General features: G+C 40.6%; 3 protein-coding genes across 3 annotated transcripts; 1 reads left to right on the forward strand and 2 right to left on the reverse strand.

Annotated features, from left to right (window-relative positions):
- Nucleotides 1-7,459: 7,459 nt before the first annotated feature.
- LOC115800923 (uncharacterized) lies at nucleotides 7,460-21,987 on the forward strand. The gene is made up of 15 exons (XM_030758545.1): nucleotides 7,460-7,699; nucleotides 7,773-7,832; nucleotides 8,548-8,598; nucleotides 8,684-8,878; nucleotides 9,310-9,548; nucleotides 16,820-16,932; nucleotides 17,551-17,693; nucleotides 17,835-17,903; nucleotides 18,807-19,004; nucleotides 19,209-19,301; nucleotides 19,399-19,646; nucleotides 19,854-19,982; nucleotides 20,641-20,781; nucleotides 21,107-21,218; nucleotides 21,330-21,987. The coding sequence occupies exons 1-15, from the start codon at nucleotides 7,561-7,563 to the stop codon at nucleotides 21,545-21,547; spliced, it is 2,148 nt and encodes a 715-aa protein (XP_030614405.1). The 5' UTR covers nucleotides 7,460-7,560; the 3' UTR covers nucleotides 21,548-21,987.
- On the reverse strand, nucleotides 11,144-13,066 carry LOC115800924 (zinc finger BED domain-containing protein 4-like). Its single transcript, XM_030758546.1, has 2 exons — nucleotides 12,228-13,066; nucleotides 11,144-11,657 (listed from the first exon to the last, which is right to left on the reverse strand). Exons 1-2 carry the CDS (start codon nucleotides 13,063-13,065, stop codon nucleotides 11,230-11,232), a joined length of 1,266 nt encoding a protein of 421 aa, XP_030614406.1. The 5' UTR covers nucleotide 13,066; the 3' UTR covers nucleotides 11,144-11,229.
- Nucleotides 21,988-22,023: 36 nt separating the features above from the next.
- Nucleotides 22,024-26,299, reverse strand: LOC115800925 (uncharacterized). Its single transcript, XM_030758548.1, has 6 exons — nucleotides 26,097-26,299; nucleotides 25,424-25,557; nucleotides 24,917-25,064; nucleotides 23,561-23,809; nucleotides 22,495-22,759; nucleotides 22,024-22,379 (listed from the first exon to the last, which is right to left on the reverse strand). The coding sequence occupies exons 1-6, from the start codon at nucleotides 26,114-26,116 to the stop codon at nucleotides 22,176-22,178; spliced, it is 1,020 nt and encodes a 339-aa protein (XP_030614408.1). The 5' UTR covers nucleotides 26,117-26,299; the 3' UTR covers nucleotides 22,024-22,175.
- Between the last annotated feature and the right edge of the window lie 33,623 nt (nucleotides 26,300-59,922).

Raw genomic sequence — 59,922 nt, forward strand, 5'->3', positions numbered from 1 at the left:
GATCGACGGCTGGCGACCCATGGGTTGAGCCGAGTTTCGCGCGTACGTGGGACTGCTGATCCTCGCCGGTGTGTACAGGTCGAGGGGCGAGGCGTGCGAGAGCCTGTGGCACGCGGAGACCGGGCGCTCGATATTTCGCGCGACCATGCCCCTCAAGAGGTTCCGCGCATACTCCGCGGCCCTGCGATTTGACAATCGCGACACCAGAGAGGCCAGGCGCCTGGCCGCCGGGCACGACAAGCTGCCGCCCATCAGGGAAGTGTGGGACGCGTGGTGCGAGAGGCTGCCTCTCCTGTACGAGCCCGGACCCGAGGTCACGGTGGACGAGAGGCTGGTTCCCTTCAAAGGTGCGTGTGTGTGTGTGTGTGTGCATGTGTGTGTGTGTGTGCGTGTGTGCGTGTGCGGTGTGCGGTGTGCGTGTGTACGACGGAGGCGGTGTTTGACACGGTGTGCAAGGTTTTACGCGTAATGAAGCGCTACCCCACAAAAAAAAAAGGGGAAAAAAAAGAAGAAAAACTCCTATTCTACACCCCACCCCCACCCCTCACCCCAGGTCGATGTCCCTTCAGGCAATACATGCACAGCAAGCCGGCCAGGTATGGGATCAAGCTGTGGGTGGCGTGCGACGCCAAGTCCAGCTACGCGTGGAAGATGCTGGTGTACACCGGGAAACGCGACAAGCGAGGTCCTCCCGAGAAAAACCTGGCGTCCAGAGTGGTGCTCGAGCTGACCGAGGGACTGGGACCGGGCCGCAACGTCACCTTCGACAACTTCTTCACGTCGTACGAGCTGGTCAGGAGGCTGTTCGTCCAAAGGGGCCTCACCTCGCTGGGGACCGTGCGCGCGAACAGGGCCGAGATCCCCAGGCGACTGCTCGAAGTCGAGGGCAGACCGGTGCCGTCGTCGCGATTCGCGTTCTCGTTGACCGCCGAGCCTCCCGACGCGGCCGTGGTCTCCTACCTGGCCAAGCGCAACAAGAACGTGCTGATCCTCACCATGCACGAGCAGCACGTGCGCGCCCCGGGGCTGAGCGGGCGGCCGGACGGGAAGCCCCTGGCGGTGCTCCACTACAATCGCCCCAAGGGAGGCGTGGACAACCTGGACAAGGTGTTGGGCACGTACAGTTGCAGGAGAAGGACGACTCGCTGGCCCCTGGCCCTCTTTCACAACATGGTGGACGTGTCCGCGTACAACGCCTTCGTGCTGTGGAGGGAGCTGAATCCCGCCTGGATGCCGGGCAAGCGCAACAAACGCAGGCTGTTCCTGGAACGGCTGGGCAAAGAGCTGGCGGCCGACGCAGCCGCCACCAGAGAGGGCACGAAGGAGAGGGCGAGGGGTAACGGCGGCAACGGCAACGGCAAAAGCAACAACGCGACAGGGTCGTCGCGCGACGGCAGGCGCGGCGGCGAGTCCGAGGCGTCGTCCGAGGCGAGGAGGAAGAAGTGTCGCGTGTGCCCCAGGAGCAGGGACGCCAAGACCAAGACTCTGTGTCGCGGCTGTCGCGTGTTAGTGATAAACACGCACACACACACACACACACACACGTGGCCACTCTGTCCGCTAGCGTAGATGTGTCCTCATGACGCAAAATGTCACACTGAGGCTGGGTGTGTGGACTGTGACCACTAGTGCGGATGTGTGCCTCGGCCCCGTGTTAGTGATAAACACGCACACACACACACACACACACACACACACACACACACACACACACGTGGCCGGTGCGCCACTGCCCAATACGCCTCGGCCCCGTGTTAGTGATAAACACGCACACACACACAAACACACGTGGCCAGTGCGTCACTGCCCTAGTGCGGATGTGCCCTGATGTCGCGAAAATGTCAACCAAACGCTTGGTGTTTCAAGGATTCTTGCAAGAGCGCAAACGATTTCCAGTGACACACGGAAGCTTGGTGTAGCTCACTAAACAGCGCCACCAAGTGGCGCTGTCACTTGGTGTTGGCTCTCACTGCGGTATTGTATCACTTCCTGTTCCTGTTTCGGAGCACAGTGTTTTGCTGTCTGTTAGCTGTTATATCTGTATAACTCGATTTATCTGAATAATAACATATTTTAGTATAATCTTCACCTACTTTAAATAGCATACTCTTTGCTGAATCACCTGTATTCACATTACTCACTTTATTTGTTTTTAGAAATTCGCTAGCTTAGCTCAGCTAGTAGCTTAGCCCTTAGCCGACTCACTACCAGCATGGCTTCTTCTCCTGTCTCTCCTGCACTTTCCTGCTCTGGGTGTCACATGTTTAGTTACTCCTCGGCCTCCTTTAGCAGTAACGGTACTTGTAATAAATGTAGTCTGTTTGTAGCTCTGGAGGCCAGGCTTTCTGAACTGGAGACTCGGCTCTGCACCCTGGAAAATCCTACATCTAGCCAGGCCCCTGTAGCGGGTGCGGACCATGGTAGCTTAGCCGCCGTTAGCTCCCCCCCAGCAGATCCCGAGCAGCAGGGAAAACAGGCCAGCTGGGTGATGGTGAGGAGGAAGCGTAGTCCTAAGCAGAAGCCCCGGGTACACCACCAACCTGTTCACGTCTCTAACCGTTTTTCTCCACTCGGCGACACACCCGCCGAGGAACAAACTCTGGTTATTGGTGACTCTGTTTTGAGAAACGTGAAGCTAGAGACACCGGCGACCATAGTCAAATGTCTTCCAGGGGCCAGAGCAGGCGACATTCATGGAAATTTGAAACTGCTGGCTAAGGCTAATCGTAGATTTGGTAAGATCGTTATTCACGTCGGCAGTAATGACACCCGGTTATGCCAATCGGAGGTCACTAAAATTAATATTGACTCGGTGTGTAACTTTGCTAAAACGATGTCGGACTCTGTAGTTTTCTCTGGGCCCCTCCCCAATCAGACCAGGAGCGACATGTTTAGCCGCATGTTCTCCTTGAATCGCTGGCTGTCTGAGTGGTGTCCAAAAAATGACGTGGGCTTCATAGATAATTGGCAAAGTTTCTGGGGAAAACCTGGTCTTGTTAGGAGAGACGGCATCCATCCCACTTTGGATGGAGCAGCTCTCATTTCTAGAAATCTGGCCAAATTTATTAACCCTCCTAAAACCTGACTACCCAGGGTTGAGACCAGGAAGCAGAGTTGCAGTCTTACACGCCTCTCTGCAGCTTCTCTCCTCCTGCCATCCCCCCAAAACCCCATCCCCATAGAGTCGGTGCCTGCTCCCAGACCACCAAACACCAAAGCTAAAATCAGCAAAAAGCTATTTAAGCATAAAAATTCAAAAACAATAAATAATACAGCTTCATCAACTGCACCAAAAAATAAAACAATTAAATGTGGATTATTAAACATTAGGTCTCTCTCTTCCAAGTCCCTATTAGTAAATGATTTAATAATTGATCAACGTATTGATTTATTCTGCCTTACAGAAACCTGGTTACAGCAGGATGAATATGTTAGTTTAAATGAATCAACACCTCCGAGTCACAGTAACTGTCAGAATGCTCGAAGCACAGGTCGAGGAGGAGGATTAGCTGCAATCTTCAATTCCAGTTTATTAATTAATCAAAGACCCAGACAAAGTTTTCATTCTTTTGAAAGCCTGACTCTTAGTCTTGTCCATCCTAATTGGGAAAATCAAACACCTGTTTTATTTGTTATTATCTATCGTCCACCTGGTCCCTACTCAGAGTTTCTGTCTGATTTCTCAGACTTTTTATCTGATTTAGTGCTCAGTTCAGATAAAATAATTATAGTGGGTGATTTTAACATCCATGTAGATGCTGAGAATGACAGCCTCAACACTGCATTTAATCTATTGTTAGATTCAATTGGCTTCTCTCAAAATGTAAAGGAGCCCACCCACCACTTTAATCATACTCTGGATCTTGTCTTAACATATGGCATAGAAACTGAAGACTTAACAGTATTCCCTGAAAGCCCCCTCCTGTCTGATCATTTCTTAGTAACATTTACATTTACTTTAATGGATTACACAGCAGCGGGGAATAAGTTTTATTACAGTAGAAGTCTTTCTGAAAGTGCTGTAACTAAGTTTAAGGATCTAATTCCTTCATTGTTATGCTCTTCAGTGCCATGTGCCAACACAGTGCAGAGCAGCTACCTAAACTCTGCTCCCAGTGAGGTTGATTATCTCGTCAATAGTTTTACATCCTCACTGCATATAACTTTGGATACTGTGGCTCCTCTGAAAAGGAAAGCTTCAAATCAGAAGTGCCTGACTCCGTGGTATAATTCACAAACGCACAGCTTAAAGCAGATAACCCGAAAGCTTGAGAGGGAATGGCGTCTCACTAAAGTAGAAGATGCTCATTTAGCCTGGAAAAAGAGTTTGTTGCTCTATAAAAAAGCCCTCCGTAAAGCTAGGACATCTTACTATTCATCATTAATTGAAGAAAATAAGAACAACCCCAGGTTTCTTTTCAGCACTGTAGCCAGGCTGACAAAGAGTCAGAGCTCTGTAGAGCCGAGTATTCCTTTCACTTTAACTAATAGTGACTTCAGGGATTTCTTTACAAATAAAATTTTAGACATTAGAGAAAAAATTATTCATAACCATCTCAAAGATTATTCTTCATGTTCGGCTGCTTTCAGCACTGCTGGTATTTGTTTAGACTCTTTTGCTCCAGTTGATCTTTCAGAGTTAACTTCAATAGTTACTTCCTCCAAACCAGCAACATGTTTGTTAGATCCCATTCCTACTAGACTGTTCAAAGAAGTCTTTCCAATTATTGATGCTTCAATCTTAAAAATGATCAATCAGTCTTTATTAGTTGGCTATGTACCACAGACCTTCAAGGTGGCTGTAATTAAACCTCTGCTTAAAAAGCCATCACTTGACCCAGTTGTCTTAGCTAATTATAGGCCAATCTCCAACCTTCCTTTTCTCTCAAAGATTCTTGAAAGAGTAGTTGTAAAACAGCTAACTGATCATCTGCAGAGGAACGGTTTATTTGAAGAGTTTCAGTCAGGTTTCAGAATTCATCACAGTACAGAAACAGCGTTAGTGAAGGTTACAAATGATCTTCTTAGAGCCTCTGACAGTGGACTCATCTCTGTTCTTGTCCTGTTGGACCTCAGTGCAGCTTTTGATGCTGTTGACCATAACATTCTATTACAGAGATTAGAGCATACTATAGGTATTAAAGGTACTGCACTGCAGTGGTTTGAATCATATTTATCTCATAGACTCCAATTTGTTCATGTAAATGGGGAGTCTTCTTCACACACTAAGGTTAATTATGGAGTTCCACAGGGTTCTGTGCTAGGACCAATTTTATTTACATTATACATGCTTCCCTTAGGCAGTATTATTAGAAAGCACTGCATCAATTTTCATTGTTATGCAGATGATACTCAGCTTTACCTATCAATGAAGCCAGATGACACACATCAATTAGTTAAACTGCAGGAATGTCTTAAAGATATTAAGGCCTGGATGACCTCTAATTTCCTGCTTCTAAATTCAGATAAAACTGAAATTCTTGTTCTCGGCCCCACAAATCTTAGAAACATGGTGTCTAACCAGATACTTACTCTGGATGGCATTACTTTGGCCTCCAGTAACACTGTGAGAAATCTTGGAGTCATTTTTGACCAGGATATGTCCTTCAATGCACATATTAAACAAATATGTAGGACCGCTTTTTTGCATTTGCGCAATATTTCTAAAATTAGAAACATCCTTTCTCAGAGTGATGCTGAAAAGCTCATTCGTGCATTTATTACTTCTAGGCTGGATTATTGTAATTCATTATTATCAGGCTGTCCTAAAAGCTCCCTGAAAAGCCTTCAGCTGATCCAAAATGCTGCAGCTAGAGTACTGACAGGGACTAGAAAGAGAGAGCATATTTCTCCCATATTGGCTTCTCTTCATTGGCTCCCTGTTAAATCTAGAATAGAATTTAAAATTCTTCTCCTCACATACAAGGTCTTGAATAATCAGGCACCATCTTATCTCAAAGACCTCATAGTACCATATCACCCCAACAGAGCACTTCGCTCTCAGACTGCTGGCTTACTTGTGGTTCCTAGGATACTTAAGAGTAGAATGGGAGGCAGAGCCTTCAGCTTTCAGGCGCCTCTTCTGTGGAACCAGCTTCCAGCTTGGATTCGGGAGACAGACACCCTCTTTATTTTTAAGATTAGGCTTAAAACTTTCCTTTATGATAAAGCTTATAGTTAGGGCTGGATCAGGTGACCCTGAACCATCCCTTAGTTATGCTGCTATAGGCCTAGTCTGCTGGGGGGGTTCACATAATGCACTGTTTCTCATTCACCTTATTTACTTTGTTTATACTCCACTCTGCATTTAATCATTAATTGATATTAATCTCTGGCTCTCTTCCACAGCATGTCTTTCTCTCCCCTCAGCCCAACCGGTCGCGGCAGATGACTGCCCCTCCCTGAGCCTGGTTCTGCTGGAGGTTTCTTCCTGTTAAAAGGGAGTTTTTCCTTTCCACTGTCGCCAAGTGCTTGCTCATAGGGGGTCGTTTTGACTGTTGGGTTTTTTCTGTATTATTGTAGGGTCTTTACCCACAATACAAAGCGCCTTGAGGCGACAGTTTGTTGTGATTTGGCGCTATATAAATAAAATTGAATTGAATTGAATTAAACAGGGAGCATTAGTCCCCTTGACGCCAAATGTCACACAAATGCTGGGTTTGTGCACTCTGTCCGCTAGCGTAGATGCCTCCTCATGACGCAAAATGTCACACTGAGGCTGGGTGTGTGGACTGTGACCACTAGTGCGGATGTGTGCCTCGGCCCCGTGTTAGTGATAAACACGCACACACACACACACACACACACACACGTGGCCGGTGCGCCACTGCCCAATACACCTCGGCCCCGTGTTAGTGATAAACACACACACACACACACGTGGCCAGTGCGCCTCTGCATAATACGCCTTGGCCCCGTGTTAGTGATAAACACGCACACACACACACACACACACGTGGCCAGTGCGTCACTGCCCTAGTGCGGATGTGTCCTGATGTCGCGAAAATGTCAACCAAACGCTTGGTGTTTCAAGGATTCTTGCAAGAGCGCAAACGATTTCCAGTGACACACGGAAGCTTGGTGTAGCTCACTAAACAGGGAGTATTAGTATGGAGGACCGAAACTGACATAATTAGAAATAAAAGCAGAAATATATATATAGTGTCTATATTTTGTTTTTCCTTTTCCTTATACACGAGTTTTCATCAAGAAATGTATAAATTTTCTTTTTCCTTTTCCTTACGCATGCGTTTTCATCAAGAAATGTAAATATATAGTGTTTTTCCATTTCCTTGTACATGCGTTTTCATCAAGAAATGTATAAATTTTCTTTTTCCTTTTCCTTACGCATGCGTTTTCATCAAGAAATGTATATATTTTCTTTTTCCTTTTCCTTACACATGCGTTTTCATCAAGAAATATAAATATTTTGTTTTGCCTTTTCCTCCTGCTCTTTTTCCTTTACCGTATGCATTTCTGCCTCATTATGCAAATGAGGAGGGCTGCCTTCTTGCTCCAGCTCCTCTGCTATTGGTCAACAAACAAGAAGGAGCAGGATCCATGTGCAGATCGATTGTGCATGCCTGGGTCTTTGACTTCTGTTTTAACAACCAACGTATTGTAATGGAGGGAGCGGAAAGACGGTCTGTGTCGGACTTGTTAAGGGAAGCTGCAAATAGATTGGATGAGTTGGAACGCGGTAAGTTTTCAGCTAGGTAGAGTTTTGTAATTTTGTCGAAGAATAGAGTTTATTCATATTGTCATCTTATTAGCATCTGCCGGTTCAACTCCACAAGCACAAGGCCCCACCATAACGCCAAGGATCAACACAAGTAAGTGTTTTTTTTTTCCTCCTTGTCTTTGTTTTACATGCAGAATAGTTGTTATTGTTTTAATGTTTGTAAGTCAACAGCCAACGTGTGTGTTTTATAGTGTTTTTATAAGTTTTAATGCTTAAGTTGGGGATTTTACTTAGCTTACGCTCACCAATTGGCATACAATGATGAAACGTCCCCGATTTCATCGTTTGGGTTGCTTTGCTGAAGATGAGGACTCAAATAAAATATAAATGAAACTTTTCTTTAAAAAAGGCAAGATGAGTCGAGAGTACAACGGCTCCTGGTTGTATTTCAGAAATCTGGTTACCTTAATGAAACAGTTACAGCCACTGCTATAATGCAGTCCTGTGTGATGGACTTGAAATGTTCAGTCTGAACTGATAATGGTCTCATTTAAATTGTACTATGACCGACCAAACAAGCAAACAAGAAAAAAAAAGGATTTCAGGCAACAACTTTAAATGAGCTTTAACACTTGCAAGGTGAATGTAGCCTTGTATATAAGTATAATTTGTGCATTTGTAGCTTTGACAAGATAAATCATTCACTGATGGTGAACAGAGATCTTATAATTCAGAATCTGATGCATTTTAACCCATGTCCATGTAATCTTTTATTGTAGGGTTGGGTAGCTTAAAGATACACATTCAAATACTTGTAAGAGTTTACACATTTCTACTCTTGTACATATATGTCAATATATTCACAGTGTCAACAACACCTGGAATGTCAAATGTTGCAGGACGACATCCTGTTGATGGTAAGCTAATATATATGCTGAAAATTATTTCTTGAGAAGACATGCAACTGTGGTGCGAGGTACATTTCACTATTTCCATCCCCAGTTGAGGTGTCAAGACTGTTTACAAGCAGATCAAGTAGAAGGCATCAAAGACGCAGCAATGCAACTGTCAGCCTCGCCACATATACACACATTTTTTGTTGCCTTGGGCGAAAAGATTCAACAGTTGTTCCGAGGCGACCAGAGAAGGAATGTCTCCAAAGGGCAGGACTAGGTGAGCGGCGCATATGTTTCCGAGGTATGTTATCTACGTTATTGTTGCTTGAACTATTTTGCTGCTCTAAGACAGTAGAAAAAATATTGTATTTCCATAATGTAATGTTTATAGTGTAACAACGTCCTGGTTCTGTCTCTACAAAAAGCAAGACTGTATGGTAACACATAGAATAATTTTTAGGAAAATTTTGGTGAAAACCTTCTGAAGCTCTTTCTGAATTATTTTGAAAATTTACTGCTTGTTGTCTGTTTTTTTTAGAGCAGCACAGTGTAGCTGTGCACTTCCACTGAAATGTGTTTTCTCTTTCTTAAGCCACATATTTTAAAATTAAAACAGAGATAACATTTGTTCTTCTTGTTTTCAGTGGAATTCAAAGACTCCAGTGATAACAGAGTTTGGTGGTAAAGTGGTATTTCTTAATATTGTGTGTCTATTGTGTGTTTATTTTTCAGGTGACTTTCACAGCTGTGAGGAATTAACAGATTGTCTTTATCAAAACTTTCCAAAGTTGAGGACTGCAGGGGGCTATGAGTTGCTCAAAAGCTCTGGTAACACAAGGAGCCGCCAGCTCTCTGTTATACAGTGCCCAAATGAAGGGTACAGTGTGCAATATCTGAAGGAACCAAGCACTATGATTCACCACTCTATAATTTACATCCGCCCTCTACAGTGCCATCTCAGCTTGGAGCCGGTAAATATATCTGCTTTTAGCTAATCATTTGCTGTTATTTTCAACTGTGTTATATGTATGTAGTAGTGTTGTAGTCAAGACCACCTAACCCGAGACCGAGACAAGACCAAGACTTTTAAGGTCCGAGACCGAGACAAGACCAAGACTTTTAGGGTCCGAGACGTGACAAGACCAAGACTTTTAGGGTCCGAGACCGAGACAAGACCAAGACCAGTGCCCCATGCTACATGACACAAGAAAATGTGAAAGATGATCAGAATCATTTCTCAAATTGAGCTTAAAGATCCACATTTCCATAAAGAGTGTTAGCAGCACGTACACAAGCATGACTGACAGTGCTAAGACCCTCCTCCTGGCTCTGATTGGTTGTTTCTGACCTAGCTGTGTATTTCTGCAGTTCCTACTGGGAGAAGGCAGAGGAGCTCAATCTTTTCAGATTATCTGTCTCATACTATACTGTCATGACAGTGAGTTTTACATATTAAAACTCACTGTCATGACAGTGAGTTTTAATATGTAATATATTTTTTTTTATAAAACATTTTTTATAAAAGTTACATACTCCAGCATTAAGTTTGCTTTTGAATTAATGTGTAAGCTTTTATAAGTTTTCAAACTACATAAGAATATAAAGAAATCAGAATTTCAATAACCTAACCACGTGTGTTTCAACCATAAAATTACACAACTGTTAAATTAGGAGCAGTTTCATCATATCCCAAGCCTTAAAAAACTCCAGTGGCAAAATAATCTTTGTAAGTCCAAACTCAAGACCAAGCATGTGTCATGGCTGCTGCTGCAGCAAGGCTGAAAAGACCTCAATGCAGGACACAAAGACAAGACCTGTACTTTTACTTAACTTTATTGTACACATGTAACAAGACTAGGTTGGTTAGGGGCCAGCTATATGAAAAAACTTGAAACTAGAAACCAAAACAGTGTTTTGAAAACACACAGCAGGCAAGCCAACATGGATGGCTACACTGACAAGGACCTGACAAAGACAAAATCAGACAATAAATACACCAGGGCTAATGAGGAGTGTAACAATGGGTGAGGGGCACAGCTGAACATAATTACACAGGGGAGCCAAAACTGAACACAAAGCACAAGGAACACGAGACTGTGAAAATAAAACAGCAAGTGACTAACCATGACAGACATGCAGGCTTAACGCACGGAAACCTGACACAGACAGAATCTAAACATATGACTAAAGAGACACCTACTTGAACACAGGCTGACAACACGGGGAAGACAGAGACAAGACAAGGATGGGACACTAAGGGAAAACATAGGGAGAACTAAACTCTAAAGCTATGGGAGAGGGAACCTAAACACCACACACACAAGAAAACAATGGGAAGGGAACTAAACACAGAGAAGAGCCAAGACACGGGGACAAAACAGATACAAACATGGAAAGACCAGAACAAAGGGGAACCAGAATAATATACAAATAACTAATAACAGAATACCCAAACAATAACAAACTGAGGATCTAAACTGAAAGGAAATCTAAGACAAACATAACTACAAAATACAACAAAACAGAATTTCACAAAAGGAACAAAACACTGGGCCACAGGCCCAGGACATGACAGGATAACCATATAGTTGCACAGTGGTTGCAATAAAGTAGTAGTTGCACACCTTTAAAGTTAAATCAGTAGAAATCACTTTAAAGTAAAGTTTGGTTGCATTTTAAAAACATGAGAGATTGCAACATTCTGTGACCTAAACGTGCACGATGGGGTCTCATTATAATGCCTCCTCTACTGAAAACCCTCTCCACTGGTGCAGAGGAGGCAGGGACTGATAGCACCTTCAATGCCAAATTGTGGAGTTGTGGAAATCTGGCATGGTTTTTGGCCCAGAAGACAAGTGCATTGTCAGGATCAGAGTCACGGACGGCATCAAAGTATTTGCTTATCTGTGTTACAATACTTGAATCCTGCACTGAGCTGCGTTTCTTGTGGGCCTTGTAGCGGGACAGAAGGCGAGGACATTTAGCTGGTGGTGAATCACTGGCTGGATCCACATTCCTGGCTTCTGAGCCCGTTTCATCTTTACTGTCCATCATGTTCTCCACCTCAAAGATCAATGTGTCTGAAAAACATAAACACAATGACTGAGTTAGATTTAAAGGGATATGCACGTATCAGAGTTAAATTAAACACTTTTAGAACCTTATATAGGGCCTTTTTTAAAAAAATTATCCATTAAGTTATATTATTGCTGTTCAAAAAAACACAATAGGTTATTTTATCCAGTGCAGAGGTCAGTAATGAAATGATTCTATGAATAGTTATTTCTTTAGGTTACAAGATGCTGCTGTACTATATCTAACTGCTGGCCTACTTATTTAACAGTATTTGAAACACTTGGTACTTTGAGTACAGGTGCAGGTAAGTATGACGGGCTAGTATAAAGTGAGAGTTTGGATTATGAAAATAGGCATGTTACCAGCCTAATATTTAGGCTGGTAACTTTAAAGAGTATAAGGTTCAATAGAGTATACAACATAATTTTTACGACAAGTAAACAGATGAAATGAAGACTGTGAATTCCACTGTAAGCCTAGTTAAAGCTTTTATGGGCTACCAATTTAAAACATTTTAGGATTTATGATTTTGCAAATAAGGCATTTATTTTCAGCAGAGAAAAATGTATACTAACCTGTCAGAGTCTTCTTAAGTTCTTCTCTGAACTTCTTCACTGATGCTGCATTTCCCCCATTGGTAACATCTAAGTCCACCCAGCTTAAGCCAAACTGCGGATCCAGCATGGTAGCAAAAAAGTACACATTGTGGTTAAAAGGTTGCTCTCTTCCGCTCTCTTTGGCCATGTTTATTTTTATAAAGATTCCAGAAAATCTTTTCATCAGAGACTGCTTGAGGGCTGCAACTAATGGCCGGCACTGCATTCGGGTCTCCTCCATCTTGAGGAGGTGTGTATTCAAGTCCAGGACAGTTGGAACCACCATACTAATGGTAACTGATTTCTCTCCTTCTGTCAGGTCTGTTGCCTCAGAAAATGGAGCAAGAACTGCACTCAGTTCCTTCAGTTGGTTCCACTCACGGGTGCTAAACACCACATCCTCATAATCCTTAGTGCACATTTCGTTCAGGGCTTTGTGGTCCAGAGCTATGAGGGCCTGTACTTGTTTAAATGTACTGTTCCAACGAGTCATGCTTGCAGCTGGAACAGTCCTATTAGTGCCAAACATAGCCTCAAACTTGTCTTTGAATTGTGAGCTGCTATGTAATAGAGTTGTGAACCGTGATGTTTTGGCTATGGAGCGGGAAATGGTCCTAACCTCCTTCATGCCATCATTCACAACTAACTGCAGAGAGTGTGCAAAGCAGGAAAGACGTTCACCTGATGACCAGGGTAATTCTGTGTCTTCTGCTAAATTAATGTCCTCCCACAAGTGCTCGTTATCTAGATTATCCTCCTCACTCTCACTGTCATCAGATTGCTGTTGGGGCATGTGTACTTTAAAAGCACATTTCATATTGCTGGCATTGTCTGTTATGATATAGCTTATTTTGTGACAAATCCCATATTCCTCTGTGATCTCCTCAAAGGCAGATGAAATATGCTCTCCAGTATGCCTGCCTGTAAAACGCCTACAGTCCAGCAGGTAGGATTCAAGTGCATAGGAATCCTTTGATTTGTAGCACACATGGGCAGTCACTCCAAGGAAGGAGCGTAGCCTGCGATCAGACCAGAGGTCAGTTGTTAATGACACAGACGACTGGGTCTTCAGTTTCTCCAAACAGTTTCCTTGACCTTCTTTACCAACTCTGGTATTCGCCTCTCAGAAACTGTTCTTCTAGAGATTGGTCTGTATTTACTATCCATGACCTCAAGAAAGTGTTTAAAATGTCCATTTTCCACAAGTGAGATAGGCAGACAACACCCAATGATCAAATCTTGAACAATGGCTTCACTGATGGCTTGTTGCCTTGGCGATTGTGGGCTGTAGAGCTGCACTTTCTGGGTAAATGATATCGTTGGCTGTGTGACATCAGTCTGTTGCCTTGACTTGTACTCCAAGAACCTAAAAAATAGGAAAGAGGAATCAGTATATCTGGTCATGTGTACATCAATTACATCAAAAGAACAATCTTAAAAATATGTAGCAACTTCATAAATGTATGTCAAACATGTGTAATACTGTTACTGCATAGAATGACACGTGTGGGTAAACAACACAATGTAAATCAATGGTATTTTGGCCATCATATTTTTCAAATCGATAAACAAGGAAGTTACATGACTGATACGGTATGAGCCTTAGAAAGCGCACTAGTAAGAAGTTATTTGATCTGCAACTGTAAATTGGAACTTAAAAACACTGCATTTGCTTACTTCTGTTAATATGTTAATTAATTAGTGTTTGCAAAAACTTTTGAGCTACAGCAGATGTGGGAGTGTATCAGGCGGGACATTTTTTAAATATGTAGGACAATGTACTCGCGTGCTGCAGATTTGTATCTATTTAATAGTGGGTATTGTAGTGGCCTCTAACAGTTGCACATTTTACACTGTACTTGAACATTAACATTCTACTCTACATAGATCCGTTCATTTTAAATATGATGACACAGTAAATTAAAATTCATATAAGGGTTAAACAAAGGGGGTCTGATACACAGTAATAAATATCATTATCATTTCAAACCCTTCTTTGTTCTGCTTTGCTTCCACCTCTGCGCCACAATCTGGTCAGTTTGGACGCAGCGCAATCACACTATACCATGATGTGAAGTCATGCAGCCGATAGAAATACAGAGGCCTGTTGAGGAAAGCTGTTACCATGGAAATGGATTTAAATACCAAATTAAAGCCGCAAGCGGCGATAATAGGCCCTCGCCGGCCGCCGCCCAGGTGCTGGTGCCGATTTGAACCCAGCTTTTCCAGCCGTGCCTATTGTAGCGGGGTTTTTTTTGCTGCCACATATGAAAAACTGCAATGGATGTATTGACTTTATCAAAGAAAAAGATGCCATATTCTGGGCATCGCCATGGCAACGCCTTACACATTACAGTATTTTCACCTGCAGGTTTTATGTTCAGGGAGATGTGGACAATGCGTGTACCAAATTTCAGGCATTTGTATGCATTTTTGAGAAAGCAAGGGTCATTTTTCCATCGCAGAAATTTCACATTTTTTCCCATAGGGATAAAATGGGGCAGTTTTGGCATCGTCATGGGAACAGCGTCCAAAATATGACATAGGTGTGATTGACTTTTTTTATCAGGCTGACATCAGCAATCTGTGGACCAAATTTCATGTATTTCGGGCAAAGTAAGCAAAAACTTTAGTATGGGGGATTTTTCGCTTTTTCCCATTAGAATAAAATGGGGCATTTCGGGCTCCGCCATGGCAACGTGTTAGAAAATAGAGCATGGGTGTGATTGGCTTTTTTGATGAGGATGACGTCAAGAATGTTGACACAAATTTTCATGCATTTCAGTGAAACTAAAATTGTGGACCTCCATACAAACTTTTGTTTGCTTCTGTAGGGGGCGCTATTGCACCTAGAAACTTGATTCCCTAATTGTGGGTTCAGGCCGGGTCAGTAAACAAGTTATTAAATTTTGAGGCTGATCGGCCAAAGATTGTGCGAACGAATGCACAAACAAAATTGCGGCGAGAGACAAAAACGATCCCTTCGGGAGGCTCGGGCCTAATTATTCAGCTCGAATCAGTTACCTGTAGTCCCTGCTTCAAGATCAAAACAACTACTGCAGCAGTGATGGCTCTTTTTGAAGGGAACCGAATCTTTGGGATCCGTTCACCGTGACTGTTCTCACCCTTTCTCCTGCTGCATGAAGCCTGCATCAGTGTAGCAGCCAGGTACCACGCAGAGCTACATATGACTGCCACCATGACAGGTGACGAAAACAGAGCAATGAGCATGCGCTGTGTGCTCTTACGTTCTTACATTTTATTTATTCGCCGATTAAACAAATGTAATTTTTAATTCAAAAGGACCTTCAAAGCGCCCTGAGGCGACGGTTTGTTGTGATTTGGCACTATATAAATAAAATAGAATTGAATTGAATTAAATAGAATAATAATAGCTACTGTAGTGTGCAGAGCATTACAAAAACAAAGGACGGTTTTCACTGAAACTCGAGTCCTATCGCTCATAGTCAAGAGCCGTCACATCACTGTATTTGCAGGCTTGTCGAACAACACGTCTGCACAATAATTCAGCGTAGAAACAATTTTTTTCATCGCAAATGCAACATATTTGTCACTGTACAGCCCTGTAATTTCAAGATTTATTTAATGGCAATATATTGGCAAGGTTAGAGGAGAAGCACGTCGGTCAACATGTCAGACGATTTTAAATCAGTAATGTCTGACGCAAATACAATTAGGTGACGTTAGCTTGTGCGCCAAGCTAGGTGGCAAATAGCTGACAAGAAACGGAAAATTGCACCCTAAATATACATGCTCTACAGTGTGAGCTAACTTAATATGCATAGCTAATATTGACAAAATGTCTTTGTGTGATGGCCAGGTAAAGAATTTCAGTAGAGGCAGATTACTAACGTTAGTTAGCTAGCTTTGCTAACATCACTTACACATAGCTTACCTTGCTTTGTGCTTCCTTTCTAGGTGACGATAAAAGTTGGACGTTGTCCCCACCGTCTCTGATAGCGAAGCACGGCAGAATTTACATGTCGCAGTATGCTTTTTTCTCGATGTTGTTTTACAAACATATTCTTTATGATTTATATAGCCGAATTTTATAATTGACGATTTGGCAGACATCTCCTCCCGCTCCCAGACAACCACATCTTACTTGGAGTGCAAGTGAAAAGGGGGCGGGAGTGACAGCGGTAGGATCAGTCACATTATTGCTCGGATTTGAATCAGTACGTTTTGCACTCAATAAAAGCAAGGATGTTAACAAATAAATTTGAGAATATTCTGGCAAATTAGTGATATTTCGACAGCTGCGGTCTCGACTGGTCTTGAAATAAAATGCCGAGTCCGCAATGTCCGAGTCCATGACAAGACCGAGACCAAATGCGGTCGAGTCCATGACAAGACCGAGACCATCAAAAAGCGGTCTCGAGACCGGTCTCGAGACCAAGACCGATCTCGAGTACTACAACACTAGTATGTAGAGAGAGAGAGAGATGTAGAGAGATGTAAGTGTGTATATGTAGATTTGTTTTACTTCTTAAAACTGCTGTTTGTGTGCGGCTTCAGTCTTTATATATTTTTTGTACTTTTACATGTAGGAAGAAACTGAGGGACCTTCTAACACATATTTTGGACCACTGACGCCATGTCTTCTTTGTGGAGAGGAATTTCCGTTTTCACAGATAAGGCAACACAATCAGTCTTGTTCAAGGTACTGATCCAAATCTAAAGTTCTCATCTGTACACCTGGTTTTCTTTATAAATGCAAATGGACAAAATCTATGTAGTGCTTTTCCAGACATACTACCCACTTAAAGAACTTAACACTTCAGTCACATAAACTCATTCACAATCACATTCATATACCAATATGCAGATCGGTAGGCTTTAGTCCTTCCAGTGAAGTGATAAATAATTAACAGCTGAATCAGAACTGATGTTATTTGGGAAGGTGATAAGTCAAACTTGTATTTACGTATGGATGGTTAGTTAACTTGTATAATGCAAAGTTACATTCCATGGATAGTGTATAACTTCCCTATCCACAATAAGTTGTGTCCACAACAATTCCATAGCTAATAATGTTTTTATAGATAGGTGGTGCACATAGTCTGAAGCCATCACATAAAACACATTGTTGAGAAAGACATAAAGACACAGATGGCGAGGTTTACCCCCAAAAGTATTAATAATAACTTCATTTGTATGTGCCAACATCTTGTTCCTGATTAATTTTTTTTTTTTTTTTTTTTGTCATATTGAAATGTTTGTATTTCTTGTTAAAAAGTACTTCAGTAATCTGAAATTGATTGTTAAATTGATTCTTAAGACGATCACAGGATGACAGGGAAAGACAGACTGAAAGTGAGAATGGAGAGGAATCTGTCCCTTCCACCAGTGGGGCAAGTCGCAGCTCTTCACGGCAACAAGTTGCAGATATAGTGGTGACACTGGAGACAGGTTCAGATCAGGGTTTGTAGAGTGATATCTGCAACCACCAGCAACAACATCTTATGTAGATTTGTCTGTCTGTCCATTGCCATTTCAAACAAACCCATTTCTGTTAAAAATATGTTTTGTAACTCATTTGTTATGCATGTGTTTTGTCTTTAGCTGGTCCTTCAACTGCTCTAAGCACACAGCAGCCTAATCCTCCAGATATTCAGAGGGACCTCGGACATGGTAAGTAGCATATACAGGTTAGACTTAGGACTCGAGTCTATTACTCAATAAACACGTTAGTACTCAGTTTAAATCCATGGCCACTAGGGTGCCATATAATGTTGGGCAGCTGCAGTAAATGGCTGGTTTCCAGTTATCTCAATTATGAGATCTGCATCTCGCTATTATAGGTTTCTCATTAGTTGACATCAAGATCTTGTAATTATGACACTTTTTCTCGTAATTACAAGGTTTTTGTTGTTTTGTTTTTTTTAACCTTGAATACAATGCGCTTCTGTAGTTAGTAGTAAAGGTGAGACTTTTAAATAATTAGTTCTTGTTCACAGTTTTTTTTTTTTTTTTTTTTTTACATGGTGTGGGGGTTTGTCTTTAAGCGACTGTACGTTTACAAAAGCCTTATTTTACTTAAAATTATCTTTGAAAATACTGTCCCAATGAAAGATATTTAGGAAAAGGGCCCTAGGTGTATGAATAGTTCTTTTCAGGTTCCAAGATGGCGGCGCGCACAGACGCAGCGGCTCACGGGTCTTCCTTTCGGTGCTCTTTTTTGTACTTTTTGTATTTCATATTTGTTAGTTTTGGTGCTCCAATCTCATTGTACATCCTGTATAATGACAATAAAGGCATTCTATTCTATTCTATTTTTTCTGTGTGTCTGTGTTGTCAGAAAATGAATGGCAACCTGGCATGGTTGTATGTAGCATATGTTTTGCTCGTTGAACAGCAGATAGGCACCAGGTTTCAAGCTACCCTATATGGAAGAAGCAGATTTAGAAAATGATTGGTTGGAATGGATGGTTGTGTATAATTTTGATTTTTGGCTATTTTTTTTATGTATATAGAATCTGAAATTTAAATTCACTAATCAGTTTGTATGCCTTTTCTGGTCATGTTTCTTTCAAGCTTGGATTACAGAAGTAGTTCCAGCCAAAGCGTCTGAGCTGTACATTGAGTCAGTACATGAAGCAAACAAGGATAAAGAGAGTCTTTCATTTACCCTGAGTTTAAGAGATACCCTGAAGGAAAGGAACCGTGCCATTCTGAGATTCTACAAAAGGCCACGGGTGCAGTGGACTAACCCACTGCGATGTCATCTCATAGGTAAAATATTCATTTATTTTTAAAAATCCTGTCAACTCCTCCAACTGCCCTTGTAAACTCGACTGCTTTGTGTCCAAAAAGAAATTAGTCCAGTCTTGACTCTACAGCTGGATGGAGACATAATGTCTTGCAAGAGTTTGCTTTCATTTTTGGACCCACAATTGTCTTCTGTCTTCAAATTGTCTTGTCTTTTTTTTTTTTTAGGTGATGCTGCCATTGGAGAGGGTGTTAATAGACATGTACTTTCAATAGTCATGTCAAACCTTCAGAATGGATTCTTGCTTGATGACGAAACTGGTATGGTTGTTAATTTTTTCATTTTCTTGAATTGGCGGGTATGGAGATTGTTCAGAAAAACCTGTTTATGTTAATATTATCAATTGTTGTTTGACAGAACTGAAGACATTGCTGTTTGAGGGTGAGCAGGACCATCTCACTCCCTCTACATCGAGGCTGCTCCTAGAAAGCGACTTTTTCGTGGTGGCGGGTCGAATTATCGGCCACAGCTTTCTGAATGGTGGTCCTTGTCTGGTTGGTCTCAGCCAAGGAATCATCCATGTGCTGTTTGGAGGGGAACCAGAAACAGCCACTGTAACTGAGTCAGATTGTGCTGACCAAGATGTCCGTGAGGTCATAAGAATGGTTTGTAAAATTTCAGTTTACTTTGAAAATACAAGACCTACAACAAAAGTTTTTTTTTCATGACAATTTTTGTAAATAGCATGAGATACAAACTCTTTATTTGCACATTTTTAAAATTCTTCAGATGTACTTTGGGCTATATGTTTAGGTTTGCATATGTATCATGTGATGCCATACTGCTTTATTTCTCCTACAATAAATACTTAGTTACAGGGAACAAAGGATTTGTCAGAGGAGGAGAAATCCGTGGTTCTCTCTTTGACGTTGCCATGGGATCTTCCTGGAGTTACAGTCAATAACAGACATTGGCTCCAAGAAAAAATACTCCTCCATGCTGTAAGTTATGGTACCTGCAGAAACAATATCTGATGAAAGGCCACAATCTGTTAAAGTGAACGTAGACTAGTATTGTTCTTAAGTCACTGCAATCATGACAGCCCTACCTGATATACCTACATCATAATGGTTTTAAGTGTGGAATGATAAGAAATTGTTTGACAGAAGGTTATTTTTTTGCAAGAGATTGTCCTTTTAAAAAAAAAAAAAAATAGCAAAATTGATGGAAAATCTTTATGGTGTCTATAGAAATAGTCAACTCTATATTTTTCGAATCACACATTCAAAAAATGAACTCCACAATTATAAAAATCCACTCATTAAGCTTTATAATTTTTATAACACTGAAAACAAAGATTTTAAACAACAGTATTTTATGAGTTCAATTAAAAAAAAAAAAAAAGGTTATTTTATTTCAAGCATTCAGGATCTCATATGAAACACGCACCCCAGAGCTTGAGAACATGCTGAACTTATCTCTTGAACATTATGACCACAGGACCATACTGAGCTTTGTAAATGTAAAAAGTGCTGCAACTGGAATTACAAAATGAAAAAACTACTCTCGATTTCCAAAAGTCATTGTCTTTGTCACAACAAATTTATAAGATTTGTTTGCTTTATTTTTTCAAAGAAATTGTTTTTTTTTCATGTGTAGGTTTTGGAAAGAACAGCACAACAGGTGAAACAAATCCGAAGAGGGCTGAAAGACACAGGTGTGTGGGAATTTTTCAGTTCCAGGCCTGATGCTGTGCCAGTACTTTTTCCAAGGGCCAGTGAGGCAGAGATAACCCCACAGGTAAGTTTACTTTGCAAAGATTAGAATCCAACACTGCATACAAATAACCATCTGTCCCATATGCCCGCATATCCATTAAGGTTAGTGGGTGGAGATGGTGCCTACATCCAGCGGTTGGGGGCAAGAGGTGGTGTACACTTGAGATGGCTTGTCAGCACATCCCAGTGCATGCCAACACTTACTCTTGTATTTCCTATGTGTGTTTTTCACTTTTGGACTGAAAGACAAACATCTGTACACATCAAAAGTTCTGCCTTAACACAGTTTTTCATTTTCTTCAGTTACCTACATTCCAAGTAATTTACAGTGAAATTTTTTTTTGTAGATGGTAATCGATAACATAAACTGGCCTAAAGATGAAGATATAGATGAAGACATACTCTCGTTGGATGATCACTGTCTGATCATGAGCTTCCTCCGAAGATTCATAGAAAATGGTAAGCAAAGATTATACATTTTTCAATACACTTTATATATGCTTTTGGAAAGTGAATTATGAACATGTAAATAATCTTGCTAACATAATACATTCATTTGTGTCATAAAAGGAACATCAGACATCCTCAAGAGTTTACTAACATTCTGGACTGGCTGGGGTGTGGTATGCTCCAATCTCGAGGTCGAAGTTATTGACTGCAGTCTCCCACAGTCGTCCACTTGCTTCCTGACTTTGAAGCTATCCAAAAACCACAAAAACTATGAAGACTTCCACCAAGACCTTATGGCAAGCATTTCTTCGGCCTATTCTGGTTTTGGTCAGATTTAAGCTGGGCCATTTAAACAACGAATGTTGTTGGTTATTGGTATTATTACTTTTAAATTGTTCTTATGGTTCAGTCTCTTGATAGATATGGATATTCTGGAATAATCCACTTGTTAATTATGTATTAGAATTTGACAGTACTCAGCGTTGTTGTTGTTCTGATCAACTATAAAAACAGTTCCATATTATTGTAGGACGTTTTCTGAAAACATTTGCTTAAAAAAAGAGATTAGACCAACAAAGTCATGAATAGACATAGCTTAATTACAAACGGTTAAATCTGATATTATCAACGAATTCTTAATGAAAGCTGAAATGGTTTCATAACAGTGATTTTATTACATATATACATATCTGTGCAAAACAGGTCAATGTTCACGTTTGGATACAAGATGCCTGACCTGATATATTGTATCTTCACAGCAAATATTGAATAAAAAAAAAACAATTTGAACAGAAAAACTGTCATTTCTATTACAAAGATCTAAATGTCACAGTTGTTATGCCAAAAGAGGCACAGACACATGTTGATGAGAAGCAACTACCCTCACCAAAAAGGAATGTGTATACATTTCAAAAAAACAAACTTGCAACTACTCTCTATCAAGCAAATGTCTTTGGTAGCTGTAACCTAAATATTTCCAAATATTACAGTCAGTACATCAATTGTCTGTTGATAAACATTAATCACATTTGAAAACAAGCCAGTTGGATCTGGTAGTGTTTCAAATTCCACCTGAGTCAAAGGCCGTGGAAGCTCAACCTCTGGCACTGTCACCCCATCATGATGGCGACCATATGGACTCTCCCAGTCAATACCATATTGGAGGTCAACCTACACAATATTTTTGAAAGCATGATGTAAATTACATCCAAATTACACGCACTTTTGTGTGTTTGGACAAAAAAAAAATAATTTCACTTTCTAGAGTGGCATTAATAAAACCAACCTGTGCGGGGTCGTGACCTTCACGTTGGTTTTGAGACCACAACAGTAGCGGTGATTGGTTCCCTTCTGTGCGTAGTTTGTGGTTGTTCCAGCCGTCCTTGAAAAACTGCAGATGTCTGTTGAGCTGAGGTAGAAAGGCCCAGTGTAATGCATACAAGTGCACCTCATTGTCTGTGTGAAGTAGGCCCTCAGTCTCCAGGTAGCAGAAAGTAGTGTAAAACAGATCCAACACTCCCCCAAATACATCTCTCCACAACCTTTCAATCCTGGATAGAAAAGAAAAGGTATTAGAGTGGAAAAGGTGCAGAACTAGGTTGTCATCATGCACTTATATATAGACCTACAACTCATAAAATAATAATGATTAGAATTTGTTAAACAATGAGTGGAAATATAAGTAAAAAATGTTTTGATTTGATCAGTATAAATAGTAGGACATTAAGTGAAGTTGAGTTGTATACAACATTTCAGCAACAAGGAAGCTGAAGTGCTTTACACCAATAAAACATAATCCAGTAACCAAGTATGAAATAGGAATAAACCTTAAAATTTTTTAAATGTACTCTTAGAAAATAACCTACATCAAATTTGTTGATAAATGTTCCAGTTACTGTTAATCAAAGGCAACTCTAGACAGGTGGATTTATAGCCTTTATTGAAAAAATGTGTCAGCTGTTTTGTATTTTTCCTGAAGTTTGTTCCAGGTTAGAGGAGCATAAAAAACTGAATGCTGCTTCTCCATGTTTTGTTCTGGTTCTGGGGATGCAGACTAGACTACAACCAGAAGACCTGAGTGGTCTGGAAGGTTGACACAATGACAACATGTCTTTAATGTATTTTTGTTGCTAAGGTTTTGTGTGATTTATAATCTAACAGAAGTATTTTAAAGTCTATTCTGTGAGCTGCAGGGAGCCAGTGGAAGGACTTTAGAACTGGGGTGATATGCTCCTGCGATATCTTCCTGGTAGAGTAAAGTAAATCGAACTGTATTTACAATGTACCAACTTTTATGGAAATAGTCTGGATAAAAAAACATGGAGAGCACACAAAGACTTTAAGGTAAATACCTCTGGTTATGTGTGCTTCTTCCAGTTAGGTGAGAGTTTCTGTTTGGGCCTCTGGTTGAGACCATGAAGTGTGCCACTTGTACATTCTCTCCTCCTTTGTCAGAACGAACACGTGATGGCACTCCATATGTATTCACAGCTTCAAGAAAGCTGTTAAGCACTGTTGTGGCACGATTGTTGGTGGCAGCAGTCAGGTAAACAATGAGGCGACTAAAGCCATCAATGCCCCCGTGAACAACAATTCGCCATCTGTACAGACAACAAAAAAAGTTTTGATTAGCACTGGTACAGTAACATAGTTTAACAGTCTTACTGTGGAGAGGTAGGACTGTATGTTGCTATGGGAGCATTTGCTGGAGCACCTAATCCACACAGACACTCTGATCAGAGGACGAACACAGGAGGACAGCTACTGTGACTTTAATGCTGAAGCACACTACACATTCTTTACAGTTTGTCCAATACGGCACAATCTGTTTCAAACACAGACAGGTATCAATGTAACTGAAAAATAACTGCCACCAATGGCTCAATATATATATTCCTAAACACCCCTTAGCTGCCAAACAAGATGCCTGATATAAAACACTAAGTTCAGCATTAAACAAAAACAAACACTAATACTAGATAATTTGTAACACTCGTGTTTGCTGAATTTAGGCCTGGCATCCAAAGCAAATACAAATCATAACTTCAGTGCTCTTATTCTGCAGTGTCCATCACTTATTAAGAGGGTAAATATGGACATGCCAAACCACAGGGTTGTTTCCTAAAGAGTCCATTTTTCTCTAGAGAAAACAATGTTATCTGACTTTAATCTCATTGAGTTTGTTGGTGTCCTTGTTAAGTCTGTTTCTTAAGGCAACTAATTTGTCTAGTATTAATCATTAGAGTTCCTGATTTTCTGTTCTATAAAAATGGAAACGCTATAACTAATACTTTAGAAGACTGCATGTAATTGTAATGTCAATTTGCTTCCTCTTTTGTTTAAAGCATTACATTAATCTCTGACCATGACCGCTCAAAGCATTTTTATGAAACCATTTTTATGAACATACATGAATACAATGTATTATTATAAATTATTTTAAATGCTTCATACAAACAATACGTTTGACACTTCAGAAGCAGAGTGACTTCGTTTTCTTGACCAAAACAGTTTTATGTGAGATGGTTGCTATAGCACAGGGAAATTTTTTACACTTGATTTATGATGATTTAACTTGTTACCCCTCTGACACTAATCCATCACTCCAGAATTTCTCTAGTCTATTTATTTTAATACAGAAGTTATTTCTCTTTGTCCAGGAAGTATCTTAAGTATTGTTCTTGTTTGATCAAACAAGTAAGTCTGACCTTATAAGTTTATGGTTTCCATCTATGTGCCACAAACTGTTTGGAGCTGGAACAGAGTATCTTCTACGCTGAACAGTTTGAAGCTGGAATGTGCGCATCAAAATTCCCTGCTGGTCCACACGGCGCATTGCTTCTTGCACTCGTCTTCCTTGAAAAATGAATGAGACCATAATTAAAACATGTTTGATTTGGAGGTGATGAACAGAATCAAAAAGAAAATTTAACCCATCAACTGTTATCTGAAAACATGTACATGCAAGTCAATGGGTCCATGAGGACACTGGTGTCTTCAGGACAGTTAAGAGGGCATTAGATTATTACCATGTGATTGCTATAAATTTGAAAAAAATTTTTTCCTTTCAATCATGTTTTTTTGTGTGTGTGTGTGTCCTTGTTACTTTGCATAGAAGTGATAAACAATGAGCTATCTGTCATACAGCACATTATGTCTACAACTGCAATAGGTGCTTATCAGCGCCATCATAAGCACATCTGTTATAGACTTACTTTGGATGTGAATACCTCGAGCATTCAAGTAGCCCAACATCATCTTGTATCCTGTATTGGGATGATAACTTAGAATGTCTCGCACAACTCCATCCAACTCATCATCTCCGATGTTGCTGAATAAATCCGATACTCTACGAGAAAAAAATAATACACAATGTCTAGTCAGTAGAAAACAATTGACTATGTGTTTCTTTAGCAAACACATAGGTTTTGACCATTCATATTATGTCATTAAATATACAGCTAATGCTAAATACTTTTGACAGCTCCAAAATAGTCACACTATTTGCTGAAAGTGAGGTTCACCACAGTGATTGAAAATTGACCAGACCGGATTTCTGACACTAATGTATTACACATTTTAAGAGAATTAGTACCATAAGAGCTATGTGGAAGTGCCATGTAATGGTGGATATTAACACACATTCGTAATTATTCTGCTGATGCGGTCTACACCCTCACACAAAATTAATATATTTTAATATGAAGAACACAGCTCATAATTCAAAACTGAACTATACTAGTACAGGTTAAAGGCTTACCATACATATTAAGTCACTATGTGTACAGTTGAATACATAACAGATGTTCCGCTACAATTTGGAACTATAATGAAAATAGAAAATACTACTGAGTTCAAAGTAGCAACAGAAACACAACACGTACTTACCTAACACCATAGTCTGCCATCCGCCGGTGAACTGTTCTTTCACTGACCCCAAAAAGTTCCGCAATATCCTTTACTGACAGACCCACAAGCAAAAACGATTCCAAGGCTTCAGCGGGCAGCAAATATCCAGGTCTTCCAACAGTTCTTGTGTGGTACACAGACTTGTGCAAGCGACACGCCACCTCCTCCAGAATCTGGAGAACTAATGGGTCAGCTTCACTATCCATGTCTGCAGCTAAATGCAGTAGCCTCTCATTCAAAATATCCACGCGAAACAATAAATAGTCATCAGTGACAGTATTGCTTTCAGCTAAGCTAGCAAGGTGCCTTAATTCTTCTGCAATTGCCTGAGACATCTCTGCTAAGGGTTCACTTCCTCTAAATTTCTGCAACAAGTCAAAGACCCAGGCATGCACAATCGATCTGCACATGGATCCTGCTCCTTCTTGTTTGTTGACCAATAGCAGAGGAGCTGGAGCAAGAAGGCAGCCCTCCTCATTTGCATAATGAGGCAGAAATGCATACGGTAAAGGAAAAAGAGCAGGAGGAAAAGGCAAAACAAACATTTATATTTCTTGATGAAAACGCATGCGTAAGGAAAAGGAAAAAGAAAATTTATACATTTCTTGATGAAAACGCATGTACAAGGAAATGGAAAAACACTATATTTTTACATTTCTTGATGAAAACGCATGCGTAAGGAAAAGGAAAAAGAAAATATATACATTTCTTGATGAAAACGCATGTGTAAGGAAAAGGAAAAAGAAAATTTATACATTTCTTGATGAAAACTCGTGTATAAGGAAAAGGAAAAACAAAATATAGACACTATATATATATTTCTGCTTTTATTTCTAATTATGTCAGTTTCGGTCCTCCATACATTAGTCCCCTTGACGCCAAATGTCACACAAATGCTGGGTTTGTGCACTCTGTCCGCTAGCGTAGATGCCTCCTCATGACGCAAAATGTCACACTGAGGCTGGGTGTGTGGACTGTGACCACTAGTGCGGATGTGTGCCTCGGCCCCGTGTTAGTGATAAACACGCACACACACACACACACACACACACACGTGGCCGGTGCGCCACTGCCCAATACACCTCGGCCCCGTGTTAGTGATAAACACACACACACACACACGTGGCCAGTGCGCCACTGCCCAATACGCCTCGGCCCCGTGTTAGTGATAAACACGCACACGCACACACACACACACACACACGTGGCCGGTGCGCCACTGCCCAATACGCCTCGGCCCCATGTTAGTGATAAACACGCACACACACACACGTGGCCACTCTGTCAGGGGGTCGGTTCGACCCCACCTGAGACCCACGTATGTATCACGCGTTTGCGAGTCCCCATTGCAGAGGGGGTCCTTCGTGCCCCGGACACATTCTCGTGAATTCAACTTGTCCATGGAGTCATTATTTTCATATTTTAGGTACCAGGCACCACTTTTATGGCCTGTGCAAAGTAAGCGAAAGCCCCCCCCCTCCCCTTTATGTTTATGTGCTTTATGTTCTCTGGGTCACTGAGGTGATGCTTCAGCAGTGTTTTATGACAGGTACATTCCTAAAATGGAGTTCTGTAGGCCCCCACCCTTGTGTTCTTGTGGCCAAAAGAAGGGGGAGAATAAAACTTCGCTGTGTGGGATGATACTAGGGGTGCTATCTCAGCATATGCTTAAGGGAAAGAGGATTCATCATTTGTGACATCTGTCTGAACTGTCATAAACCAAAAGGTACCCCTGTGATGTGTACGCCTTAAATATGTGACTTTAGAATAGGTGTAATATAGCCAAATGACGATTGGTTGGGGTTCAAGTTTCATGGGCTGAGACTTTATGTAAATTAGAAGGGGTTAAAGGCAAGTGGGCGGTTATCATGTTTAAAATATAAAATGTTTGCCACTCTTTGTCTCGTTTTACCTCTCTCTCCTTACGTCTTACTTCCATCCTTTCTCTTTCCTGTCCTCTTTTTCTTCCTGTTTCTGCATCTTTCTCTGTCTCTCTGTTTCCCTCTTCTCTTCTTCTCTCTGGGTGTGTGCATCTTAGTCTCAACTATGTTATTGTCTGTATCTTGGTTTTTGTCTGTGTTCTGTGTAACTAATATGTCTAATAAACAGCCTGCACCGGAACCTGCTCGTCCCAGTGAATTTTTGGATATTTTGGGTTTAATTGGGTTTGAATCTTTGGCCAAAAGGAACATGGATACCCTAAGAAAATGTCACCGACACTACCACCCATTTTCCCAAAACCTTAAACACAAATCCAAAAACTCCCAGAGTTTCCTGTCAAAATCAAACCATCACTGCAAAACTCAGTTCCCTGTGTGCAAAACCAAACACTGTGGTCAGATCACACACAGCAAGTAAAAAAATATATTCAGAAAGACCATCTGTTACACACGACATCAAATAATTTAAGACACAGCATCCAGGGCATGTAATCAACAGAAAATGTTTATTGCAAGTGTACACACCGAAACATTGCTATAGTCAGAGTGACATGATAGTACTGAACATAGATAAACAAACAATATGTAAATAAAAAATGAAATAAAATAACATAAAACAGAAAGCACATCACTATACGACAGATTCAGTCTGCACCATCATGTCTGTGTGCGTGGTCTGGCCAGAGGACCTCATCCACATCACAGGCAATGGGGTCTCTTGCCAGGCAATGGGGAGAAAACCTCCTTGTGTGCTGAATCCAGCCTTGACAGGACTCTACAGTAACATTTTCACATGCTTGCTCCATTGCCTCCAAAATATTCTCCCTGGTGTAGGGCTGGCGGTCAAACTCTTTCCACCTCTACACAGAGAAAAACCCTCTATTGGACTGTGGAAGGGGCTGTAAGGTGGATGGAACACGTTCATATAGCGCTGGTTGTTTGCGAACAACTCACGCATCTGGACGGCACGGTGAAAGTTTACATTGTCCAAAACTATGACATATACAGTAGGCACTGCTTGCTGATCCAGTTGTTCACACACAGCCCTGTGATCCTGTAGACCACCCAGGAATGTGAGGAGATGTCCAGTGTAGTATGGCCCCAGGTTAGCATGATGGTGGAGGACCCCTCCAGTTACCAATGGCTGCACAGAGGTGACAATGCCACCTGCTGGTCAGAGACTTCCATGTTACGTGAAAAGAGCACTCCTGCCACCCGCATGTGGTCATTCAATTTTAGGAAAGGGGGAGTGCACTTGTGAAAGTATATTGCCAGTGGGAATTGCATTGTAATGAACATCACAGTACCTGCAGTGTGGCATACTGTGTCAAATGTTGTGCATCATGGAACAGTGAATGTCCTGATGATTCTGGCTACAGAGAATCTGCTCTGGGTTGGACCCTTTGTCCTGCTTCACTCATGGTCATCCCGTGGATGAAGACATGGTATACAATGGCTGCCTGTATCTCATTGGTGACTCCATTGGGTTGTTGTCAGAAGTAAACTCTCTAAACTGTAGAAAGCTGAAACATCATGTGTCTTGACCCTGTTTTCAAATAACTTTTGAAGCTTTTATCCTGTAAGAACATTCTGGGTAATTCTAAAATCTTCAAAGGCACTTTTACCCTTGAAGGCCACATCTGTATGTAGCAGAAGTTGGACACGTTTGCTGCCTATCTCATCACAAAGCACATGAAACAGGCGGGAACGTGTCAGTCCAGCCTTTATGTGTCATGTCCTGGGCCGTTGGCCCAGCGTTTTGTGTTTATAGTTTATTTCCTGAGTTTGTCCTCCCAGTATGTTTGATGTCTTGTTCCCAGTGTTGTGACTCGTCTGCGTGTTCCTTGGTTTATCACTTCCTGTTTTAGTTTGCCAGTGTGATTCCCCTGTGCTTTGTGTCTAGATTTGCTTCCCCCTGTGTTATTAGTTTCATTTGCCTCACCTGCTGTGCCCTGTTGTTTCCTCTTGCTCTGATTACCCATTGTCTATTTAAGCCCTCAGTTTTCATTTGTTCTTCGTCGCGTCATTGACGTTATTGTGCCTGCGTGTTCCTGTGTTCCCCGTGTCTTCCCTTCGTCTCCCTTCCAAGGGTTTTGTATTTGGTTTTCCCCATCTAAATAAATACCTTTAAGTTATGCCACTCTCTGGAGTCCCTCGTGTTGGCCCTTCCTCGCCCGTTTCCTCCCCGCCCATGACATTATGAAGTTTACAGTTTTCACAACTGAGTCTAGTTTACATATAGGTTTTTCAGGTATCTTCTTCACTTTGAGGGCCTTGTGATTGATGCAGTAGTAGAGTCCATTGTATCTCTGGTGCCAGCTTGCATATTCAAAATACTACTCTACTGTGGCAACCTGCCATAGCCTTCTTCCTATCTGTGAAGACTCCAACACACTTTTTCCAAATGAGTCCATTCTCTTAAACAAATGCTTTCAGGAGCTGGAAGTGGTGTTCAGTTGTAATTCTGGTCTGAAGTGACTAACAGAGCAGAAAGTCTGAAAACTGCTGTTCACAAATGCTCTTCCTCTAATCTGACTGAGTTTGAGCTGTTTTGCAAAGAAGAATGGGCAAAAATTTCAGTCACTAGATGAGCAAAGCTGGTGGAGACATACCCTAAAAGACTTGCAGCCGTAATTGCAGCAAAAGGTGGTTCCACAAAGTACTGACTGAGGGGGGCTGAATACTGTTGCACACTGCACTTTTCAGTTTTTTATTTGTAAAAAATGTTTTGGATCATGTATAATTTTCTTTCCACTTCACAATTGTACAGTATAGCACTTTGTGTTGGTCTCTCACATTAAATTCCAGTGAAATATATTTATGTTTGTGGTTGTAATGTGAAAAAATATGGAAAAGTTCAAGGGGTATGAATACTTTTGCAAGCCACTGTATTTCCACAACATGATTATAAACTGAAGCCTATGAAATACAAATATTGCATTAATAAATGTTTTGTTTTGGGGTTGTTTTTGTTTGTTTGTATTGTTTTTGTTTTTGTCTCTAGGAAATGCTATTACACAATATACTACATGTACATTAACAGTTCACTGAAACTAAGTTTTCACAGAACTTTTCTACATATTATACGCACTTTCTCACTGACTTCTGTGCCACTAACAGTGGTACCAACAGTGGCAATGGGAAACAACCATGTTTAAAGGCATGCTTTACAGTATTTTCATAGACAGGATTGAGGCCTTTTATAATTATGGAAATCGTACACACAGACATACAGTGCTATATAAAATATACAGTAATGAGATGTGGTCACACTATTTTAAGTTCAACTAATTGATCTGGTACTATATAAAAGGCAATTTCACTAGAGTGTACTCTGGAGTGTCAAAGTTCCTAATCAGTGATTTACAGTCTACATGACAGTATCATTTTCACATACTGTCATCCAGACTGTCAGGGTTGCACTGGACTGGCTGGCATTTAATTTAAACTTAGTTACATATTTGAAATTTTGGTTCCATCTTTGCTCAAAAATGGCCACCACATGGCAGTGGCATGTGGTGGTTTTTACAGAAAGGCAAGCAAAAGTAAAAGTACTTATCACAGAAAAATGTTCTCCATCTGTGAAATGGAGACACAGTCTCTAATGGGATCCAAGGCAAGCTAACTACAGCCACAAGATGGTAGTAATGTAAAGGATGAATGTAAACAGATGAGAAGCTTTGTAACAGAACATAGTTTGAGATGAAAGGATAGAGATTGTTTTCACTTTGGTACATTTTAATTGATATCCATTTTTAGACTTGCTTGTCCTGACAGAATGCCACTGCTTCATTATTTGTAGTTTGTACTAGAACATCTCTGGTTGTACTTAAAAGGGTGCAATTTCAGATGTGACCTTTCAACCACCTATTAACCATTCTTGATTATCACTCCCTTATGGCTAATTAGACTACAGACTTTTTGTAGTCTGTAGTTTTTGCACATTTTTCCCACAAGATGAGCAAAAACTTATAAAAGGAAACTTACATTATCGAGTCATTTGTACAATCTTGATCAATTGTATAGTTCATCTTTGCTTTTTAAAATTTTAATTTAATTTTAGTTTATTTTTACACTATTTTTAGTTTATTTTTACAGTACTACACCCTTGATATATCTTGATATATAGTTCTTCTCTGTGGCAGCAAGGTGGGATTGCTATGGGCTGCAATGTTTGTCTTGTAGTTTTGAGTATGCATTTAAAGTCACTGAAGTCATACTCAGGCACTTAGTGTCTTATCATATTTGTCTTTAAATGTGCAAATATATACATATAGTAACTGGATAATGTAAAAGATTGCTTTTCAAACTGTTTGCAAATTTGGTTTTACATTTTTCAAATATCATGCATTGTCAAGCTGCTGTATGGATGAAACCTAAAAAGACAAAGTATCTTAACTTGCAGGTAGAACATAGGAGAGTATAGCACAGAAAATCATCTCAGGATTAAACTGTTGGTAATTCAATTCAATTCAGTTTTATCTATATAGCGCCAAATCACAACAATCGCCTCAAGGCGCTTTATATTGTTAGTAAAGACCCTACAATAGTACAGAGAAAACCCAACAGTCAAAACGACTCCCGATGAGCAAGCATTTGGCGACAGTGGGCAGGAAAAACTCCTTTTTAACAGGAAGAAACCTCCAGCAGAACCAGGCTCAGGGAGAGGCAGTCATCTGCTGTGACCGGTTGGGGCTGAGGGGAGGGAGACAGGACAAAAGACATGCTGTGGAAGAGAGACAGAGATTAATAATAAGTAATGATTGAATACAGAGTGAAGTATAAACAGAGTAAAAATGGTGAATGAAAAGAAACAGTGCATTATGGCAGACCTACATATTTGTTTAATATGTGCATTGAAGGACATATCCTGGTCAAAAATGACTCCAACATTTCTCACAGTGTTACAGGAGGCCAAGGTAATGCCATCCAGAGTAAATATCTGGTTCAACACCATGTTTCTAAGATTTGTGGGGCTGAGCACAAGAACTTCAGTTTGATCTGAATTTAGAAGCAGGAAATTAGAGGTCATCCAGGCCTTTATGTCTTTAAGACATTTCTGCAGTTTAACTAGTATCATCTGCATAACAATGTAAATTGATGCAATGCTTTCTAATTATACTGCCTAAGGGAAGCATGTATAATGTAAATAAAATTGGTCCTAGCACAGAACCCTGTCAAACTCCATAATTAACCTTCATGTGTGAAGAAGACTCCCATTTGCGTGAAAAAATTGGAGTCTATTAGATAAATATGGTCCAGCGTTCCACGACCAGGACGAAAACCGCATTGTTCCTCCTGAATCCGAGGTTCGACTAACGGACGCACCCTCCTTTCCAGCACCCTGGCATAGACCTTACCGGGGAGGCTGAGTAGTGTGATACCCCGAAAGTTGGAGCACACCCTCCGGTCTCCCTTCTTAAAGATGGGGACCACCACCCCGGTCTGCCAATCCAATGGCACTGCCCCAGATCTCCATGCGATGTTGCAGAGGCGTGTCAACCAAGACAGTCCTACAACATCCAGAGCCTTCAGGAACTCAGGGCGAATCTCGTCCACCCCAGGGGCTCTGCCACCAAGGAGTTGTTTAACTACCTCAGTGACCTCACCCCCAGTGATGGTCAAGTCATCCCCCTCATCCCCAGACTCTGCTTCCACTACAGAAGGCGTGTCAGTGGGATTCAGAAGGTCCTCGAAGTATTCCTTCCACCGTCCGACTATAGCCTCAGTTGAAGTCAGCAGCACCCCCCCCGCACTATAAACAGTGTGAGTGAAGCACTGCTTTCCCCTCCTGAGTCGCCTGACGGTTTGCCAGAATCGCTTCGATGCCGTCCGAAAGTCTTTTTCCATAGCCTCACCGAACTCCTCCCACACTCGAGTTTTTGCTTTGGCCACTACCCGAGCTGCATTCTGCTTGGCCTGTCGATACCTGTCAGCTGCCTCCGGAGTCCCACAGGCTAACCAAGCCCGATAAGACTCTTTCTTCAGCTTGATGGCTCCCTTCACCTCCGGTGACCACCATCTGGTTCGGGGGTTACCACCACGACAGGCACCAACCACCTTGCAGCCACAGCTCTGAGCAGCAGCCTCAACAATGGAGGTGCGGAACATGGTCCATTCGGACTCAATGTCCTCAGCCTCCCTCGGAATGCTGTCGAAGTTCTGCCGGAGGTGGGAGTTGAAGATCTCCCGGACTGGGGCTTCTGCCAGGCGTTCCCAGCGCACCCTCACAATACGTTTAGGTGTGCCAGGTCTGTCCAGCATCTTCCCCCGCCACCTGATCCAACTCACCACCAGGTGGTGATCAGTTGACAGCTCAGCTCCTCTCTTCACCCGAGTGTCCAGAACATACGGCCGCAGATCTGATGATACGATTACAAAATCGATCATCGACCTGCGACCTAGGGTGTCCTGGTGCCATGTGCACTTATGGACATCCTTGTGTTCGAACACGGTGTTTGTTATGGACAAACTGTGGTTTGCACAGAAGTCCAATAACAAAACACCATTCGGGTTCAGATCGGGCAGGCCGTTCCTCCCAATCACGCCCCTCCAGGGCTCACTGTCATTGCCCACGTGAGCGTTGAAGTCTCCCAGCAAGACTATGGAGTCACCAGATGGAGCACTCTCCAGCACCCCACCCAGCAACTCCAAAAACGGTGGGTACCCTGAACTGTCATTCGGCGCATAAGCGCAAACAACAGTCAGGACCCGTTCCCCAGCCCGAAGGCGCAGGGAAACTACCCTCTCGTCCACCGGTGAAAACTCCGACGTACAGGCAGCAAGCCGGGGGGATACAAGAATACCCACCCCAGCTCGCCGCCTCTCACCGAGGGCAACTCCAGACTGGAACAGAGTCCAGCCCTTCTCCAGGAGACTGGTTCCAGAGCCCAGGCCATGCGTTGAGGTGAGCCCAACTATATCTAGCTGGTATCTCTCAACCTCACGCACTAGCTCAGGCTCCTTCCCCACCAGAGAGGTGACATTCCATGTCCCAATAGCCAGTTTCGATAGCCGGGGATCGGTCCGCCAGGGCCTCCGCCCTCGGCCACCGCCCGACACACACTGCACCCGACCCCTACGACACCTCCTGCGGGTGGTGGGCCTGCAGGAGGGCGGGCCCATGTAACCTCTTCGGGCTGCGCCCGGCCAAGCACCACGGGCTAATGCCTGGCCACCAGACGCTCTCCCTCGAGCTCCCTCCCCAGGCCTGGCTCCAGGGTGGGGCCCCGGTAACCCTATCCCGGGCAGGGTAAACTGTTCCCTTGTTTTTTCACTCATAAGGGTCTTCTGAACCGCTCTTTGTCTGGACCCTCACCCAGGACCAGTTTGCCATGGGAGACCCTACCAGGGGGACAAGCCCCCAGACAACATAGCTCCTGGGATCACTGGGACACACAAACCCCTCCACCACGATAAGGTGGCGATTCACGGAGGAGCTCTTTATCCTCTCAAGGATATTCGAGTGTGCGTGGGAGTTTGCCCAACCAGTCTACATGTGCTTTGTGGACTTGGAGAAGGCATTCGACCGTGTTCCTCGGGGTGTTCTTTGGGAGGTTCTGCGGGAGTATGGGGTGTCTGGCCCATTGTTGCGGGCCATTCAGTCCTTGTACAACCACAGTGAGAGCTTGGTCCGTATAGCCGGTAATAAGTCAGATTTGTTTCCTGTGGGTGTTGGACTCCGTCAGGGCTGCCCTTTGTCACCGATTCTGTTCATAATTTTTATGGACAGAATTTCTAGGCGTAGCCAGGTGGCGGAAGGCTTCTTCCTTGGTGGCCTCAGAGTCTCATCTCTGCTTTTTGCAGATGATGCGGTTCTGTTGGCTTCATCAGGGGGGGGCCTCCAGCTCGCAGTGGAACGGTTCGCAGCCGAGTGTGAAGCGGCTGGCATGAGAATCAGCACCTCTAAGTCTGAGGCCATGGTCCTCAGCCGGAAAAGGGTGGAGTGCCCTCTCCGGCTCAGGAACGAGTTCTTGCCTCAAGTGGAGGAGTTTAAGTATCTCGGGGTCTTGTTCACGAGTGATGGGAGAAGGGAACGGGAGATCGACAGGCGGATCGAGGCTGCTTCTACAGTGATGCGGACGCTGCACCGGTCCGTCGTGGTGAAGAGGGAGCTTAGCGTAAAAGCGAAGCTCTCGATTTACCGGTCGATCTACGTTCCTACCCTCACCTATGGTCACGAGCTTTGGGTAGTGACCGAAAGAATAAGATCGCGAATACAAGCGGCAGAAATGAGTTTCCTTCGAAGGGTGGCTGGCCTTTCCCTTAGAGATAAGGTGAGGAGTGCGGCCATCCGGGAGGGGCTCAGAGTAGAGCCGCTGCTCCTCCACATCGAAAGGAGCCAGTTGAGGTGGCTCGGGCATCTGATTAGGATGCCTCCTGGCCGCCTCCTGGGTGAGGTGTTCCGGGCATGTCCCACCGGGAAGAGGCCCCGTGGTAGACCCAGGACACGCTGGAGAGATTATGTATCTCGGCTGGCCTGGGAACGCCTTGGGGTCCCTCCGGATGAGCTGGAGGAGGTGGCTGGGGAGAGGGAAGCCTGGGCTTCTCTGCTTAGGCTTCTGCCCCCGCGACCCGGCCCCGGATAAGCGGAAGAAAATGGATGGATGGATGGATGGATAGATAAATATGATTCAAACCACTACAGTGCAGTACCTTTAACACCTATGGCACGCTCTAATCTCTGTAATAAAATGTTATAGTCAACAGTATCAAAAGCTGCACTGAGATCCAACAGGACAAGAACAGAGATGAGTCCACTGTCAGAGGCTGTATGTTGCGGCCTCCGACGTGCTATTGCTCGGATCTGCAGAACATGTCAAATTTCATATTCCACTGAATCCCAAGAGCATGTTCCAGTAACAGTTCACTCTTTTCCAGATTGACATCTGTAATCTCATTCATGGATCTATCTTCCTTTGGGATTGAGGCTAACACACTTGATCTGTTGCTCACCCATTTTGTTAATGTGAAGCCTCCCGTTGCACATGCTGCCACGAGTTCTCTAACCAGACGTATGGCCTGGTATTCTGAGGCAATTGATTTCAGACAGTCATCGACATAAAATTTCTTTCTGATTGTGCTCAGCACATCTGCAGCCACCTTGCACTTCAAATCAGCTCGCAAAAGGCGGAGCAGTGACAATCTCATTTTCCCTTGACACCATGACATAGCAAAATAAACAAACTCTATCAATACAAATTACAATAAATATTTATTAAATCATAATACAGAAATGGCTCCAACATCCCAGCCCCTAATTGTCTATAATAATGTGACAATTAGTATGCGTAATCTACCATAGCAACATATTCTTCATATGTCCATTGAAGCTAACAAAAGATAGAGACAAAAAAAAAACCACACACACAAAAAGGCTTATTTTCTTCTGAAGTGCAAATCAAAAGGTAATCAGAGTCAGAATCAAGTCAGGTCAGGCCTCCAGTAGCAGGCATATTTTCATAATCAGCCTTTCCAATACGTTGGTCCAGGTTCAGATTTTCACTCGTGACATAGTCTCTGCTGTCGGCAGTTGTTTCCATCACCCTTCCCATAGGCCAAGAGTTGTGCGGTGCTGATCCATTTACAAACAGGACGATGTCACCAGGTTTCAGATTCTTCCACGCAACATTCCATTTCTGCCTTTCTTGCAGCAGTGGAAGATATCCTTTGACCCATCATTTCCAGCATCGTTTCCGTTATATCAGGAAGATACTGCCATCTTCGTGTGGAATCCTTTTTATTGACGGTTGCTAGGCAGACAGGTTACTAAGGCGGTTGCTACGGCTGTTGCTAAGGCGGTTGCTAGGGCCGTTGCCAGGGCGATTGCTAGGCAGAACAGCTGGTTGCTAGGGCCCTTGCTAGGACCGTTGTTAGGAATACAGGGCGGTTACTAGGGTCGTTGCTAGGGCTGTTGCTAGGGCGGTTGCTAGGGTGGTTACTTGGGCAGTTGCTAGGGTTGTTGCTAGGGCCGTTACTACAGCCAGTGCTGGGGTAATAGCTAAACAGATAGGTAGTTGCTAGGGGGTTGCTAGGCAGACAGGGCGATTGCTAGGGCCGTTACAAGGGTCGTTGCTAGGGCCATTGCTAGGCATACAGGGCGGTTTCTCAGGTTGTTGCTAGGCAGACAGGACGGTTGTTAGGGTGGGTGTTAGGGCAGTTGCTAGGGCCGTTGCTAGGCAGACAGGACGGTTGCTAGGGCCATTGCTAGGCAGACAGGGCCATTGCTAGGGCCATTGCTAGGCAGACAGGGCCGTTGCTAGGGCCATTGCTAGGGAAGTTTGTAGAGCTGTTGCTAGGCATACAGGGCGGTTGCTGCGGTGGTTTCTAGGGCCGATGACAATACCATTTCTAGGGTGGTTGCTAGGCAGACAGGGCAGTTGGTAGGGGCGTTGCTACGGCCGTTACTAGGCAGACAGGGCCGTTGCTAGGGAAGTTGCTAGGAAGACAGGGTGGCTGCTAGACAGACAGGGTGGTTGCTAGGGTCATTGCTGGAGCATTGCTAGGGCCGTTGTTAGGCACACAGGGCGTTTCCAAGGGCCGTTGCCTAACATACAGGGCGGTTGCTACAGCTGTTGCTAGAGCAGCTGCTAGGGCCGTTGCTATGGGTGTTGCTAGGCAGACAGGGCAGTTGATAGGGCGGTTCCTAGGGTAGTTGCTAGGGCCGTTGTAAGGTAGACAGGGTGGTTGCAAGGGCGGTTGGTAGGGCCGTTGCTAGGGCCATTGCTAGGGAAGATGCAAGGTCCATTGCTAGGCATACAGGGCGGTTGCTAGGGTCATTGCTAGGGCTGTTGCTAGGCATACAGGGCAATTGCTAGATCTGTTGTTAGGGCCATTGCTAGTAAGACAGGCCGGTTGCTAGGGTTGTTGGTAGGGCCGTTGCTACGACCGTTGCAAGGGTAATTGCTAAGCAGACAGGCCTGTTGCTATGGCCATTACTAGGGCCATTGCTAGGTATACAGGGTGGTTGCTAGGGCCATTGCTAGGCAGACAGGGCAGTTGCTAGGGTTGTTGCTAGGCATAGAGGGTGGTTTCTAAGGCCGTTACTAATGCCGTCCCTAGGCATACAGGGCGGTTGCATGGGCCGTTGCTAGGCAGAAAGGGCGGTTGCATTTTTAAAATTTCTTTCCGATACCTGATCCAGAAATTTAGCCAAGGATCAGACCAATACCAATACTTAATATCAGATCGGCGCATCCCTAGTTACAATGCTATGCAGAGGCCTGTCCTTCAGTGATGGTTCCTGTTCTTCCTCCTCTTCTTTCTCAGGTTTCTGCAGCTTGACGTACTCAATAAGCACACGATCCTTTGTGGCCATCTTCCTGATGTATTCATGGATATTCGTTATTTCGTCTAGGATAGTGGTTCTGACTCTCGCTAGTCCTCAGCCTCCTTCCATCTGCTTAGCGTACAGTCTCAGGGTGCTGGATTTGGGCTGAAACCCTCCAAGGAGGTTTCTTGTCTTGACATCAGTGAATTCTATTGCATTCTTTGGGCAGCTTATTATCCCAGCAGGGTATCTGACAACTGGCAGGGCATAGACATTGATAGCATAGATCTTGTTCTTCCCATTCAGCTGACTCCTTAGCACTTGCCTTACTCTTTGCGGGTACTTGGAGGTTGCAGCTTTCCTAGTGGCCTCTTCATGGTTCCCATTTGCCTGTGGGATTCGAAAGTACTTGTAGCTATCCTCTGTGTCTGCAATGTTACCTTCTGGTAGTGCAATTCCCTCAGTTCTGACTGCTTTACTCCTAGTTATCATCTGACTACACTTCTTCAGTCCAATTGACATTCCAATATCATTACTGTTGGTCTTGGTGGTGTGGATCAGTGAACTGATATCTCATTCACTTCTGACATACAGTTTGATGTCATCCATGTAGAGGAGGTGACTGATGTTTGCTCCATTTTGTAGTCGGTATCCATAGCCAGTGTTGTTGATGATCTGGCTGAGGGGATTCAGGCCTATGCATAACAGCAGTGGGGACAGAGCATCTCTTTGGTAAATCCTTCACTTGATGTTCTTTGTGCAATTTATTGAAGTTGGCCTCTAATGTTGTTCTCCACATTCCCAGTGAGTTCTTGATGAAGGTTCTGGGGGTCCTCTTGATCTTATATAATTCTAGGCATTCCAGGATCCATGTGTGCGGCATTGAGTCATTCTTGTAGTTAGTTCAGGCAGTGCACAGGTTGTTTAGTCTGGTCTTACAGTCTTGAGTGACTGCTTTATCTACCAGTAGCTGGTGTTTTGTTGGTGTCTCTGCCAATTCCTTTCTGGGCCTTGCTCATGTATTGAGCTACGTGCCTGCTCATCTTAGCTGCTATGATGCCTGACAGGAGTTTCCATGTTGTACTGAGGCATGTTATGGGCCAGTACTTTGATGGGACTGGTCCATTCTGGGGGTCCTTAAAAATACTGATCCTGTGAATTTTGCACAGACCTGGGTGGTATATTTTTGGTCTTTTTGTCTTTTGTGGAGAAAATCCAGCAAGTAGTTATTTGCATTCAACATTTATTAACAGTACTGAAAAAAAAACTAGGCTACAAGCAGTTGAGATCAATCCATCCATCCATCCATCCATTTTCGTCTGTTTTTCTGGGGCTTGGTCAAGGGGGCAGCAGCCGAAGCAGAGAAGCCCAGACCTCCCTCTCCCCAGCCGCCTCCTCCAGCTTATCTGGGGGAACACTGAGATGTTCTCAGGCCAGCTGAAAAATATAATCTCTCGAGTTTGTCCTGGGTCTGCCCCAGGGCCATCTCCTAGTAGGAAATGTCTAGAATGCCTCACCCTGGAGGCATCCTAGTCAGATACCCGAACCACCTCAACTGGCTCCTTTCAATGTGGAGTAACAGCAGCTCTACTCTGAGCCCCTCTTGAATAACTGCAATCATCACCTTAACTAACACAAATATCAATTTAAGATACGGCTGATATGTCCATCAAAGACACATAAAGATATACATACTTGTTTTCTACTGGGCATTTGACGTGTTCACAAAACAACAAGACAAGTGCATCTAGCTGTACTGTAAATAGCAAGTTGTTATATTAGTTTAAAATAAAATTTTGAGAGTTAAACAGACATCAAAAAATGGGGTGAATTATAATTCCACTTGAGCTGCCATTCCAGTAAGTGTGGGAATCACCTGTGGAAGTAGCACCTGCAGTACGCTCGAAGTGAAGGATTGCTAAATGAAATGAGATAATAAATTTATTGTACCTTTTGAATATTTACTTTACAGACCATTATACTGGCAGTAACTTCATAAAATGTGAATTATATTTTTAAAATCCTATGTTAACATGATGTAATATTAGTATCATTCAGACTTAAGTAGCAATAGCAAAATCCAGAAAACATAACAAAGCTTCAGCTATGTGTCGTGCAGTAAGAGCTCTTTTCCTGTGTCTGAAAAGTGCTTCTGAGAATTCCAGTGGACGCAGCATTAAAGATCTTTTTTTTCCTCTATGCCCTGCAACATAGTCAAAGTTAGTTGAGTGAATCTAACAGGAAGTTTAACATTAGACATGAAAACCAAATAAGTGATGGACCGTGTTTAGACCACAGCATGTTCCATTCTCGGCTTCAGACACAATAACAGAGTTGAGTCATTATTTTTGTCTACAAAAAATACAATACAACTCAGAAATACACTGATAGAATGAAAGGGAAAGAGATGTGATTATAGTACTTTAAGTTTGACTAAATGACTAAAAAAATAAAAAAAATCATATGCAGAGTTACAGTATACTTGTGAACGCTCAAGTTCCTTATGTAGCAGGCAGTAGAATTCTCACATTTAGCCATTTAGACTGTTAGACTTTGACTGGAGATGTTAGAAACTATGCTATGTACAGTACAATTTAGTATCTAAAGCAAAAAAAAACCCCACCACCATATTAAGGGGGAGGGGGGGTGAATTTACAAAAATGTAGGTTTTGTTTGAAGTAAAACTTACTGGATCTACCTTAAACATAGAGAATACTATAAAATGTGAGGACTTTTATCTCCGTCTTGAGGTCAGAAGTGATCAGGGGCTTGGAGTTTGTCTTCTCAGTACATGGCAATAATAAAATTGTTCATCCTTGTTACCCATCTTAGAATTGTTGCTTGCTAAAGTTTTGACTAATTAACAACAACAAACTAAAATGCAACTCAAAGCTCAACTAAAAAAAACCCCAAAAACGCAGTTGTTATACACTGCTCAAAAAAAATAAAGGGAACACTTAACACAATATAACTCCAAGTAAATCAAACTTCTGTGAAATCAAACTGTCCACTTTGATTGTCAATCAGTGTTGCTTCCTATTTCACATGCTGTTGTGCAAATGGAATAGACAACAGGTGGAAATTATTGGCAATTAGCAAGACACACTCAATAAAGGAGTGGTTCTGCAGGTGGGGACCACAGACCACTTCTCAGTACCTATGCTTTCTGGCTGATGTTTTGGTCACTTTTGAATGTTGGTGGTGCTTTCACACTCATGGTAGCATGAGATGGACTCTACAACCCACACAAGTGGCTCATCCAGGATGGCACATCAATGCGAGCTGTGGCAAGAAGGTTTGCTGTGTCTGTCAGCGTAGTGTCCAGAGGCTGGAGGTGCTACCAGGAGACAGGCCAGTACACCAGGAGACGTGGAGGAGGCCGTAGGAAGGCAACAACCCAGCAGCAGGACCGCTACCTTCGCCTTTGTGCAAGGAGGAACAGGAGGAGCACTGCCAGAGCCCTGCAAAATTACCTCCAGCAGGCCACAAATGTGCATGTGTCTGCATAAACGGTTAGAAACTGACTCCATGAGGATGGTATGAGGGCCCGACGTCCACAGATGGGGGTTGTGCTCACAGCCCAACACCGTGCAGGACACTTGGCATTTGCCAGAGAACACCAGGATTGGCACTGACGCCCTGTGCTCTTCACAGATGAAAGCAGGTTCACACTGAGCACATGTGACAGACGTGACAGAGTCTGGAGATGCCGTGGAGAGCAATCTGCTGCCTGCAACATCCTTCAGCATGACCGGTTTGGCAGTGAGTCAGTAATGGTGTGGGGTGGCACTTCTTTGGAGGGCCGCACAGCCCTCCATGTGCTCACCAAAGGTAGCATGACTGCCATTAAGTACCGAGATGAGATCCTCAGACCTTGTGAGACCATATGCTGGTGCGGTTGGTCCTGAGTTCCTCCTAATGCAGGACAATGCTAGACCTCATGTGGTTGGAGTGTGTCAGCAGTTCCTGAAAGATGAAGGCTTTGAAGCTATGGACTGGCCCGCCCGTTCCCCAGACCTGAATCCGATTGAGCACATCTGGGACATCATGTCTCCCTCCATCCACCAACGTCACGTTGCACCACAGACTGTCCAGGAGTTGGCGAATGCTTTAGTCCAGGTCTGGGAGGAGATCCCTCAGGAGACCATCCGCCATCTCATCAGGAGCATGCCCAGGGGTTGTAGGGAGGTCATACAGGCACGTGGAGGCCACACACAATACAATACTGAGCCTCATTTTGACTTGTTTTGAATACATTACATCAAAGTTGGATCAGCCTGTAGTGCGTTTTTCCACTTTAATTTTGTGTGTGACTCCAAATCCAGGCCTCCATTGGTTAATAAATTTGATTTCCATTGATGATTTTTGTGAGATTTTGCTGTCAGCACATTCAACTTTGTACAGAACAAAGTATTCGATGAGAATATTTCATTCATTCAGATCTAGGATGTGTTATTTGAGTGTTCCCTTTATTTTTTTGAGCAGTGTGTTTTCCTGCTGTTTGACATTGGTTTAAGTATCCATCTATCTTCTTAACCACTGATCCACTTCAGGCTCAAGGACGGGTTGGAATCTTTCCCATCTGATTTTCCTGAGTTGGTTTGGTTTCATTCAGTATTTCTTATCACTCTAACATATGTATACACAACTTCATTGCCAAAGTTACCTGAGGAAGAAAAACAAAAAGTGTATTGTGTTTTGAAAAAAGCCATGTTGTTTTATAATACTCATTTTCCTTACGTATTTCACTTACCCTGATTAGCTGTTGTAGGCCATGTTTTTTTTTTATCAAAAATATTTTGTAACACTCAAAATCACAATGACAAAGAGCATGATGACAGTAGCTATCACAGCCACCCTCAAGGTTGTAATAAAATCTAGAATGCAAATGCAAATTTCAAACAATATTAAATATCGTGAAGAAATGAAAGATACCAAAATGCTTCTCAAATATTTCTTGTTTCATTGCTCAACATGCAGTAACATCTGAAGTTAGAAATGATGTATAATTACTTTCACCCTCAGTCAAATGTTTGGACACATTCACCCATTAATATGAATGGATATATTAAAATTCCTTGAAGGAAAATATGTAGTGAAATGTCAGAAAATATCACTCTTTTAAATATTCTACCTCTGCAGGCTTCCAGCTGAACAGCTGTTTCATCTCTGCTGACATTATTCCAAACTTGGCACTTAAAGTTTCCAGTCAGATTCCCATGTAAGTTGATGGTAACATTTGAGACAGTGGATTTCTCAGCTGTCAAGTTGTTCAGGGACTGGTCGGGGTCTTTGCTTTGTATCAGTAACTGACCATCCAAAGTCAAAATGAATTCTACTCCATCTCCCTCAGAAAAGCAGCTGACCTTCATCTGTTCTGGTGATAAGCATGTCTGAGACACTGCTGGCTTTGACACTGGAGCTGAAAGACAAGTATTCATATAAAAGATATTATTAAATTCTTAAATAATTTAAGGTGTTTGATAACTCTGTGCACTATTAGGAAATCCCATTAAGCATCTAAACTATTCATTTTTTTTTGGTCTTGAGAATAAGTTGATAGCTATGTACTTTGATATTAAATCCCACTGGACATCAAAACTATTGCTGTAATTGGTTAAATACACTGAAATTGTGCTTTTTGTCAAGGTCACGCTTGTCATACAGGCATTAACCTGTGACCTGGGGTGGATCTTGTGCTACTCCATCACAGGTGTTCTAGTTCTAAATTGTTAATCTATGTTAGCGCTGCAATTCACAGTCGACTAACAAACACAAGCACAGTGCTGTAGTTCCTGATATAAATTCAAATTTGTATACCTTTTGATAGGTATATTCTTAAGTCTGAGATACTGTATAATGCATGTCTAACATTCATTATAAATTTAGCTTCAAGTAATACTGAACAAGGACCATACTTTAATTTACAAGGTTTACAATGTGTGCATTTAGTGATCTTTTTTATAACATACCAGTTAATATTAAAAAAAAAAGTGTTAAACATAACCTTAAGTTTGAATCAAATAAGGGAAAAAACTTACCTAGTATCTTTAGACATATTTTCACATTTTTCAATAACTTCCCACGATGATCATGTTCTTCCAACTGGTAACATCCAGCGTGTTTCTTCATGGCTTTACCTAGCTTGAGCCTTCCATTGTTGATTCTGCCTGACTAATTTATATATTCCTCATTTAAAGTCACTTTCCCATTTGTCTCTATTTTTAAAATCCTCTGTTTCTCATCCTTCCTGACTACAATCGAAGTATTAGCTTTATAAGACAGATTAAAAATCAGTGGCTGTCCTGCAGCTCCAAAACAATAAGTTCCAGCAGATTCTGAGAAATGGCATTCAACTGGCCCTAAAAGAAACAAAAAATACATAAAATTAAATGTTTGATATAAAATACAAATAAAATTAATTTTATAATTGAACTTATGAATTGTGTGTTTTAATTTAAGGATAATCCAATATGATTATTACTAGTACTTTAAGTACTTTAATCTTTTAAAACTTTAACTATAAATAAATTATTTTTTCAATGATGCTTACCCATTCAAATAATATTTCTGTATTGAAATCTGAGTACAACAACTATTAAACTGAATACCTTTTGCCTGTGCTGTTGATGCCAGAACTGTGATGCTAATGTAGATGAAAATCATTGTTTCTGTAAACATTTAGAAACACATCACACTTTATTTAAAATTATGCTGAGTCTAGTTTACTCAGACATTTGAAAAGTTGAATAAAAAGTAAATTCATACATTAAAAAGGTTAGACAATCTTTATAAAATAGCATACGTGATTTATTTATTTAATAATCAGTCATTTTTTAGAGAAAATTTTGCAGAATTTTTGCTTGTTTTAACCAAAATCAACCTGCATGGATTCACACTGAAAGCTGTCACTCACCACATTTGAAAGAGATGATGTGTTCTGTATGGCAGCGTAAAACTGTGCAGTGAATTTTTTTACTGGCAGAGGCTGACTTACTGTCTTCCTCTTTGCTTCCTCTCTGATAAGAATCAAGGAAGTAGTTACTGCACTGTCACCCACAACTGTACAAACTGGGCTTTTATAAAGATATACCCATACTTTTAAAAATGGCTAAACTTGTTGAAAATATATATTTAAATATAAATATAGGTGTTTACATGTCAGTACATCTAAATACCTGAGGTGGCAAAAGCATTCTTTACTTGGGCAGAAATACTTATGTTAAAGAAAATACTCTGGTAAAAGTTAAACTGGTTCAACTTCTTCACTCAAGTAAAAGTAAAAATGTACAGGCTCTGAAAAGTACTCAAAGTACGAAAGTAAGAGTAGCTCTTTGGAGGACATTTCTAACAGCTATTTTTGTGTAAATCTAACTGAACCTGCTATATTAATATAATAATATAAAATATTATTACATGAGAATACAAATGTTATTGCAATCTAAATTTTAATCCACAAAGATTAAACGACACAAGCTGCGAAAGGGGATTTAAACAGCTCTGTTTTCTGTTGCCTACATTGTAGAAGGTGACTTTGCCTCCACACCTAAACACAAAAATGAGTATACTCAGGTGTTACAGTGGGATTCAGAAGGTGGGGTAACCCCAAGATCAGTTGCAGTGGCTCCGCATGGGGAGAAGAATCACAACTTTCTATTGTGAGCTCCAGTAAATCTTCTTTATGTGGAGGCTGTGATCAGCTGACCTGCTGCTGCTGCTGCTCTGAGGGTTATTGCTCTGCGTGGATGAACTGAATTAAAAAAGATGTCACCCATGTCATCTTGGCTGATTTCCATCTCCTACTTTATGCTGACTGTATACAGGTTGTAAATGTGTTGAATTCAGAAAATTAATCTAAACATCATGAGCTTAGATTCAAATTCATCTCTGCTACATTTGAAGTAACCTAACTCAGACCATGAACACAGCAGCTGTGCACCAGTCCAACAGAGTTTTATTGTAAATACAGTACAGAAAGCTGACCTGTTTATCCTGCACTAAACTGCAGAGTATTTTCAGATAAGATTTGAATCACACAAAGTTAGCGTACCTCAGTTTGCAGTCCTTACCTTTAAATCTAACCTCTCTTATTCCTCCCTTGTCCTCTTTCTTACATTTTTCTTCATCTCTGAGTGAACTTCTCTCTCATTCTTTTCTCTCCCTGGAAATACAGCAGCTGGGCCCTTACCTAGCTGAAACATTGTGTGATAAACTGCAGACACTTTGTGTGTTTGCTTATATTTGTTGAGCATTTAAAAAACGTTGCATTTAAAAATACCTGACACCACACGTTACTCTTTTTATGCACGCTCTACTTCAGCCGCCCTAGCCAGATGCTGAAGTACCACGACCACAACTTACGGGCATCAGCAATTGGCCCACTTTAACCCCTGATTATAGCACTATTAATGATGCATAAATTTTATGGTTTTGCCTCTTTAATCTCTTTGTATGCAATAAGCCCTGGTGATGGAAGATTGTCTCTTATCTGTTTGATGTGTGAAGGCACAGTGACAAAATTAAAACTTCCATCAGATGTCTGAAACTTAAAGTAATGAGTCTGTTTTGAAAATGTAAGGAGTAAAAAGTACAGATATTTGGGTAAAATGTAGGAAGTAAAAGTAAAAAGTTGTCAGAAAAATAAATACGCTAAATACTATATACAAATCTGGAAGATACCACCCTATTCCAGCTGAGAAAAAGATGCTCACGTGCGCAATCACGCAATCACGTGCAGCTTCCAAAAAAAGAAACGAACGAAAAGAAAAAAATAAACGTCTCACTATCAGGAGCCGGCTTCTGTTGTTCACTTCAAAGAGCCAGATCGTTCGCGACGACAAATGAGAATTCAGAATGCCATGTGGAAAATGCCCCCACTATGTAAAATGTGGGTCTGGCAGCTGACAGGAGAGAGAGGGAACTCAGTTCTTAGCTATGATGGGAAAAAATAGCCTCTGGACTTGATGACATGATCCTCCAGTATGATGTAAACATTCAGTTAAAGCCTGATCCAAACATGGAAAGGAGAACACACATGTCCTGATCCTGATGTGAACAGCGCCTCCTTGAGCTAACCACATTGCTCACACTAAGATAAACAAATCCATCATAAAAACCTGCAATAACCTTCAGTCATCTATGGGCTGATCAGCCTTTAAGATTACTTATAAGGATATCTGTGGCTATATCTCTCAGTTCTCTGTCAGACAGTAAGGTAGTACAACAAGCTACATTAAAATTATTTGGAGGCTGACTGATAGGATCCAAGAACAGTACTGCTGCAATCACAGCAGAGGCGATTGCTCTAAGACTGCAAGGGAAGCTCAGCTTCCCCTAAAATGTAAAAAAATAAGTGATCAAATATATACTGTTGTGTGTACATGTCATTGACTAAATATGCGCTACAACGCGCTCATCTTTTGTTCAGAATCAGCTTCTTATCACTGGTAACGGCGCAGCTTTCCTCTCACTCATTCCCGCAGCTTCACAGTGCTTTAATAAACAGTGCGGATGCTGGGCGTCATGGGCGTCAACAGAGTTCAATAGCGAAGCAAAGAGTTCAGCGAAACGAGACAAGTCATTGGATAAATGCTGGGCTTTGTCCCGCCCATCGGACGCTCAGCGTCTCTGGGGGTCTATGGGGCAGTGGGCTGGCCTCGGCGGGCCCGGACGCTCAGCTTCTGCATGATGATTGGATGATCTGTCTGAGGCTGAACCCCTTTTTGATTGACAGCAAAATGAGCGAATCAGCGATCCTTTGGTGTAAACATCCATGGGAGCATTTTTTAATTTTCATTCTGTTCTGAGTTGAACCAGAGACTTTCCTAATCCTCTTAGCGGCATTTTCTTTGTTAAAAACGACTAGCGACAAATCGAGCTTCTATTTCTGGTGGTTTTTTTGTAGCTGCTTGTGTTTGGAGATTGACTTCTATCACTCTTTCTGACTTCTATCGCAGTTTCTGTCCAGCGGGTGCTGCTGAGACCCTCCACCGTCACAAAGCACTCACAGGTGGACACACTTCACACTAGCCTCGCGCCAGTTCAAGCTAGCAAGCTAGCTAGGTAGCAAGCTGCACATAATGGCAGACAGTTTGAATGTTGTGGACCGGAGTTGGACAGTGCAATGCCTCAGGTGTACAAACTATTGTCATTAGTGGCAATGATTGGAGCTACATCTGCAGGTGTAGAGAGGAGCTTCTCCTGTTTAACGCGGCTCAAGTCTTAGACCCACAACACCATGGGCCAAGGCCGTTTAAGCAGCCTAGCTCTGCTGGCCATTGAGAAGACACTAGTCAAGTCCCTGGAAAAGACGACTTGTTGGTATGACAGGGTCACAGATCATTTTCTTGAAAAGGAACAGAGGGTAGAATTTACGTATAAATAAACCAACACATTTTATGATGTGGGCCGAAATTGTGCTTCCCCTCCTTGAAAGACCAGCATCCGCCACTGAATCACAGCACCTGGAAAGCTTCTCAGACGTGGACATTGCTCACTTTCCAAACAGTTTTTCCTGGAGTTGCAGCAACAGTGATGGTTCCAGGCTTTAGCCAGCAGAGACACTGTGTGAAGCTCTGATCTGCTCTGTGCTGGTCATTCGCAGCAGGTCAGACACAGCCTGCTGCGTCTCTCAGACCGGAGTTCCCTTTTTTGTCTGCACCTTAGTTTGAATGAAACCTTATGAAGTAAGGCTGCAAAGTTTGCTTTGTAATTCATTAATGTGGAAATATTTATGTGGCTCAACAATGAATCCATTGTTTGATTTCTGAGGCATCAAGAAAAAGTAACAAGAAGGCTTGTGAAAAAGATTCCTGATAAAATCAAAGAACTGCAAATTGGTTTTCTTTCAAAATCAGTCACTGAAAATGTAACACAGATCAGTGTGAATATGAATGTAACTTTGCTCTAATGGGGAAATGATTCTCCCTTTTTCTCATAAAATAACAGGCTGAGTCATTTTTAACAAACTTTTTTTTTGCCTAAATCATCTAGTTTTAGAGGGTTCATCTTTCCTGGAAAACCTGAAATTATTATTTTAACAAGGTGAAGAAATGATATATTGCACTGCTTTGATGATTGTTTAATCAACTATCATGTCAATAAAGAATGAATGAAAAAGAAAATGGAGCTAATTACACTGCCTGGCCAAAAAAAAAAAAAGTTGCCACCTGGATTTAACTAAGCATATAGGTACGAGCCTCCAAATGTCTTCCTCAAAGACCCATCGTCTTCGAGGAAGAAATGTGGCTGTAAAAAAATCCTGAATGATCAAAGAAAAACAACAGTAGCACTCAGGGCTATGTTTAAGGTTTAGCAACATTTTGTGCTCAAAGAATGAGGTCAGCTGACTACTGAATGACCAGGTTATTCCATCAATGGATTGTTTCTTCCCTGATGGCATGGGCATATTCCAAGATGACAATGCCAGGATTCATCGGGCTCGAATTGTGAAAGAGTGGTTGGGAGCATGAGACATAATTTTCACACATGGATTGGCCACCGTCCAGACCTCAACCCCATTGAGAATATTTGGGATGTGGAGAAGGCTTTGCGTAGTGGTCAGAATCTGCCATCATCACTGCAAGATCTTGGTGAAAAAATTAATGCAACACTGGATGGAAATAAATCTTGTGACATTGCAGAAGTTTATCAAAACAATGCCACAGCGAATGCATGCCGTAATCAAAGCTAAAGGCAGTCCAACAAAATATTAGTGTGACCTTTTTTCTGTGGCAACTTTTTTTTTGGCCAGACAGTGTATAACGTTAAGCGCTGATGAAACACGCACATTGTGTTCTTGGGCACTGAATTATCTCCGCGGAGTTTTCCGTGACCCTCAGCTGCTTACGGAGGTCACAGTCACTGTTCCTATAGAGATACTCTGTATGGAAAACCAGGCTGAGTGACCTCCTAATCCATGTTTAAGTCCAGACTCAACTCAGGGTCCTCTGCTGTACCCCACTGTTCCGCTACTTTTTCACACGCCAAAAGCCAGACACGGCTGTGGTATTCATATACTCTTGTTTTCACAATTTTCCTGTTATGTATGGAGTTCTACTCTTCCTCCTCTCTGTCCTCTATCTCTGTCACTCCCACACTTCGGGGCTTAGACTGAGCTTTTTTTAAAGTTAGGGGTTCGACTCCAAACCAAGGCATACTTTCAGTAAGTGTCCCCATGCATACAATACGTATGTACCATACATACCACACCGTAAATACTGCACCATAGATACTGTATGTACCTTACGTATGGTACATACTATATGCACCATACAGTACGTACCGAACATAAAGTAAATTCCATAACAAACGTACCATAAAACCAAACCGTACATATCGTACGTACCATACATATAGTACGTACATACTGTGCGATCCGTACATAGATTATAAATTACTTATATTTTTATAAGTAATTTTTATAGTATATATATATATATATATATATATATATATATATATATATATATAATATATATATATATAATATATATGTATATAAATATATATATATAATATATATGTATATAAATATATATATAATATATATGTATATAAATACATAATGTAAAGAAAAATATATTTATTGCTTATATGTTTATATACATAAATTTATGGTTATACATTTTTTAAACTGTTTAAATAATTTTTTTTATATTGACTGAGCTGTTTTATATATAAATACATAAATAAATTACATACAGGTACATACCGTATGTATATATATATTTATATTTTAAATTATATTTTAAAATATATATATATATATATATATATATATATGTTTATTAATATTAAAATATATAAACAATAAAAAGATAAATAAAAAATATAAATGATAATTTATAATATATGTACAGTACATCCTGTACGTACATACGGTATGTATGCTGGGGAATGTACGGTACGTACGGTAGATACAGGTACATACAGGTACATACAGTATGTACGGTATGTTCGGTATGTATGGTACGATACGTACATTATGCATGGTACATAAAATAAGTACCATATGTATGTAATGGAATGTGTGGTACGTACGATAGGTACAGTATGGTATGTACGGCAAGATATGTACAGTATGTACGTATTGTAGGTAAGGTATGTATATTTATATATCTATTAAAACATAAAAATATAAAAAATAAATATGAAAAATTTATATAAATATATATGTATATAAAATATAACTAAAAATTTATCATATATGTACGGTATATGCGGTATATATATTTATATTCATTAATATAAATATAAATTAAATTATAAATTATATAAATTATAAATATATTAATATAAAAATATATTTAAAATATAAATAAATATAGAAAATTTATATGTATGGTATGGTATGTACGGTATGGTATGTATGTTTTTAAATGCACAGTATGTACGGAAGGTATGGTATGGTTTGTACGGTATGTGCCATACATACAGTATGGAATGTACGGTACGTACAGTAAGTACAGTATGGTATGTACGGTAAGATATGTAAGATACGTACGGAATTGTATGTAAGGTACGTACAGTACATACTGTATGTATATTTCTATGTATCTATTAAAATATAAAAATATAAAAAATATAAATATCTAAAAATTTATATTATATATAAGGTATGGTATCGTATACGGTATGTATCGTATGGAATGTACAGTACATACAGGTCCATACAGTCTCTATGGTATGTTCGGTACATACGGTACATACGGTATTATACGGTAGGTGTGTTTTTAATGTATATTTTATATTTATATAAATATAAAAATAAAAAGATAAATATAAACATATAAATAAAATTAAAAATGTATAATATATGTATGGTATGTATGTACGGTATGGTACATAGTGTATGGTACATACTGTTGTGGAATGTACGGTACATACGGTAGGCACAGTATAGTATGTACGGTAAGATACGTACGTATGTACGGTATTGTATGTAAGGTACGGTATGTATATTTATATTTACATATATGTATTAAAATATAAAAAATAAATCTAAAAAATTTATATATGTATATAAAATATAACTAAAAATTTATAATATATGTATGGTATGGATCGAATGGTATGTACGGAAGGTACATATATTTATATTTTAATATATTTATTAATATAAAAATAGAAGAAAAATGAAAATATAAAAAATATATAAAAATTAACAATATAAATTATAAATATATTATTTTTAAAGTATATTTATATATTTTCTATATTTTTATACATAAAAAAATATAAATATAAAATATAAATAAAAATTTATAATATATGTATGGTATGGTATGTACGATATGGTACATACTGTATGTACATACTGTATGTATGGTGTGGAACATACGGTATGTACGGAAGGTATGGCATGGTTTGTACAAAATGTGCCATACATACGGTATGTGTCGTATGGAATGTACGGTACATACAGGTCCATACAGTATCTACGGTATGTTCGGTACAGACGGTATTATACGGTAGGTACGGTATGTGTGTAATGGAATGTATGGTGCGTACAGCAGGTACAGTATGGTATGTATGGTAAGATACGTACAGTACATAAGGTATATATATATATACAGGGGTTGGACAATGAAACTGAAACACCTGGTTTTATACAAGTCCTGCACAGTGGACAGAGGGATTTTAAGGCATTCTTCTTGCAGGATAGTGGCCAGGTCACGATGTGGTGCTGGTGGAGGAAAACGTTTCCTGACTCGCTCCTCCAGAACACCCCAAAGTGGCTCAATAATATATAGATAATATTGGTGACTGTGCAGGCCATGAGAGATGTTCAACTTCACTTTCATGTTCATCAAACAATCTTTCACCAGTCTTGCTGTGTGTATTGATGCACTGTCATCCTGATACACGGCACCGCCTTCAGGATACAATGTTTGAACCATTGGATGCACATGGTCCTCCAGAATGGTTCGGTAGTCCTTGGCAGTGACGCGCCCATCTAGCACAGGTATTGGGCCAAGGGAATGCCATCACTGATCCACCCCCATACTTCACTCTGGGCATGCAACAATCTGGGTGGTACGCTTCTTTGGGGCTTCTCCACACTGTAACTCTCCCGGATGTGGGGAAAACAGCAAAGGTGGACTCATCAGAGAACAATACATGTTTCACATTGTCCACAGTCCAAGATTTGCGCTCCTTGCACCACTGAAACCGACGTTTGGCATTGGCACGAGTGACCAAAGGTTTGGCTATAGCAGCCCGGCCGTGTATATTGACCCTGTGGAGCTCCCGACGGACAGTTTTGGTGGAAACAGGAGAGTTGAGGTGCACGTTTTTCTGCCATGATTTGGGCAGCCTTGGTTTTATGTTTTTTGGATACAATCCGCGTTAGCACCCGAACATCCCTTTCAGACAGCTTCCTCTTGCGTCCACAGTTAATCCTGTTGGATGTGATTCATCCTTCTTGGTGGTATGCTGACATTACCCTGGATACCGTGGCTCTTGATACATCACAAAGACTTGCTGTCTTGGTCACAGATGTGCCAGCAAGACGTGCACCAACAATTTGTCCTCTTTTGAACTCTGGTATGTCACCCATAATGTTGTGTGCATTGCAATATTTTGAGCAAAACTGTGCTCTTACCCTGCTAATTGAACCTTCACGCTCTGCTCTTACTGGTGCAATGTGCAATTAATGAAGATTGGCCACCAGGCTGGTCCAATTTAGCCATGAAACCTCCCACACTAAAATGACAGGTGTTTCAGTTTCATTGTCCAACCCCTGTATGTATATATATTAAAATATAAAAATATAAATATCTAAAAATTTGTAATATATGTAAGGTATGGTACGTACGGTATGTATGGTAAGATACGTACAGTACATACGGTATGTATATTTATATATATTGTTAGATCCCACAGGTATTTACCTCTGTGACAGCTACTCCGTTTCATAGGGTCCAGATCACTTTCATCAGTGGGGTATTACCCTCTCTTGCAACTCAGTGACACTACTTAAGCTGTGACGGGGTGACTCATCTGGCTTCTAACCACTAATAATCCTAACCTCTGCCCCGCTTCCTCTATACTCCAATGCCGCTGATCAGGAAGGCTTCCACAGTCGACCCCGAAATATAGTCCGAATTAGTTGTAGTGGCTCATCCCTTGATCAGTGCACTTGTTACTGGCCAGATTATTTTATCGGCTCGGACAGTGAGCCCAAGGGACATAAGTAAAGTTGAAGTGGATTACTAACGACTAGTAGCGTAGTGTAGCTTGACTTGCCTAGAGTTTTACTGTTGCATGGATGTAGATGTACCGTTAATGGGGAAAATAATTCTCAAGAGAATTATACTGACTTTTTAGAGTCAAATTTTATTATGCAGGTTTCAGCTCAAGCAGTTTGCATTTAGCTCAAAATCAATTCTTAATCAATTCTCCAAATTCAACAATCAACTTAGAATTTAAGTTTCAGAATCAAAATGAATCAATCACAGAGCATATCTTTCAGAATTACTAGATCTGAATCAGGATGGTATACTTAAGAGCTGGGTTGTTGAGGAAGGGGGTTGAAAATATCCAATTGGTTAACATCCTATTTTGGGAAGAAAGGACTTCAACCACACCCGATGTCCAGTCCGTTGCTGCCGCAGTGAAGTGGGGAAAAAGGAGAAGTCCAAAAAGAAAGATGTTGGTTTTCTTCTGTCAACTGTCCTCTTTTATAGTCCTTACTGTTATGCAGAAATCCTCCCTGAAATCCAACAGCCTAGGTACTTCCAATCTTCAACTGAAAATACAGGGAGAATGCACTCAAAACCATTCCAAGTCAATTAGTTGTCCACAGCTGGGTTGGCCCTGTCCATTCTGCAGATCAGTCCTGGTGCTGGGAAGGGCTCCCAAGATTCTCTTACTTCTGTGCATCGCCTTTTAGATTTTAAATCTAAGACACATCCTAGTTTTAAAACATCATCATGACAAATTATCACTCCAATGCCCAGCTTCCAATTATGGTATTTGACTTAACCATTACTTCATTTCTCGTAATACAAGGCCTGTTAGGTACTTTCCATCTAAAGCTATTTTCAGCTTGTTTTTCCCCTCAGTTCCTACTGATTCCTAGGCAACAGGTTTCAGTTCCTCATCTTACCCTGCTCAGTGATTCTCCAAGATTTCACAATTTCCTTAACTTGTTGTGCTTAAAAATCATTTCTGTGTTATACACATTCTTATCAACTTAGAAATCATACAGATTATTTGTTACATTCCATAAATCAATTTTAATTTTATATAACTCAGAATTATGATTGTCCATATAGCACCAGGCATAGGCCATCGAATAACCAAGGTCTCAACCTCAACTGATTTCATATATATATATATATATATATATATATATATATATATATATATATATATAATATAAAAAATATAAATATCTAAACATTTATAATATATGTAAAGTATGGTACGTACGGTATGGTACATACGGTATGTATGGTATGGAATGTACGGTATGTACGGTAGGTACAGTATGGTATGTACGGTATGATATGTGCGGTCTGTACGGTATTGTATGTGAGGTACGTATAGTACATACGGTATGTATATTTATATTTCTATGTATCTATTAAAATATAAAATATAAAAAATATAAATATCTAAAAATTTATATGTAAGGTATGGTACGTACGGTATGTGTGTACGGTATGGTACGTACGGTATGTTTTAATATATTTATATATATATTTATTAATGTATAAATATATGAAAAATAAAATATAAATAAATATATAAAAAATATGAAAATATGAATTGTAAATATATACTTTTAATGGATATTTTATATTTATATAAATATAAAAATATGAATAAAAATACAGTATATACCATACTGTATTTTTATTCATATTTTTGTACGGTATGGTACATACTGTACATACATATATACCATATGTTGTGGACTGTACGTATGTACGGAAGGTATGGTGTGGTTTGTACGGTATGTGCCATACATACGGTATGTGTGGTATGGAATGTACGGTACATACGGTAGGTACAGTATGGTATGTACGGTAAGATATGTACGGTATGTACGGTATTGTATGTAAGGTATGGTATGTATATTTATATTTACATATATAGATAAAAATATAAAAATAAATCTAAAAAATTTATATAAATATATATATATATATATATAAAATATAAATAAAACTTTATAATATATGTACGGTATGGTACAAATGGTATGTATTTATGGTTTGGTTTCTACAAAATCTGCCATACATATGGAATGTACAGTACATACAGGTCCTTACAGTCTCTACGGTATGTTCAGTACATACGTTATGATACGGTAGGTGTGTAATGGAATGTACGGTACGTACGGTATGGTATGTACGGTATGGTACGTACGGTATATTTTAATATATTTATATATATATATTTATTAATGTATAAATGTATGAAAAATAAAATATAAATAAATATATAAAAATTAAAAATGTGAATTGTAAATATATATTTTTAATGTATATTTTATATTTATATAAATATAAAAATAAAAAGATAAATATAAAAATATGAATAAAATTTTATAATATATGTACGGTATGGTACAAATGGTATGTATTTATGGTTTGGTTTGTACAAAATCTGCCATACATACGGTATGTATCGTATGGAATGTACAGTACATACAGGTCCATACAGTCTTTACGGTATGTTCAGTACATACGGTATGATACGGTAGGTGTGTAATGGAATGTACGGTATGTACGGTATCGTACGTACGGTATATTTTAATATATTTATATATATATATATATATATATATATATATTTATTAATGTATAAATGTATGAAAAATAAAATATAAATAAATATATAAAAATTAAAAATGTGAATTGTAAATATATATTTTTGATGTATATTTTATATTTATATAAATATAAAAATAAAAAGATAAATATAAAAATATGAATAAAAATTTATAATATATGTATGGTATGTATGTACGGTATGGTACATACTGTACGTACATATGGTATGTATGTTGTGGACTGTACGTATGTACGGAAGGTATGGTGTGGTTTGTACGGTATGTGCCATACATACGGTATATGTGGTATGGAATGTACGGTACATACGGTAGGTACAGTATGGTATGTACGGTAAGATATGTATGTAAGGTACGGTATGTATATTTATATTTACATATATGTATAAAAATATAAAAAATAAATCTAAAAAATTTATATAAATATATATGTATATATAAAATATAAATAAAACTTTATAATATATGTACGGTATGGTACAAATGGTATTTATGGTTGTATCATATACGGTGTAAGTAACCACAAGCATGTTTTATTGCAGCAAAGTGATTGTAGTTTTTCCTCTTGAAAATGTTGTAAATTTGCAGGCTTCCGTGTATAAGCTTTTATTTTGAAGTGCAGTTCCTGTTTAGCGCAGTGAGCTGAATGTGAATGTAGCTTGTTTACTCTGCAATGCAACGGACGGAGACACGGTTTATCCTGCTTGTATCTTCAGTTATCTTCTCACTTGCAGCCCCTCCGAAGAGGCAAAAGGTGAACTAATTTGTAAGTTAAAATATGGGAACATTTTTTGCTTGTTCTCTATTTGTATGCATAAATGTAAGACTGCACTTTGTGTTTTCAGCTCTTACGTTGGTTGGTTGGTTGTTGTTTGACACGGCTATGGTGAAAGGTCGTAGCTCAATAAAAACGCCACAAACCATCAGTAAAGTCTCATCCTTGTTCAGAGGGCATGCTACATACGGTATGTATCGTATGGAATGTACAGTACATACATGTCCATACAGTCTCTACGGTATGTTCGGTACATACAGTATTATATGGTAGGTGTGTAATGGAATGTACGGTACGTACGGTATGGTATGTACGGTATGTACGGTATATTTTAATATATTTATTTATATATATATTTATTAATGTATAAATATATGAAAAATAAAACATAAATAAATATATAAAAATTAAAAATATAAATTGTAAATATATATTTTTTAATGTATATTTTATATTTATATAAATATAAAAATAAAAAGATAAATATAAACATATAAATAAAATTAAAAATGTATAATATATGTATGGTATGTATGTACGGTATGGTACATAGTGTATGGTACATACTGTTGTGGAATGTACGGTACATACGGTAGGCACAGTATAGTATGTACGGTAAGATACGTACGTATGTACGGTATTGTATGTAAGGTACGGTATGTATATAAAATATATAAAAATTAAAAATATAAATTATAAATATATTATTTTTAAAGTATATTTATATATTTTCTATATTTTTTATACATAAAAAAATATAAATATAAAATATAAATAAAAATTTATAATATATGTATGGTATGGTATGTACGATATGGTACATACTGTACGTACATACTGTATGTATTTTGTGGAACATACGGTATTACGGAAGGTATGGCATGGTTTGTACAAAATGTGCCATACATACGGTATGTGTGGTATGGAATGTACGGTACATACGGTAGGTACAGTATGGTATGTACGGTAAGATATGTATGTAAGGTACGGTATGTATATTTATATTTACATATGGTACT

The sequence above is a fragment of the Archocentrus centrarchus genome, chromosome 21, assembly GCF_007364275.1.
Source record: "Archocentrus centrarchus isolate MPI-CPG fArcCen1 chromosome 21, fArcCen1, whole genome shotgun sequence".
In the NCBI taxonomy this organism is placed as follows: domain Eukaryota; kingdom Metazoa; phylum Chordata; class Actinopteri; order Cichliformes; family Cichlidae; genus Archocentrus; species Archocentrus centrarchus.

Coding starts and splice junctions, on each gene's coding strand:
- LOC115800923 (XM_030758545.1), top strand. CDS start 7,561: ATGTGCAGATCGATTGTGCATGCCTGGGTCTTTGACTTCTGTTTTAAC. Junction 8,599..8,683: donor AGGACGACATCCTGTTGATG/GTAAGCTAATAT, acceptor TTCCATCCCCAG/TTGAGGTGTCAAGACTGTTT. Junction 9,549..16,819: donor GCCATCTCAGCTTGGAGCCG/GTAAATATATCT, acceptor TTTTACATGTAG/GAAGAAACTGAGGGACCTTC.
- LOC115800924 (XM_030758546.1), bottom strand. CDS start 13,065: ATGAAATGTGCTTTTAAAGTACACATGCCCCAACAGCAATCTGATGAC. Junction 11,658..12,227: donor ACTTAAGAAGACTCTGACAG/GTTAGTATACAT, acceptor TATGTTTTTCAG/ACACATTGATCTTTGAGGTG.
- LOC115800925 (XM_030758548.1), bottom strand. CDS start 26,116: ATGGCAGACTATGGTGTTAG. Junction 22,760..23,560: donor AGAAGCACACATAACCAGAG/GTATTTACCTTA, acceptor TTTTCTATCCAG/GATTGAAAGGTTGTGGAGAG. Junction 22,380..22,494: donor AAGGTCACGACCCCGCACAG/GTTGGTTTTATT, acceptor AATATTGTGTAG/GTTGACCTCCAATATGGTAT.